The following is a 72,089-nucleotide window of genomic DNA, read 5'->3' on the forward strand; positions in this document are numbered from 1 at the left end:
TCTGAAAATTTTGATGAATTAACAAGTTTTTATTTTGTCTTTATAGTTTTAGTTTTGTAAATATTTAAATTACATTTTACTTGGGACAATTTGGCTGTTAAATTCTATCCTTGAATCCATCCATAATTTACACTAATATTATCAAAGCACCAAACACTTAAGAAATCTAAGATTTTTATAAACGATTGAAGAAATTTAATTCTATCCCTGAATCCATCCATAGTTTACACTAAAATATTATTAAAGCAACAAATACTTAAAGTTGATATATATTTTTCTAAACGATTGAAGAAATTCCGGCTATAAGATATGCATTCGTATTTGTAATGCTTTGTGTGTGCACTCATTTGTATGTGAATTGAGTGTGTAATGAAGTGGAAAGGAGAGAGCACTGAAGTGCGAAAAAAAAAATGAAACCAGAGCAGGGATGAGATGAAAAGAGAAGGGGCTCGCAACATCGAAGGAGAAAAATAAGAGAGCACAGCAGTGCGAAACCAGTGCAATGAAAAATTGAAACCAGAGCAGGGATGAAATGAAGAAAGACTCCCGACAGTGAATGAAATTTGGGATTCTTCTTACAAGTGCTTGTAGCTGTTCGTTGAAACGAATGGGAATGGAATGTAATTTTTTTTTATTGAATATGTAATGTGAAAACCCATGAATGTAATGAAAAAAATTTCACTCAGAAGTGAATGTGAAAGTTTTTTTAGCAGTAAACCCATGTAAGGAATTTTTATTTTTATAGCAGTCAATGTAAAAACTTTTCACATACCAGTGAATGAAGATTTTACACAGCAGTGTAAAATTATTTGTAAATGAGGCAGAGTAATTTCTTTTTTGTGAAATTTCTTGGTGAATCCCTCTGAGAGAGAGGAAGAAATTTGTATCAGGCAGTTTATGAATTAATACAAGTTTATTTTGGTTGAAAAACTCTGCTTTGCTCAGAATTTTTTTTGGCTTCCCTGTGCATAAGATCATGTGGAAAAAACAGAGCATTGCTCTGTGTTCAGTTAATTTGTGTTTGAAATTACCAGAAATTTCCAACATGGTATCAGAGATGATCCAGGCTCTTTGAAGGTGACAAAGAAGCTAAAGGAAGGAGTTTTTTGCTGCAACAACTTCTCTAGCAGAGTGAAGTCTCAGGCAAAAGAATCCAAAGTATTTCTCAAATTAATTTTCTGTGTTGCTGTTGAAGAAACAATCAATCATTTTAAATACATAATCAGGTATTTGAAGCATAGTTAAGAATGGCAAGGTCAAAGAATAAAGTTTCCAATCCTCCTAAGGATGTGTCTCCCTCTACTACTAAAATAGAAAACAATCAATTTGAAAACATTCTACTAGAGGCTCCAAGGTTCAATGGGAACTTTTATATATGGGAAATAAAAATTAGGACTTTCTTAGAGTCTCAAGGGATTGAAATTTGGGAATCAGTGATTGATGATAGCAGGATGGGTAAAGAATCCAAGGAGTACAATGAAAAAGCAGCAAAGACAATCTTGGATGGATTTCCTGATTCTGTAAAGAAGAATCTAGGAAAATATTCATCAGCAAAGGATATATGGGACAGACTTCATGACCTTCATGCAAAGAGAGCACTGACCATGACCATCAGTCAAGAAGGAAATTCTGAACCCATCATAGAAGCTGAAAATGAGAAGGTTGACCTCATCAAGCTTCAAGTACAAGAAAGGGATGAAGAACTCACCAAGCTTAAGAAGGAACTTGATCAAAGCAAAAGGAAGCATTATGAAGAAGTCATATCCATGACAAATCAATTGAATAAAGCAAAGAAGCAGGAAGATATCTTGTCATGTCAACTTGAACAAAGGCACAAGAGAGTGAACAAACTTGTAGAAGAGATTGGACAGTACAAGGTAGAGGTCTCCTCCCTTAAATCTGAATTACAAGAAGCCAGGAAACATGCACAAGAAGCTGAGAAGAAAATGGAGAGCAGTCAAGCAAAGAATGAAGAAATGAAGTCTGATATTATCTCCCTTAAGATAATAGCAGCTGAAGCTACTCGTAGCAAGGAAGAAACTGAGGAACAACTTTCAAAGAAGAATAATGAGTGTGAAAGATTGGAAGAAGAGATTGTCCTCCTCAGGAAAAAGGTTGAAGGGATGAACAAAATCATGAAGAGCTCTCAAGCCTTCGATGACATGCTCAACTATCACAGATCTCCATCTGATAAATCAGGACTCGGGTATGCAGGTAAACCCTCGAGCAAGAATGAAAATGCTTTAAGCAAAGGAGATGTGAAGAAGGCAGAAAGAAATTGTGATGCTCCTAGTTCAAGAAAAGGCAAGGAGAAAGATCAAGGCTACAATAGAAGAAATTCTACTCCAAATAGAAAACCAGCTTCAAGAAGAAATGTTGATGATGTCAAAGAGGCAAGAGGCAATGGTTATCATGAAAGGATCTCAAGGCAGAAAAGCTTCAAAAATACATCAAAGAAACCTCCATCTCCCAGGTACCAAAGTTCATTTTTTGGTTATTGTTATTCTTGTTCAAACTTTGGTCATATGGCAAAAGACTGTAGAGCATTTCATAGAGATAGATGTTATGGTCTCCGACAATCTCCAAGAAACAATTTTATGGGAAGAAATCATGAAATCTTATTCATGAACAATATAGAATGTTTCAAGTGTCATAACATTGGGCATATGGCACGTGATTGTAACTTAACATGGGCTCTTACACAAGCTAGAACCATGCAAAAGAAGAAAGTTACACAAGTATGGAGAAGGAAGGAAATACAGTCCGAAAGTCCCTTGAGCTCTCCAGCCGATCTAAGTTTCTTTTGAGAAGACTCTGCCAAAAGGAGACAATGCATACAGTTAGGGGGAGCTTGAAATTCTTGATCATTATTGCTGAACTATATTAACAGTCATTCTTTGATGAAGATCTGTTGTCTTGGTGAAGATATGCAAGTAATGTGAAGCAAGTGAAGAACGTAACAGCCTGAGCAGAGTAAATGAAACCAGAAGACTTTTACAGCAGTAAAAGTAAATTTTATTTTTTCACACCGCAGTTAAAAAGAGTTATGTAAATTTTGTTTTGTTGGGAGATTGAAATGCATTGAAATGCAGTACGAAGGCAGAACATAGAACAGGGGCAGGGTGGAAACTTCTGTGTGTGGAGCACATGGATTAGAATGCACAGCGGCATGGAAATTTTTTTGTGGAGCACATGCATTGAAATGCATAGCAATGGAATGTAGTTTTTAATGTAATGTGAGGGAAGCGTGAGTGAATATACACAGCAGTGTAGTCCTTTGAAGAAATGGGAATCCACGCAGCAACGTGAGGTAGTTTTTTGTTGTTGAAGAAAAATGTGAAATGTGCAGCAGCTCGAGTATTTGTTTTGAGAACACATAAAATGAAGGAGGAGCATGTAATGTAGAAAACGGAAGCATGCATCAATGCAATCATGAAATTTTTCACACAGCAGTGAAAAGGGTAATGTAAGTCTTGTTTTTGTTGTTGGAGAATATGTAGTAAAAACACACAGCAGTGTGAATATGAAAAATGCAGCAGCATGAAGATTTTTTTTGTTGAAGAAACGAAATGTAATGGGCAGCAACACATGTAAAAGAAAATTTTCTTTACAACAGTAAATGTAAGTGCAGTGAGTGTGTTGTTCATTGAACTGAAATGCAATATATGCAACCGCAGTGAATGTAATAAATATTTACACACATCAATGTAAATTTGTAAGCTGGGATAGAGTAATTGTTCTAGAAGAGAAAGAGTATTTTGTTTTTTGAAAAATGCACAACAGTGCAGACACAGCAGTGCTTCAGCAGTGTTAATTTTGAAGACAGAGAGATAGTATTTTTCAGAAGAGACAGTGAAGTTTATTTTGTTTTGGAACTGCACTTGAAGCAGTCTTTGGTGAATCCCTCTGTTAAAGAGGAAGATGCTCTTCAGCATAATCTCCAGTGAATCCCTCTGTTAAGAGGAAGATCTATTGTCTTTGGTGAATCCCTCTGCCAAGAGGAAGATGCTTTTCAGCATAGACTGGTAAATCCCTCTGGTTAAGAGGAAGATGCTCTTTAGCATAATCTCTTGGAGAATCCCTCTATGTGAGGAAGACTCTTTTGTAACAGCAGTTTTGTAATCCCTCTGTTAAGAGGAAGACTTTTTTTTTGAAACAGGCAGCAAAAAGGATTCTGAGATGATCGGAAAAGCACATCCGGTTATGTTCTTCACATGGGTTTAGGAGCCATTTCATGGGCTTCTAAGAAACAGCCTATTGTGGCGTTGTCTACAGCAGAGGCTGAATATGTGGCAGCTATAGCAGCAACATGCCAAGTAGTTTGGATGAGAAGGATGTTAAGGAGCTTAAGCCAAGAGCAAGCAAAAGCAATAGCAGGGAAAATTTTAAGAACCCCCCCTAAATTTATAAATATAATAAATTGGCGAATCTCCATGGTATATAGGAAAAGTGGAAGGCGATTTTATCAATAATATAATATGTATATATAATGTTTTGGCGTATCTCTCACGAGGCATGGCGAATATTTTACTCAATTATAAAATCTTGTAAGATCTTGGCGAGTCTTTCACTAAATAATAAAACTTTGTAAAGTCCTAGTGAATCTTAGCATAGGCTACATGCTGGTTTAATTCCCCCATTTAAATAGGCTACATTCCACGTGAATACCATGGGTCAATACCATGTGCCATTTTGGTGAATACCATGGGTCAATACCATGTGCCATTTTTAGTTTTATTAATTCTAATATTAGGGTTAATAATGGTTTTTTGCATGGTATTAATAATAATCTAGTCCATGGTATTTGTCCCATAGTATTTTGGCCATAGGTTTAACCTAAATATAACCCATTTTTTGAGTGTTCGTAAATATAAGGTGACTTATGGAGTAAATGTAAAAAAATGTTTTATTTGTTTACCATACCTCTCGTTTATTTATATTTTTATTAATTTACCATAACTCTTTTACAAATATGGTATTTGGCCCATAGGATTCACTTAAATAAAACCTCTTTCTTGAGCTTTCATAAATAGAACGAGGGTTATGGACTAAATATAAAAAGAGGTTTTATTTATTTACGATACGTCTAGTTTATTTATATTTTTATTTATTTACTATACCTTTTGAGTAAGTATAAAAAGACGTTTTATTTATTTACCATACCTCCACTTTACTTATATTTTTATTTGTTTACACCCTTACATGTATATAAGGTGACTTATGGAGTAAATATAAAAAATGTTTTATTTATTTACCATACCTCTCATTTATTTATATTCTTATTAATTTACCATGCCTCTTTTATAAATATGGTATTTGGCCCATAGGATTCACTTAAATAAAACTAAATGGGCGAATGGAAGGTTGTAAGTCCTAATTTCAAGGGCTAAATTTACCTTTTTTACCCTCTCCCTTAAAATAAGGTGGGTTATTTGAGGTGATTTGTAAAAATGTACTATGGTACAAAATATTCGCCCACTAAAAATTTAAAACCCCTTAATTTCGCCAAAGGGCGAACATTTGCCCCTAAAATCATCCTTGAGCAACAGTGATTTTTTTTTGTGACAATAGCTCAGCTATTGCATTATCAAGAATTCAGTGTTTCATAAGAGAACGAAACACATTGACACAAGATTTCATTACATTAGGGAATTGGTGAGCAATGGAGAAACTGTCTTAGAACATTGCAGGACTCAGGAACAGGTTGCAGACATTTTGACAAAGCCATTGGACCAGAAAAGCTTTGAATTTTTGAGGAAATGTTTGGGTATGACTGAATGCCCAGCAGTTGAAATTAAAGGGGAGTGTTGGAATATTAATTCCAACTGCCGTGCAGCGTTGCCGGAAGCTGCCTGTAAACGGCGACTGCAAAACCATTGAAGAAAACCACGAAGACTTCCCCGCACCGCCTTTTGTCATAAGTGGTATTTCTCGAAGGGCCTCCGAACACCCCGACTAAATGACACGCGTCCAGTGTACGTCTCCAAAACTGCCCATTCCCCGGGCGGTAAACATCGTTTGAGTTGTGTGAGTTAGGTGCGTCCGATCAAGTCAACGGACCAGGATCTCCTTCAACCTGCCTGAACTTTTGTCTGATCGCCCACGTGAAGGAATTAATGTGATTCATGATGTTTCGTAAATTGCAGGTAAAAGTTGGTAAATGTTTTTAAGTCTTGTTTGCACGGAAGCATGGCGAATTTAAAGAATGGTATGGGCAAGTCAACGCCCTATCTTTAATGCTTTTGGTATATGTTTCTTGTGTGTGCTCATTTGCATATGAGTTTTATTGCACATGGAATGAAAAGAAACTGGGTTCGCAGCAGCGAATAGAAATCAGGGGAGATGCACAGCAGTGCATAAGATATGCATTCATATTTGTAATGCTTTGAGTGTGCACTCATTTGTATGTGAATTGAGTGTGTAATGAAGTGGAAAGGGGAGAGCACTGAAGTGCGAAAAAATAAAAAATAAAAATTGAAACCAGAGCAGGGATGAGATGAAAAGAGAAGGGGCTCGCAGCAGCGAAGGAGAAAAATAGGAGAGCATAGCAGTGCGAAACCAATGCAATGAAAAATTGAAACAAGAGCAGGGATGAAATGAAGAAAGACTCCCGACAGTGAATGAAATTTGGGATTCTTCTTACAGGTGCTTGTAGTTGTTCGTTGAAACGAATGGGAATGGAATGTAAATTTTTTTTATTGAATATGTAATGTGAAAACCCATGAATGTAATGAAAAAAATTTCACTCAGAAGTGAATGTGAAAGTTTTTTTAGCAGTAAACCCATGTAAGGAATTTTTATTTTTACAGCAGTCAATGTAAAAACTTTTCACATAGCAGTGAAGGAAGATTTTACACAGCAGTGTAAAATTATTTGTAAAAGAGGCAGAGTAATTTCTTTTTTGTGAAAGTGCTTGGTGAATCCCGATGAAGAAATTTGTATCAGACAGTTTATGAATTAATACAAGTTTATTTTGGTTGAAAAACTCTGCTTTGCTTAGAAATTTTTTTGGCTTCCCTGCGCATAAGATCCTGTGGACAAAACAAAGCATTGCTCTGTGTTCAGTTAATTTGTGTTTGAAATTACTAGAAATTTCCAACAATTTTCACAATCTGAAATTTCCCCTGACAGTGAATTAAACAAAGATAAAGATTACAAAAAGCTCAGATCGAATCACAGTTTTGACAATCTGTGGTTTTAGCTGACAGTGAATTAAACAAATATCAGAAAAAGCTTTAGCGATCAAACCGTAATCATATTTCTGTATCAGTTATGAGAATGGACTTTGGGGAAGGAGGACATCCAATGTTTTCCCTTATTAACATACAGTTAATCTCAAATGAAGCAACATCGAATGAATCTTATTGATGTCAACATACAGTTTTCCTTTAATTTTTGGCATACTCTTCCCTTTTCTTTATAAATTAATTTACTCATCTTAAACTTTTCCATATATACACGTTAACGCTTAAAAATCATCGGTATTCATTGAATTTAGAAATACATATATTTAATTTTATTTTCTTAAACAAGAAATTACAACTCTTCCAAATATACAAATTCAGTCATATACGCTTCGGAGCGTCTATAGCCGGACACCATCGCTATTTCTACTAAGACAGAAACATTCTCATATTCTCCTAATTTTTTCTAATGCTTTTGAAGGTATTATATTTCAAATTGAAATGTTTTTTTGCTTCTACTGTTTCAGAGATGCAAAATGTATATACCAATGCTTCCCAAGCTTTTTTAGACTTTTTCCACCACCATATTTCAACAAGTTGATGTAAATTAATTCTTAACTAAGAAATAAAAACCTTTGCCTTCCATAAAATGGAAACGGCTCAGTAATAAAAACTATAATGAGATGGATCAGTGAATTGATGAGGAGATAGTGTTATCGATGAGGAGATAGTGTTACAATGTCAGAACGCAGGATGAAATGTATGAGAATATGCATGTGCGTGACATTTTGTAATGGATGTATGTGTGGCGTGAATGCTCATAGCAGTGAGAGGGTTCTGTAATGGATGCATAGCAATGTGGCGATGGATTCATGACTTCATGGTGGTATACTTGATGTATGTGTGACATATTTGCTCATCATTCATGAGAATGAGGTAATGGATCAGGAAATTCATTGGAAGGTCGTGTAATGTACGAGAATGGATTTCTCTCGGAATTTATTCTCAAAGCGGGGCATGGATCAGTGAATGGATATGTGAAGGTCGTGTAGGAGGAAATGTACGAGAATGGATTTCTCTCGGAATATATTCTCAAAGCAGGGGATGGATCAGTGAATTGATATGTGGGAGAATATCAGGAGGAAAGGTATGAGAAGATTGATCAGTCAATTGATCGGATAATATTGTCAAAACCATCGAGGAATGAATGGAATGGCTGTGGATGGGCGTGGTACGTTCATAGCAATGAGGGGATCAGGATGTATCAATCAATTCATGGGAGGATAGCGTGAGAATATCAGACTGCTGAGGCAACATTAGTCACTTGCAGCATTAATAACTTTGTTGTATGTGAATGCAATATTGTTTGCAAAGGGCAAAATTGTTTTACACAACTGTCAAGATGCTTCCGTGACATTGTGAACATAAATAACCATGAAATTTGAAATGTGGGTTTGTTTTAAAATTCCGATAAGGTAGGGATTGATGTTAAGATTGATGCCAAGATTCCCGGGAATGGTATCATAATACGGTAAATATGGGAATTGATGCAAGGTTAACGACTGTAAAATTCCAGGGATTGATGCCAAGATTGAAGTGATAGATAATGTCCCTCTACGCATGGCGTCGCTGTCCAATCATAGTACCTATATGAATCATGCTTAAACCTAGAGTTTCCTACATTTTTCTGCAAATCGGAAAACGCAGCGCATTCTATTTCGACAGCGGGACTCCGAGGCAGGCTCCTCTGCATTGCGCCATCCATTGTGATTCAGTTCAGTTAATCAGAATGGGCTTTCTCTTCAACAGGGTGGACAGAAGCGATCTCATAGCTGGGGACCATGTTTACTCATGGAGGGCAGGTTACACATATGCTCACCACGGTACAATTCCTCGCCTCAATATAACCTTTACATTCAAAACAGTTACTGAGAAGGTATCAGATTTTTCTGCGTTGTAATGCATTTGTTCTGACTTGCTTCTGTGACATATGTATGGATATGTATGGTGTGATACCCAAATTGTTTTCAGAATTTTCCTGTTTTTAAATTTTTAATGGCAATGAGGTTTGCTATCATTTTCTTTAAGTTGGGTTTTATGAAGATCTCATGGGTCTAATTGTGACCCGTTTGGATTTTTGGGTACGGGGAACCTAGGTTTTGGAAGAGGCAGCTGTTAAGTTCTTTTTTTCCTTGAAATGTTTGGGTTATGGTTTGCTGCCCAGAATGATTCGAATTAGATCCGCACAATATGAAAGAGATCCGCTTGTTGGTGTGAAGGGTTATTATATGTAGTCTTGTAAATTTCAAGAATATTTTATCTGGACTGTAAATTTAAAAAAAAATTAAAATAGAATAGAATAGGCATGGGTTATGTTGCCTTTTTATCTGGATTGTAAATTTCAAGAATAGGTATGGGTTATGTTGCCTTTTATCTGCATCGTAAATTTCAAGAATAAGATAGATAGAAGTTAATTTTTTCCTAAATTCACTTTATCTGCTGGATTCCAAAATATGTCTTTCTGAAGCTAGTTAGGTTGGTATATGTCATTAATGATTGTATTTTAAATATAAATATAAGAAAGGTTATTATAAAAAATAAAAGTTACTTATTTTAAAAAGATTTTTTTGTTTGAAAAATATAAAGAGAAAAGAAACTGTTTTTGTTTAGTTGATATTTTTTTCTCAGATAAAGAAACAAGTTAATGGCCTAAGATCCAAAAGTATCTAACAGGAGTGAAAGTCTGCATTTTTACATACTACTAGGGGTAATACTAGGTAGCCTAGTTTTCCTTGAATAAAAGTGATAAATCAACTTGCATTTGCCCATAAAGGGTAATACTAGGTAGTATAGTTTTCCTTGAATAAAAGTGATAAATCAACCTGCATTTGCCAATAAAGAGTAATACTAGGTAGCCTAGTTTTCTTGAATAAAAGTGATAAATCAGTCTGCATTTGCAGATAAGGAGTAATACTAGATAGCCTAGTTTTCCTTGAATAAAAGTGATAAATCAACCTGCATTAGCCAATAACAGCTAATAATGGATTTGACAACTAAATTATAATAATTTTTCCTAAACATAAAAAAAGTTAAAGAGGCTTGACATTCCAGCTATCTCTTAGTTAAGCCATCTATGTTGTTTTGTTTTTATATATTGTTCCTATAAGAGGGACGAGGGATTCTTTGGCTGAAAATGAAGAGGAATGCTACATGCTACCGACACTTCGTTGATGAGGTTAGAGATTAATCAGAAAACATATGGCCTATAGATAGAAGTATAACAAAACAGCCTGGCTGAATCCAATTCCTTTGGATTTTTAGGATAAATAATGTTTCCATGTACATTGATTTTCCTCTGCCTGTTGTGCATTTTGCTGTGAACTTGCATTTGCGAACTATAGATAGAAGCATAACAAAACAGCCTGGCTGAATCCAATTCCTTTGGAATTTTAGGATAAATAATGTTTCCATGTACATTGATTTTCCTCTGCCTGTTGTGTATTTTGCTGTGAACTTGCATTTGCGAACTATTAAAATTAACTGTTTGCAGTTTGGTGATTGTTCTTAATATTTAATTGCCACTATGAAGATTTCTATGAGCGCTAGTTATAAAGATAGCTATCTTTATAGTGTGAAAAATTTTCTTCATATTTCAGTGTTTTAATGGTAAATGCATATTGCAACACATTACAACAAGTGTTTTTCTTCATTAATGCGCTCTTTCCTTCATTGTTGGATGATTCGGAAAATGAAAAATCAGTGGCTCCTATTTCAGAATTATTGTAAATAAATTGGAAATTGCTAAATCAGTTCAGTTTTCCTAAAACACGTGGATATATCTTTATCTCCTGCAGGCTTAAGTTTAATTGCTTTTGCTGTTTGATGTTTTCCATCCACTTGGTTGTACTGGTTCGCAATTTCGTCCATCATTAAACAAATCACACTCCTTATAAGCAGTAAGACCTCCTCGTGCATCGTACTGTTGCTGTTATAAGCAGTAAGACCTCCTCGTGCATCGTACTGTTGCTGTTATAAGCAGTATGACCTCCTCATGCATCGTACTGTTGCTCTAGGTCAAAATTAGGTCGTTGGCTGGTGTTTATTGCTCCCCCAAAGGCCGCACCTTACACTACAGGTGTTTTTGAGACCAATCAAACCTTTGAATATAAGCCCCCGTGATCTTTGTTCGCAATAGTCTTTTGTTGCATTTTATGTTTTCTCCAACTATTTTGGTATGGTAATGGAATGTCGGGTGCTTTAATAAAAGTTGTGTATATTAGTTATCTTAATATTTATTAATGTCTCAAACTGATTAGAAAAGTATGTTAATAGGATTAAAAGAATACATCCAATGTAAGTAAAGAGTGGAAGTATGCATCCAATGTAAGTAAAAAGTGGAAGTTTGGTGCAACTTTTATGGAATAGTATGTGGTATTTTTATTGATTTAGCAATATAATTTAATATAATTATTATAATTGTGGTAAGTTGATGTATTAATAGTTATTATTCAAATAATAGTTAATGTATAATTCTGGATATTAATATCTTACTTGACGTTAGAGTAAGAATATTATTTAATAACCCTTTAATAGTTAACGAGTTCTATTTTTATAATGAAATGTTTTATATTTTTAAAACAAAACTTTTAAGTTAAAGGAATGTGTAATATACTTTTGCATTAGGTGCAAAGATAAGGTTTGGCATCTTAAGGGTGCTTTTAATGACTATATAGCCTAACATAAATAAGTGTGTTTTTTTTATTATTTTTATAAAAATCCATCAAATTTCTACAATGGAACCTCTAACTTATTATATATTGTATTAGGTGTAGATATAAAGTCTGTTAGATAAAAGGTGGATTTAATGATTATTTAATATAATTAAATAGGATCAAATGTAGCATATAACATACATCCTTAATTAAGAAAGTTTTTTAAAATATTGTTCAACCATTGGCATTGTTTGGATGACTAGTGGCTACAAGTGTGTTGGGATTGATGTTAACCAGATTAGTATTGAGGTAGGTGGCAACAAGCATTGGTATTGTTGTCCACTAGCCTCGTCAACTAGATTAGCATTGAGGTTGGTGGAAGCAACCGTTGGCATTGATGTCCACTAGTCTAGCTATGATGTCAACTAGGGCTAGCAATAATGTGCATGGTGTGCCAAGCTCAGGGGGAATCCCATGGCTATTGTAATATCTTGTAAAGAGTCATCATAATAGCAAGACTATTGAAGAAGTCATGATATGATGACTATGATTGTTGGGAGGCCCATGCTTTGAAAGCATTTGTTAATCAAAAGAGCAGCTCAGATGCCCCTGGATGTGGCACAATTGAATTGTGCTTAAAAAGATCCTTCCAACGGTATACTGAAGTCTACAAATGACTTCCTAGATGAAAAGCTATCGACAGTCAAAGTTAGGACCTCCAGAGTCAAAGTTGCAGTGCCAAAAGTAGCTAAAGGACCCTTTAGTGGCATGCTAGTTTGGCATCTTTGCCAAATACAATGGAGCACTTTAGCACAATGGCTAACAGAGGACCTCTTAGACGTCGTCTGACAACATTGTAGTGGGGAGTGTTTTGTTTGGCCAATGGTGGAGCCCACTCTACAACTAAGCCCAACGAATATGTCTTGAAAGTTTTTAAAGGGTCGCGAAGGTGAGTGTCGGGATGGAAGTGTCAGGCAGATGTGCACCTGACAACAACAGGGAACATTATGATTGGTCGACGGTGGAGCCTTCCCTACATGTAGGCTCGACGAGAGTGCCCCAGAAGGTTTATGCAAGGCAAAGAACGAAGACTTGAAATGACGCAAGATGAGTTTGAATACCGTGCAAGTTTAGAGGAAGATTAAGCACCATAGACATCAGAAGAGGTCATGATGGGTTAGCAAGTGAAAGAGTTAAGGGCAAAAGGAGTGTCGAGATGGAAATAGGTCCAAACTGTTGAACTGGAGATCAATGATAGAGGTTCATCTTGACACCCCCCCTCAATACCACAAACATCTAACAAGGGGTGTCGAGATGAGTGGCAACCACAGGTATTGACCAACGGTGGTTTTCCAAGCATTGGGCAACGTGGTAAGTCGAGAAGAGACCAGACTCTTAAGAAATTTCTATAAAGGTTTTGCTCACAAAACCAGGGTTTGGGGACCCTTTCTCTCTCCTCTCTGATAGTGGGATAGGTGGCAACAGATTACTGGTCAAAGGTGACATCAACATGAAGTCATTCTGTTGGTCAAAGCCTGAAAGCTTTTGTAGCAGCATACATAGGGAGTGTCAGGCTGACTAGGTGTTAAGATGACGTGGCCATTGTCAAAGATAGCTAAGCTTGGGAGCCATGATATTGGCCCATGGTGTTGTGGGAGGACCCCATCAGGACAACTCAACCTTGCAAGTTTTTTAATCGATGGTGCATGCATCGGTTGGACCCCACAAGACAAATAAGCCTACCTAGGGGAGTCCAAAAGTTTACAAGGGAGGCACAAACAATAGTGTCAAGTTTGAGAGCTATGGGCTAAGCGCCATCACGAGGATACATGTAGCGGAAGACCAAGGGTGCGAATAAGTTTATAAAAGGAATTAATCCCTTGTGAGCTTGGGAAGAAGTTTAGCACCTAGAGGCCTAGCTAGAGGTCATAACACCTAGTCCTGTGATGGAAAAGAAAGGCTAGGCACCAACAAAGGAGCTTAAAGCATTCTGGAAGAATTGAAAAAGTGTGTAATATAATTTAAAAAGGGGCCACAAAGGTTATGTTTTGCAGCGGTGGAATTAAAATGGTTTTGGGCCTTTAATAAAGTGTTTGGGAACTTGGATGGATGGGTTGACAACTTTGGGAGAAGTCCTCCATTTCTAACAGGGTTTCCAAATATTGCATTGCACCATATTCATGCATTCGTGAAGTTTGGACGAGTCAGAAGCTCACTTGGGAAGTTCCCCCATATTTGTTTGTTACACCAAATTGGCCATTTTCCATGTATGACTATCGAAGCTTTAATGGGTCGACAACTAAACCTTTGGAAATTGGTGGCAGTGGTGCTTGTCAAGAAACATCGAGTCAAGGCAACAAGGACCATGATTGTGTAGAATAATCAATTGAGCCTATCTTGAATGGAAACAATCCACCTCTGAGTTTCCTTACACACCAGGGAGAATTAAATTGAAAAGATTGTTGGGTGTAAAAGAATTGATTGACGACATAGAAGAACATTGTGTGCCCATTATGTGATTTAACGAAGGGGCAATGACTGAGTAATATGAAAATATAGCAAGACAACAATTCATGATTTAGTTATGAGTTTGAATAGGTAATCATGTCTTATGAAGTATCAGAAGCCATGTTGAAGTACGCTCTCCGATAGTGTGGATGGCAGAGTGATGGTTGACAAAGATAACATTGTTTCTTGTTTTGTAGTTGAACAAAACCAAGGATTGCAGTAGTGTGATTCGGGAAGGAAGCATTTTCGAGTGAGCTATGTGGAGAGCTTCGGGGGTGACTGCTACTAAGAAGAGGACAAGTGTTCCTAGGATACAAAGAAAGGTCGAGAGTTCCTATGCTAAAGAGAGAGGCTGAGAGTGCTTGGGCTACAGAGATAGGTCGAGAGTGCCTATGCTGAAGAGAGAGGTTGAAATTTTTTGAAGAAGAGGTCCAATTGTAGATAACATAGTGTTGAGTATGCTACAAAAGTGTTGAAGGCCAAAGAGGTAAATGTATGCTATTGTTGAATGAGCAAAATGATTAGAGTGAGCATAGAACAAAGTGTTGTGTGGGTTGTGTAAGGTGAAGGCTACAGGAGAGAACAAAGAGCTGGAAATGAGCAAAGTGGATGTCATTTACAGTGTATTTATTTCCATACTGAGTGTAGTTTGAAGCCTACTTACAAGGATTTGGTGCTTCCATCTCAGTGAGTATCTGAAGAAATATTGGGGGTTGGGGCCTCCTGCAAGTTGGTGCTTGCATAAATCCAATGATTTGCAAGTTGATGCTTACAATAAATTCATGAAGTTGGTGCTTCTGGTAAGTTGATCAGGTTTCTACAAAATAAGCAAGTTGGTGCTTCCTGCTAGTGGGAGCTAGCAAATAATCAAAGGGAGTTGGTGCCTCCTATGAGTGGCGGCTCACAAAAAAATTGATGTAATAGAGTAGGAGCTTATTTTTACATCAAATGAAAAACAAGCTTTGGTGGTTTTTCTCCCATAAGGGTTTGCACGTTAAACCTTTGTGTCTCTTGTGTATGTTTCTCATGGTGCGTGTGTGTTCATGTGTTGATTTATGTTGCCACACATGATATGTTGTTGATTCCTTACATTATGGTTGCCAAATTTGAATAAAAGTATAAATTAGCATAAAAGTTTAAATTAGCATTAATACTAGTTCACACCCCCTCTCAGTTTTAACATTGTTTCAAACAATTTATATCATATCCTGGTTCCTTCAGGAAAAGCATAACTAGTTGAAGGTAGATCAAAAGGAAACAATGACTAATCAAGTTTGGCTATCACCAAAGCAAGTTCGATTTCTAAATGGATCAGATTATGAGATCTAAAGGATTAGAATGGGAGCCTATTTAATGGTCATCAATGAAGATGTTTGGTTCTCTAAAGAATATGGAGAGAAGAATAAGTTTAGTGCAAAAGCCAAGGAGATTATCATGAAAGGGTTATCAAAGTCAGATGTTCATAAAGTGAGAGAAAAAAGAAAAAATGGGACAAGTCGTATTGTCTATATGGAAGAGATAGCAACGTGGCTCAAGAGAAGGTTGAAGAACCTTGTTGCTCAAGTAGTGAACCAAAACATGCAAACGCTGGTGCTGGAAATCATAAATAGAAGAGGACAAGGAAGAAGACAAAGAAACCATCCCATAAAAGAGATGCTAAGGATATTAGAGATCTTTCTCTTAATGCACAACCTACTAGTCATCACTCTCAAGTTGATGATGATGATGAATTAGAAGAAAGGTAATGTTGCTGAAAAGGTATTCTATTGCTCTATGATAAACTAAAATGATAGGCCATTTATCTTTTATATGTTCATGTCAAGGTTTTGAATATAGAAATGCATCTAGAAGTGATGTAGATAGACCTACCTTAGTAGCAATAGCAAATGAGGGATCCTAAAAAGAAGAAGAGAGTATATCCCATGAAGAGGATAGGAGTAGCCATGGTAGTGATGAATATGGAATACTTCTCAGACCTGTGGAAGATTCCATGTACATAGAGAGGAATTTAGATCTTTGTGGTGGATCTGCTAGCACCTTTGATAACAAAGAAAAAGATCTGAATGAAAGGATATACTTTAGGAAGAATCTCATCTCTTGTCTAAAAGAGATCGATGAGCTATCCAAATCCAACCCCAGGAAAAAGGAGTAACTACAAGAATATGAGCTGGAGAATGAGAAGTTGAGAAAAAAAAATGTTGACCTAAATGCTCAACAAGGAGAGGTTAATATTGAATGGAATGTTAATGAATAAGTTGCTTGAAAAGGAAGCCTTATATGAGAGACTACAAGATGAAGTAGTCTCATTGAGACATGTCCTAAAAAGGAAAAATAAAGAGTTGTCTCAATATTAGAAGCTTGAAAGGAGAAGGAAGGCCTTGGATAAGATGTTTGCTAAGTAGAGATCCCCTCTCATCAAGGATAGTTTGGGCCACAAAGAAGAATCAAGCTCCAATAGAACAAAGGAAGTTGAAGGTCCCAACAATAATAAAGGAAAACAATTTTTGGAAACCAACAACAAAAAGAGAAGTAAAGACAACAACATAATGTTAAGCAACAACATTGAGGAGAATAGAGGAAGGGAGCTACACAACAAAAAGGAAGAATGCAAGGTAGCTATCCAAACAACCATGGAAGACACATGAAGAACCAACTGAGGTCCTTTCCCCCTCAAGGAATAAGCACTCAAAGTAAAGGTATATTTAGTCCTCAAAATCCATTTTATGGCTATTGTTTTTCTTACAACTGATCCGGATTTAAGCAGGAACGCAATAGATTACAGAGATAACCATAAATACAGAGATGCGATAACCATAAAAACAGAGATGCAATGGAAATAATACTTCATTTCATTAATGAAGAATACTGAAATATACTTACAAATAGAAATAACCCAGCTAGGGCGATGGTAGCTTATCTCTGAGAAGAGATGTGTCGGCTACATGCCTATGAACTGTTTCTAACTATGTTTACAATGAGGCTCGAAGGCCTATTTATTATTGAGAAACAATGGAAAACCCTTCACATTCCAAAACCTAACCCTAGAAGATGAAACGCCAAATTGTGGCCCCGTTTTGGGGTGAGTTGGACAGCCAACTTCCTGGGGTCGCGAATTGGTCGTATTATCTCTGTCTGACGTGCATGATAGCCCGTTGGAAAGATCTCTCCGAGGACTACGACGGAAAAGGCGATTTTTATCAGAAAAATCGCTGGCGGTGGATTTCCCAAAAAAACATCGTTTAGGGCCTCAAAACGGCTCCGGAAGTTTAGGACCCGAAAAACTGCTAAAAATAGTAAACTGTGCTATAATTAAGGAAACTGAAAAACTGAAAGAGACAGTTGTGGGGGTCCAAATGGGATAGGTGGGTGGCCACCAACATCCACCTGGATCATTCCTCCCCCCTTAGGAAGCAATGGTCCCCATTGCGTTGAGTTCCTCCCTAAGATGAGGAAGCTTCTGCTGAGCTGGGTCTCTAGTGAGCTGTTCTGCAATCTCTGATGTGTCCAGAAATGGTGGAAAGCATGGTCGGCGATGGTCCACATTGAACAATCGGTGCAAGCGAAGGAATGGAGGAATGTTGTGCTTCAAAGCATTGTTGCCCATAGCCTTGTTACTGGTGTAAGGACCATGTCGAAGCAGTCTGAGTTTCTGATCGGTTCTGGTAAGGCGTCCTCTCTATAGATGTAACCAAACTTTTTCGCACAACTGAAATTTGTGTGGTACCCCTCTGGGTAAGGAGAAGTTGTTCCTGTGTTCTGTCATGACTGTATCCCTATGTTGCTGCTGCTGCGTGGAGGAACCCTTTGCGGGGGTCATGGATGTAGCAACGATCTTCCCCTTACTTTGGGAGTGAACCAGATAGAAAATAAATTTCCTAGTCTGTGAGATGAGCTTGCTGCCTTTCTTAGCAGTGATCAAAGAGGTGATGGTAGGTGGAGCTACCTCTGGTATCCTGTATAATGAATTATCCAAAGAAATAATGATAGCGCGAGGCCTTCACTTATACACAGCATGTCGCCTCCACAAGTATGGCTGGCCTAATAGTACATCAAAAACATCCAGAGGTGTAACATCACACAATACCTCATCTGTGAAGGGCTTGATGCTGTAGGGAAGGCGGCACTGCTGGTGAACTTTGAGATCTCGTCCTTCGTGAAGCCACCTGATACTGTACGGTTGTGGGTGTGGCGTAGTTGGTAGGCCCAACCGCTTCACGACCTCTGCTGAAACGAGGTTCTTTTGGCTGCCACTATCGACAATGAATTGCAGCGGTGAACCCTTCACCCACATCTGTGAGTGGAAAAGACGTTCCCCCTCCTCTGGATCTTCGGGCTCATTTTTCTGGATCTTGGCAGTAGCAACAGTGGCGCTGGGATCCGCATCAATGATCTGCTTCCCTTTGTCATTCCCCTTGTTGGGTTCTGACTCAGAGTCGGAACATGCATCTGATTCGGAAGCCTTCAACTCGGCCACCAGTGACTGCTTGGTCCGACACTCACTTGTGTTATGAGTGGGACTCTTGTGGAACTCACACCACTTTCCTGTGTCCTTCTTCGGCTTCGTGGTGTTGTTCTTTTCTTGCGGCTTCGACGGGTTGTCTTGGGTCACCCCGCCTTGGCTTTGTCCTTTGGGCTTTGGATTTGCAGATCCAAAGTCTCGCTTCTTCTGTTTGAACTTTTGCTCGATTTTGACAGCATATCGGTATGCTCTGCCGAGTGAGGAGATGTTCAAGAACTCCATCTCTTCCTGGATGTATCTGTGTAGGCAGCCACGGTATTTGAGTACCAGATGCAGCTCAGAATCTTTGATACCCAATTGTGTGCGAAGGGTATGAAAAATGTTTGTGAACTCTGGTACATCTTGGTCTCGTCCCTGCTGCAGTGTGGTCCATTTGATGTATTTGTCCTCATAGCTCTTGACAGGGTAGTACTGCTCCTTGATGGCATCCCGGAAGTCATTCCAAGTGGGGGCAGCTGAAAACAGTGAGCCTGTACTTTCATCCTTCTGCTCGCAGTATGTTTCCCACCAGTCCTTGACGTGTGGGGCTGCTTTGAGAAGAGCGAAAAAAAACTTTTCCCGACTTGAAAATTCATGAACAGAAAAATACCCATCTAGCAGATTTAACCATTTATCTACGACATCTGCGTCTATTTGACCCTCGAAGATGGGGATTTCAAAATTAACTTGTACCTTAAACGGTGTGGCGTTTCTAGAGTAGCTGTTGGAAGCCGATGCATCGCCTCTGGGTAGCCGCTGAAGGATCTGCGCAAAGCTATCCATCATCGCGTTCCTTTGCCGCTCGAGGGCTTCTTCGAGCAAGATTCTGATAGGATCTCCTGCCCCCTCGTCTTTCTTCTCATCTGCCATGGGAGGTCGTCGAGATTTGCAAGGCTGGTCTTGCAAAGGTTCGACCAATTCAAGCCCTACCTCCTTATATCCCGACCTCGTTGGGGACATGCAAAGAAAAACAAAGAAAAAGCAGACCGCTCTGATACCACTGAGCCGGATTTAAGCAGGAACGCAATAGATTACAGAGATAACCATAAATACAGAGATGCGATAACCATAAAAACAGAGATGCAGTGGAAATAATACTTCATTTCATTAATGGAGAATACTGAAATATGCTTACAAATAGAAATAACCCAGCTAGGGCGATGGTAGCTTATCTCTGAGAAGAGATGTGTCGGCTACATGCCTCTGAACTGTTTCTAACTATGTTTACAATGAGGCTCAAAGGCCTATTTATTATTGAGAAACAATGGAAAACCCTTCACATTCCAAAACCTAACCCTAGAAGATGAAACGCCAAATTGTGGGCCCCGTTTTGGGGTGAGTTGGACAGCCAACTTCCTGGGGTTGCGATTTGGTCGTATTATCTCCGTTTGACGTGCATGATAGCCCGTTGGAAAGATCTCTCCGAGGACTACGACGGAAAAGACGATTTTTATCAGAAAAATCGCTGGCGGTGGATTTCCCAAAAAAACGTCGTTTAGGGCCTCAAAACGGCTCCGGAAGTTTAGGACCCAAAAAACTGCTAAAAATAGTAAATTGTGCTATAATTAAGGAAACTGAAAAACTGAAAGAGACAGTTGTGGGGGTCCAAATGGGATAGGTGGGTGGCCACCAACATCCACCTGGATCAGCAACAATTTTGGCCATAGAGCCAAATATTGTAGAAGGTTTGCAAGAAAACAAAATTTGTTGGGGAGAAGTGACCCAAGAAGGCATAGGATGACTAGAAATAAGCATGGTGGCAACAATAGTGGGTTTGAAAAGAATGTTGTCACACACAAAAATCATTTTTCCCCATTCCTAAGCCATGTAGAATGCTACAATTGTGACAATATTGGGCACAAGATAGTGAGTTGCAGATATGAGAAGAAGAAGGATGCTTCTCAGAATATACATGAAAATGGAGAAGCTCAGTCATTGAGAACCAAAATTGAGGATGGATCAAATGATCACTAGTACATCTTCAATGCTATGTGTAAAAAGATCAAGTTGAAAAAGGAGAAATAAATCAAAAGAAAAACAAGAAGAAAGATCCTCTTACCCTCATAATAGACCCCTCTATAAGGAAGAAAGGTAGCAAGAAGATATGGAAAAAGAAAGAGGAAAGAAGGGAGGAGTGCCCTTCCAATCAGCACAACCTAGATGAAAACCAATGCAAGTTGAAAAAGAAACTAAAATATAATGCTCTTGTTAGGACTTGACCATTGAAGCATTGGAAGGAGGAGAAAAATCTACTCAAGGGGAGTAGATCCTCTATTTCTCTTGATTAAAAGAAGAGAATGGTCTCAAGTGAGGCCAAATAATTCAAATGTAGGCATAGTAAATCTTATACAGAGTGATGCGTCTGAGAATTGGAGGTATGACCAAGTCCCCTTGTTGATTATAGTAATGAATTTGTTTATCTCAAACATAACAAAATTGCAAGAGAAGGGGAATGTAGTTTGTTTGGTTTTATGGGGAGTTCACAACACTTTAAGTTTTGAGAAGAAGATGAGTTACAACAAGAGTGTGGAATGAAAAGAGGCCCATAGTTAATTCAAGTCCACAAAATTAGTCCCCATTGCAGAAGCAGGGAAGTATATGCAAGAGATCAAAGAGCACTGACTTAGGGGAAGCTAATTTAGTAAGTAGTAGAAGGAAAACATTTTCAACCTCAGGAAGAAATATTGTGCAGGAAATTAAAGTTTTTCATCTTGGGTGAAATACCCTTACTTAAGCAACAATCCATATGTGTAGCAATATGTTCTCAAGGGGAGCAGTAGTGACTATTAAGATGCTTAGGAGAAGTGAGCACAATCTTTGAAGCAACAAAAACAAAAACAATGAAAAACAAGCTCAATGCATCACTGATGGCTGGTATTTTCATTCAACAACAATACCATGAAAAATTTCAATTGGTATAAGTTCCTTTTAATTGATAAAAAAGATATATTTGTAGAAAGAGTACTCAACCAATAGCCATAAGGTAATGAGAATTGGATGGGTATTTAAAGAAGAGCCAATATATGTTCAAGGGGAGCATATCACATATGTCCAGTTTATAAAGCAGGATTAGCTACAAGAAAGGAATAATGGCTTTTTTTCTAGTGTTTACATTTGCAATTGCCTATACCCATGATGAGTGTAGCTGATATTGGATGGAAGAATTGACGAGCCTCATTAGAGATATCATCCCTGGAGAAGAGAAGTTAGCAAATCAGAATGCACATTAGCAACTTGACCTTCAATCAATGATTGTAAGGGGGTGAAGAAGCAACTTGTAGCTCTCTGCCATTGATGTCAAAGGGGGAGAGTAAGTTGTAATGGGCCATGTAGAGGAGAGAAAGTCAGTAAGTTGTGATGGCCCATGTAGAGGAGAGAAAGCGATTAGTGGCTCATGCAAGGAGAAGTGTGGAAGAAACATGAGGATTTTCCATCAATGTGGAGAAGTGTTGAGGCGTTGCCATAAATGCCACGTGAAGATTATTGGATATTTGGCATTTTCTAGATTTCTAGTGGCTGCAAGGGTGTTGGTATTGATTTCAACCAAATTAGCATTGAGGTAGGTGACAATAGGCATTGGCATTAATGTCCACTAGTCTAGTCAACCTGATTAACATTGAGCTTGGTTGCAACAGACGTTGAAATTGATGTCCACTAGCCTAGCTGTGATGGAATCTAGGACTAACATTTAAGTGCATGATGTGTCGAGCTTAGGGGACGTCCCATGGTTGTTGTAGTCTCTTGAAGAGAATCATCACAATAGTATACTTATTGGAGAAGCCCTTATATGATGACTATGATGGTTGGGAGGTCCATGCTTGGATGGAATTTCTAAATCAAGACATCATCTCAGATGTCCTCAGTTGTGGCAGAGTTGGATTATGCTCAGAAAGAGCTTTATAATGGTATATTGAAGTCTGCAAATGGCATCCTAAAGTGAAATTTATCGACAGTTAAAGTCATGATCTCCAAAGTCAAAGTTACAGTGACAAAAGTAGCTAAAGGACCATTTAACGACATGTTAGTTTAGCGGATTTTCCAAATACGATGGAGCTCTTTAGCATATCAACTAACAAAGCACTGGGCGAATGTGATCTAACAGTGCTACAATGAGGAGTGTTTTGTTTGGCTGATAGTGTAGCCTGATCTACATTTAAGCCTGACAGACAGGTCCCATAATTTTTTAAATGGACACAAAGGTGAGCATTGAGATGGAAGTGTTAAGTGGACTTGGACCTAGTAGTAGCGGGGAACGTTTTGATTGGACAACAGTGGAGCCCTCCCTACATGTAGGCTTGACAGGAGTGCCGGGAATTTTTATGTAGGGCAAAGGACAAAGAACCAAGACAACACAAGAAGATTTTAAATACCATGCAAGTTCGAAGGGAAATCAGGCACCACGCACATCATAGGAGGTCCCAATGGTTCAACAAGTAGAAGAGTTAATGGGAAGATGAGTGTCGAGATGGCAGTATGCTCATACCATCGATATGGAGATCAATGGTGGAGGTTCATCCTGACACCCCCCTCTCAATATCACAAACATCTAGCAAGGGTTTTTGAGATGGGTGGCAATTGACGGTATTGACCAACGATGCTTTTCCAAGCACCGGGAAACGTGGCAAGCAGAGAAGAGGTCAAACCCTTAATAAATTTTTATAAATGTTTTGCTCACAAAACCAAGGTCTAGGGACCCTTTCTTTTTCGTCTCTCACAGCGAGATAGGTGGCAGTGCATTATTGGTTAGAGGTGACGACAACATGACACCATCCCATTGGTTAGAGCCCAGAAGGTTTTGTAGCAACACATAGAGGGATTGTCGGGCTTACTAGGTGTTAGGATGATCTAGGCAGTGTCAGAGATAACTCAGCTTGGGAGCAATGTTATTGGACCATGGTGTTGCAAGAGGACCCCACTGAGACATCTTATCCCTGCAGCTTTTTTATTGGCTGGTGCATTCGTCATTTGGACCCCACAAGACGGTTAAGACTTCCTAGAGGAGCCCGAATGTTTTAAAGGGAGGCACAAACGATAGTGCTAGTTTGAGAGCTACGGGTTAAGCATCAGTGTCAGGCTACATGTAATGGAAGGCCAAGGGTGAAGAGAAGCTTATAAAAGGAATTAAGACCTCATAGGCTAGGGAAGAAGTTTAGCACCTAGATGCTTAGCTGGAGGACACAACAACTATTCCTATGATGGAAAAATAGGCTAGGCATCAACAAATAAGGAGCTAAAATAATTTTGGCAGAATTGAAAAAGTGTGTAATTTAATTTCAAAAGGAGAAGTAGAGGTAATATGTTTTGCAGTGATGGAATTAAAAAGGATTTGTGCCTTTAATAAAGTGCTTGGACACTTGGATGGATGGGTTGAAAGCTTTGGGAGAAGTCCTCTATTTTTGGCAGGGGTGCCAAATGTGGCATTGTGCCATATTCACGCATCCGTGGAGTTTGAATAGGATGGTATCTCAATTGGTAGGTTCCTCCACATTTGGTTTTTACACCAAACTGGTCATTCACTATGTATGGATATTTAAGCTTAAACGGGTCAAAATCTAGACCTTTGGAAACTAGTGGTAGTGGAAATTGTTAAGAAACACTAAGTCAAGGTAGAAAGGACCATGATTGTGTAGAATAATCAAAGGTGCTTGTCTTGAAAGGAAAAAATCCGCCTATGAGCTTCTTTGCATGCCATGGAGAATTAAATTGAAAATATTGTTGGGTGCATAACAATTGATTATCGGCATGGAAGAACATTTTTTGCCCATTTTGTGAGTTAATGAAGATGTATTGGTTGTGTAATAGGACAATACAACACGATAAAAGTCCATGCTTCAGTTATAAGTTTTAATAGGCAATCCTATATTATGAAGTACAAGAAGCCATGCTGGAGTACTCTTATGGGTAGTGTGGATGGCAGAGTGATGGTTGAGAAAGATAACATTATTATTGTGTTATAGTGGAATAAAACCAAGGATTACAGTAATGAGATTGGGGGAAGGCAACATTATTGAGTGAGCTATGTGAAGAGCTCTATGGGTGAGCACTGCTGAGAAGAGGTCAAGTGTGCCTGCGCTATAGAGAGAGGTCAAGAGTGCCTATGCTGAAGAGAGAGGTCGAGAGTGCCTAGGTTGTAGAGAGAGGTTGAGAGTACCTATGTTGAAGAGAGAGGCTAAGAGTGCATGAGGACGAGGTCCAACAACAGAGAACAAAGTGTTGAGCATGCTACAAAATTGTTTACGGTTGAAGAGCTAAATGTATGTTGTGGTTGAATAAACAAAATGAGTAGCGTGAGAAGAGACCAAAGTGTTTTGTGGGTTGTGTAATGTGAAGGCTACAAGGGAGAACAAACAGTTGAAAATAGGCAGTGGATACCATTTACAATGTATTGATTTCCATATTGAGTGTGGGTTGGAGCCTACATACTAGGAGTTGGTGCTTCTATATCAGTGGGTATCTGATAAAAGCTTGGGGGTTGGGCCCTTTTGCAAGTTGGGGCTTGCGAAAAATCCATGAAGTTGATGCTTCAGTTGGTGCTTCTGGTAAGTTGGTCAGGTGTCTACAAAAAAAGGGAGTTAGTGCTTCCTGCTAGTGGGTGTTAGTAAACAATCAAAGGGAGTTTGTGCTTCCTATGAGTGGTGGCTCACAAACAATTTAATGTACTAGAGTAAGATCTTATTTTTACATCAAATAAAAAATAAGATTTGGTGGTTTTTCTCCCATAAGGGTTTCCACGTTAAACCTTTGTGTCTCATGTTTATACTTCTCATGGTGTTTGTGTTTATGTGTTGATTTATGTTGCTTCACATGATATGTTGTTGATTTCTCATGATGGTTGGCATGTTTGAATAGAAGTATAAATTAGAACAAAAATTTAAGTTTGCCTTAGTACTAATTCACCCGGCCCCTCCTCTCCCGCCCCCAACCCCCCGCAACTCAATATTAACATTGTTTCAAACATATATTGATAACCAACATAAATGATATAAAAAGTTAAAATATGTTGGCTTTCCCTACCTTTTAATTGAAAGCAATGTTGACTTTTATTTGAAGTAAATTATTTGAAATATGTTTAGAAGTATATTGTAATTCAAACATTCATAACTTTAAACATGCCATATAGGGTGTATGTACTACAAAAGGTGATAATTTAATGAGTGGTTGGTCTTACTTCATAGAAGCTTGGATCCTTTATCCTTTCAATGTTCAAAGTGGTTGCATTATTCCATTTCATGTAACAATAACGCCTAATACAATGTCACCTAGTTTTTTCAATGATGCCTTTGTGTAAGACCTGGATTTTCAGCATGTAACAGCATCACTAAAACGTTAATAAGGAATTAAAATGAAAAAATGATCTAGAGTGGTACTAGGATTAGTGAGTTATCAATAAGTCTTAGGGGCATGACTTTTTCATGCACATTAAACTATATAAAGTGGAAAGTAGTTAATCACAACTTGTAGGAGCTAAAGGAAGATAACAAGCACATCTAAGAAAAGCATTAGGCATAGCAACTAAAAAAGAGATCAAAGATATCCAGTATGAAAGATGCCTTGAAAACTTGGTTGACTTGAGTAAAGAGACTAGTAAGAAGTCCCTTAGATACCCTCTCATTACATAGTCACATTAGCACTAGTGAAGTCTTTTTCTAATTGAATTTTTTTTAATCTTCTTGGAAACAGTAACTATGTTACTTTTAGTTGTATTTAAGGTCAATCAATCCTTTTGTGAATTTAATCTCTTCTAATCCTTGGTTGTAGTACCATTGCATTGATATTTGGTTGTAGCACTCTTGCAGAGCCTTTTTGAAGTTTTCTATGGGTACTAACCATAGCCGCCTTTTAGTTTCCAATTTTCTTGTCTTCTCCTAACTCTCAAAAATAGCACAACACCCAACAACATGCCACTTCCTTTTTTCACCTAATTACCCAAACTTGTTGCAATTTTAAAGTTTTTTATGGGTGCTAACCATAGACACCTTTTAGTTTCCAATTTTCTTGCCTTCTCCTAACTCTCAACAATAGCACAACACCCAAAAATATGCCACTTCCTTTTTTCACCTAAATACCCAAACTCATTGCAATTTTAAGTAGCACTCTCGAAAAATAAAAAGCATGTGAAGGGACTCAAATATCACAATCTCAATGCATCTCCGTTCTAAATAATTGTGAAGTATTGTTGTACCTTTAGAAGCAGTGTTTTGAGGGGCAATCCTCACTAGTTCCTCACTAGTTCCATTCACTTCAATATAATCTCTACATATTTTTGCAAAAGTTATGAAAAAGTGTTGATAAGCTCGAGTTTTCTTCACAACTTTGTATTAATTTAGTAGTTAATGTATCGTAGCAAAAGATTTATGAACCCTCTTAATGTGAAGTAAGAGTTCCCTATCTTCTAGCTGGTGGGAAATGTGCCTAATTTTCATTCTTTGCTTCTACATGATATATTGTTGGCCATTAACAATGTCATGGCTTCATTACCACTTACCTAGTTGGCTAGGAGGATGAACTTCTAGCTTAGGAAAAGTGGTTTGTGAAAAATGAATTACTTATTTGTGTTTCCATTTGGATTCACAAGGATAATGAACATTCAAACATAGACAAATTGATATAAAATTTAAAAGAGAATTTTTTTTATAAGGACAATGAACATTTGGATAAAGAATAAATGGTAAAATAATTAAAAAAATAAATTAAAATATATTAATTAGATTTATGTAAATTTATTTATAAAAATAAATATTAATTAAATTTTTTATAAATAATTTTATATTAATAAAATGATATATATATATATATATATATATTGATGAATTGATTTTTATGAGTTATATTTTTGGGCTAAATAAAATACTGAAATTTCAAAATTTTATTCTTTTATCAAATTAAAGCCTTCAAAATTCATTTCAAAATTCATATAAACTTATATATATGAACTTCATCCTTTCAATTTTGTATTTACATTCCTTAATACAATTTCTCTTACACTACTTCCTGCCATTTATTTTTCATGCTAAAATTCAACGTTTTGTATCAAAGATATTAAGTTTTTTGTATGAACAATTTTTATACATGGTAAAACATACATCATTTCACACAATATGAGCATTTTTGGGATGTGGATCCATGGTGTGAAAAGGGGATTAAGAAATTCCAGAAGAGTTTTCCACATTTTCGTTTTATTTACTGTCCACAAAAAGTTGCTTTCTTTGAGACATGGCCATCCATTATAACTCATGAAGTCACTTTTTCTTGGTTGTATGCTTTTGGGGTTTCAAATAACAATTCATGAGCGGGCCCGTTAATGTCTATCTCATATTTCATATCCACCTGAACTCATTTCTTGTTCAAATTTCATATCCACATGCAATTAGTTTTTTGCCAGGTAAATTAGCCTAAAACGAGGAAAAATAATTAGTCTACTAGCAACCAACATGCCACAAAAATTTAAGTGGAGGATAGCGGCCTGCACCTATTCAAACTGGACTTCACAACAAACAGCTTTAATCATTTTACAGTAGAAATTTAAGCGGGAGGATAACATTCATCCCATTAGCTATTCAAACTATATTTCATCATTAAGGAAAATCATCTGTTAAATTGGCTTCCTAAACCATTATCATTAGGGTTGATTTCCGTTGAAGAAAGATTTTGATACTCTCATCGAATTTTCCATTCATATACGATGCACTTTGATTTTTAATTAGCGATTATGCGTACAGGGATTCTGATTTTGGAAGATACAACAAGGTTGCATTTCTTTCCTGTTAAGGGTTTTTTTCTTTAGAATGTTTGGGTTATGGTTTGCTTCTCGTAATCTTTATGTTTGCTTTCTACATGAATCTTACTTCCACTGGAAATCTATTTGCCATTTCTGTTTAGGTATCCGACTGACTTTATCATCTTGTGAGCGTTCAACTTTGATGCAGATTCGCTATATTTAAAAAGGTTATATAAGATAACAGTAAATTGCATGTTAAAATATTTGCAGTTGCGAAAAAACTGTGAATTTGATATTAAAGTATGGTACAAAATGATAAGTTTGCAGTTTTGAAAATCGATAAATTTCATATTAGTTAAACTATCACATAAAGTAATAAATTCTATTTCTAAAAATAGTAACAAAGCTAGTTTAACAACTAATGTTAATTATTTATTTTTGACCTCTTTCCATATACGGTGAAGAATTTGGAATGGTACATTTATATGTTGGAACGACTTCCTAAATATATTTGTTAGAAAGGTATAGGAGACAAAATACAAATTCACACACAAAACACATGAGTTGCGGCTCTTCTATTGATCACACAAAACTTAATTCTTACAATGAACCTGGTGAAGGGTATTTAAACTTTTTCGACTAGCGACTCGCATAAAATATCTTAACATGCACACACACTTAACTCAGTGAACTCACACTTTAAATATGGACTGCACTTAACTCTTTATCCATCACTTGACTTGACTCAACACTGAGTTAACTGACTCTCTAATTTTAACCAACTCCTCATGCCAGAGTAATTACAATTTCTAACACTCCCCCTTAATTATGACTGTATGACTCAACATGACTCAACATTACTTAACTATGCCTGATAGGCTTACAATAGAAATTGATTCAATTATCACTGTAACATGTCTGCTGATCTATGTTTTAGCTAAGCTTACAATGGCTCAAGACTTTCACACTTTTGCATTTTCTTTTTATCTTTTTCCAAATTTTAAATCCTTGAAATTGCTTCATTCTCTGTTGCGGGTGTTTGTTGTAGGCTCCATATTTCTTTACTTGTTGCTGCTGTAAGTTTTCTTTGACTTTTCTTGAATTTTTGCTAAAACTCATCTTCTCTACTACACCTTCCTCTTCAAATATTCATTCAACCATGGACTGCTGCCACAACATTGCATCTTCAAACTGTCTTCTTTGCTCTGCTTCTTGCACTTCATATTCATGACTTTCTTTCTGCCATATTTCTTGATAGCATAATCTTATCTCTTCTTGACTCGATTATTGAAAAATGGTTTCAATGCATTCATATTTATTTTTCATATCATTCTTTTCACTTTCGTCATCAGGTACTGTTGTTTTTTTCATGTAATCTACACACTCAAGATCAATATTCACCATTTCATTCAATTCTTTTATTCCATCTATTGCTTTAAGACTCACATCAATTTGTTCTATTGGTTTCTGAATCCATTCTTCAATGAGCTTCAAATCTGCATCAAATTTATTAACAACTTTGTTTTCAACTTTTTCGCCCATGCTATTCTGAACACCTGTATATTCAAAAACAATGTTAAAAACATCTTTATTAAGCTCTTCAGTGAGAGCTTCCTTCTCTCCCTCTTCCTTCTCTCCCTTCTTTTCAACTGCATGGAGGTTGTTTTCCATTGTTATGTTGTAACTGGATATTCTTATAAAAAAATATTCAATCACTTTATCCTCTTCTTGATTGTTAGCTGTTGCTAGATCACATATTGCTTCATGAGCAGTTCCAACTTCTTCATATATTGCTGCTACAATTGCAGCTTCAACCTTCAATCCTTCATCAAACATGGCGCTTGCTATATTTCCATAATCAATCACTATTTCAAAAAATAAACTACACATATCATCAACATAATGTTCATCCACACTATGCTGGGATATCCGAGCATGCATGTGCTCCTTGTCAATTTCAATGATAATTTCAACTTCACCAAATCCATCAACTGCGGTTGTTTGCACCAATTCATATCTCACTTTTCATTCATCATCCACGTGTTTCGTCACAGTGGGATTCACCATCATCTGCATCATCCACATTACAATGGATTCCTTCAACATTTATATGCTCTTTCTCTTCTTCACAAACAGAGGCTCCCTCTTCTCTCTCTGCAATATTTGTTGCATTTTCTTCATCCATATGCATGCTTGCATAATGGGTTTCAATTTTATGGTCTTGACAACTATCATCCACTTTTGAGTGGAATTCTCCAAGCTCTGTTTTCCTCTCAAAGTCTTTCTCATCTATTATCAGATTTGTGGCTCACTTCTTTGCTTGTGACATAACTTGTTGTTGCATGTCATTCCCCCTTGCACCAAATTCTTCTTCGTCTTTTGCTAGACTTTCCAGTTCCTCGGCTGAGGCCTAAACCTTTCTAAGTACGACAATAATATCTGCCTCTTCTTTTCGATTCCTTTTCTTAATCTTCTTCAGTTGTGCTTTACAACCCATGACTGTTGTCATTCCTTTTCATATAGTTGTTTTGTTGATTGCATGAGGTTGTCTTCCATATCGCCCCCGAAAAAGAATATAATTTTCAATATGCGCCCCCGTAAAGAACAATCTTCAACCAAAAACTTGTCATGCTTGACAAAAAGCCAAATAATTTTGTAGACTCGCAAACTTTTGCAAAGCCCTAAACTCTCTTCTCAATAAAACCCTTTTCTATTTAAAAATACACTTTAAAAATTTGCTTTTCAAAACCAACTTTCCCTTTTTCTTTAATGAGGAAAAAACAACTTTATAATACTCTCAAAAAATATATTTTTGAAAACATCTTTATAAACTTTTTCAAACCATACACTTTATTTATTATATAAAAACAACCTTTTCTTTTTTTAATAGAGCCCTTTTATAACTCTTTACCAACCTTTATAATCTCCCAATCACTTTTCAATATATAAAAAACAAACTCTTTATTTAAAAAAAGAACAAATATCCCCTCGTATAACCTAACTAGATCTTTAAGGAAATAAAGTATATAATATTAATATAATGGGGCTGATCTCTATCTCTCTCATAATCCCTAAATTCAAACATCCCAGTGAGTCAGCCAACCAACATCTCAACAAGAAAGAAAGGGCTAATTGTTTCCTCCCTAAAGTTTTTTTCCATCTCTCTAACCTACCGAAGGAGATAAAGGGTCTAGAACTAGATAACGTAGGTAATATCTCCATCCGTCCATCCGTCCTTCTGATCCTTCTTTCTATCTTTGTTTTCCCATCTCTAAGCAGTGTATTCGTTAGTTGGTTCATTCTAAGGCAGACCTTGGTTTTCCAAAGGTTCTATACATTTCAAAGTTCTAGACATAAAGACATAAATAGAGAGCTACTCCCTCCCTCCTCCTATGCCCTTTCTATACGTAATATCCTGATCAATGAAAAGTGGATATATGATTGTTCAATAGCTCAGAGGATAACCTGATAAAGTGTATTTGGCCTGTATCCAAAAATTCCTAGCTAAAAGAGCATGTTCGTGAGATAAGTCCCCATCCATCCATGTGGAAATAAGAGGCTTCAAAATGTTTCTATGAGGTTGAAAATATTTGGCATTAAAGGTATCCGGGAAGAAATGTTAAGAGGCCTAAAAATGTTGTTCAAATGAGGCTTATAAAGAAGAGGCTTAAAAGTGCCCAACCAGCAGTTGTGTTGGATCACCTAAAAATGCAAGCACCCCCACTTTATTAATAGAAGATGATTTTAAGGCTTGTTGTGTGACCCCCTAGATAGAAGGCGCATTCATAGAGATTATTATTTGGAATTCTCGTCCAAGTCTGAGTCCAAACTAGCATAAATAGGGTTCCTAGCCCTAGGTCGGATTTACATTACAAAAGGGTCCTTCCTTCTCTCGGTCTGGAGTAACCATGGAATGGTTGGATAAGGAGTTAGGGGAATGGGTACACCTCACGCTGGGGACTACCACCTAATTCGTCCCCTCTTTTCACTCCTTCTGGCTAGCAGGATCAGCAGAAGATTCAATTCCCAATCCAGTCCAATATGTTCGATCAATCTTGTGAGTTGGTAACATATCTTAATTGAGAAGCTCATCTGTTAACAACATGGCTAAACCTCATTCTTTTGGTGGGGAAAACGATAAACCTAATAAATCCCATTCAGTGTTGGATCAGGACCTTGTATTTTCTCTCGACGAACCATTTATGTGGTATTTCTCTATCTTTTGGCCATTGAAGGGGGGCCTTTCTCTTGTTTGTTTTCAACTTGGCTCAACATCCTTGATATGAATGTCTCTATCTATTCCCTCCTTCGTGAGGTATGGTCTATTTGAGGGTGGACATGGCTAATGGGTGAGTTTCAGGAATGGGTGCAACCAACCCACTTGATTTTAGAGTGATAGGCCACCCCACTTGTTTTAGGGATGGGATCACTCACCTCAAGTATGCCCCCACCTAAAAAATAGGTCCACCCTTTTACTAGCAAATTGACCATTTACACATTTGCATTCTCTATCATCCCAAGGCATATGCTACCACGTTTTCATTCTCACCGCTTGTTTAGATCTAATTGAATTCTTGGGTGGTGGGGAAGTGGGTGTCATTTCTGAACTAGTACGGGTGCTAAAGCGTAATCACATATATATAGAACGACAAATATAATAAATTAATGCCTCCCCTTACCGAGCGTTATTTCTTCCCCTCACTAAACTGAGTATTTTAGATTGGCATTATATATTAGATTATCCACTAATCTCTTTCGTGATTAATTTGGCACCTAAATTGAATTGGTGCGTCTCATTTCTTTTGGTAACTAAAGATCTAATAAAGAGAGGACACAACGAAAATGAGAGATCTCTTGGTATACGAACGAGATTATACAATATTCTGGTACGATCGATGATTTGAGCGGAGATCCCATACGCGATGCTAAAGCGTAATTACTTATATCAATAATGACTAGGATAAATGGTCAGCAAAGAGTCACTGTTTAGCGCTCCCCTCTCGGGAAAAGTAAGGAAATCTAGAGTGATTCCAACAACCCTTCGTTATGCTCTTTGAGGGGCCCCAAACTTATATTATGGTATTCCTGGTTAGGAAATAGATATCATAAGTGTTGGTAGACAACTCTCGACCACTATATCTATAATGATAGGAACAAAAGACAGTTTTGGGTGGAAGGTTATCCCCAGCAACGCTTCGTTATGCTCTTGAGCGAGATACAGATATATCGAAAATAGATACCATTCTGTCGCTAACCAACGAAATAGATATGGAACCATACCGGTGCTGGAAGGATAGAAAATTAGGTCGAGGGTCGGTGGGGTGAAAATTAGTGTGAAACAAAGAAGACGTTCACACGGATAGGGGGAAATGATAAAGCTAGGATTTCTAATCTTTCTGGCTGGTCCAATCAACCCCGGCTGGAAGAATAAATGAAACAAATGGGCTCACTCTTGCGATATGACTTACCGCTTCGACCTTGCCGCGTGCCCTCTAGTGTGATACGTGTTCGTATCGATTTTGCTACCGGAGTCCTGTGATCGATCTTTCCCCCTCTTGGTATCTTATCTCGAACTTCTCTTGAACTTCCTGCCTGAGAGGACACATATTATTGTTGCACGCCTTCGATCTTATCTCTCTCTGCCTGATATGCTTGCCCCTATCTCGATCGCTAAACAGAATACCTAGGCAGGTTGGAACCGAAAGGCCACAGTCAGTCCCACCTGCTCTTTTTCAATTTCCTGTCGAACCCCACGCTTGGCAAAATAACCCGATGAAGAAGCATGGCGTGAGAGCTGGCTGGTTTCACCTGCCAGGCGAGAACGTTGAGGTAGTCGCTAGGGTATGGCTGGACCTTACAACCCGATAATGGAACCCATACCATGCGTCGAACCAACAGACGCAAGATATGATGTTTGTTATCCAAGTGGCTATGATAATGAAATATTGATTGAGTTAAAGTTGCCACAGGAAAAGATTATGTTTCCCATTTTGCCTACAGACGAGATATTGTGATTGAGGTTGACAAGTTGCCACCAGATGAGAGATAAAGAAGCCATGCTCCCCACCAGAATAGATTGAGACAAGCTGTTACCATACGTTATATCAATATGTTAACCAAGTTGGAACCATATGCGGAAGATACAGAATTCACAAAAACTCACCACTAAATCTAAGGAATGACGAAATTACATTTTTTTGGGCTTACATTCCATTATTTTATATCTCAATATAAATCTATATAAAACTATATAAAATTGAAGTATTGTAATTATTACCAACATTAATTTCTTTTATTATTCTTATTTTTAATTTTCTAATTTAAAATATTGTTTTACTATTTTTAAAATATAACCCTCACATTGGATTATAGAGTGTCTATGCAGACAATGAATTTTTTGAAAATATAACCGTTATTAATTAAAATATTTTGAAAATTTGACAAAATAATATGTTTATGTTTGTAATATATTTAAGTTTATAAAATTACCAGAATAATTTTTCTTTCTTAACTAGCTTTAAGAAGAAAATAAACATTGAAAAGATAAGAACTAATTTTCTTCAATGTAAAACTTGAAGTTGGTCAATTTCCAAAATATTTTGGGACGAAAGAGTCTGTCACCTTAGCCATACTAAAAGGGTTGAACATGAAAAATACTGTCTCCATTTGTGAGGCTCTTACTCACATCAGCTCACATGGGCTCCTATCAACCATCAGCTCACATCAGCTCCAATCAACCAAGACAGACCTTTGTCACACTATGTCCAACCTTCTTGACTTATTAAATCATCAAAACTATAGTGATCTAAAAATGTTTCTCTTATTCCTTTTCATAATAAAAATAAAACATTAAAAAGTATCAATTAATCACTTGCTATCATATTAGTATAAATTGAATTAATCATCATTATTCTCATTATTCTCAATTTTTCTTTAGAAAAATATTTTAGATATATATAATAGTGGCTTTGTCTCCATTGAATTTTATTTGGTAACGATGCGTTGTTTATCTATTTTGCAATCAATGTAAATGGATTTTGTATGATTTCTCCAATTTATCTAATCTCACACATAATATGCTTGCTGGGTTCCTCCACAGGGATTTATGTTGGGGATAATCACGTGGTCCATTTTACAAGAGGGTCAGACCAAGAACTGGCAGTCGGGGCGAGTTTAATTAATTCATTTGCCTCTAGTTCAATACCAAAACAACATCTGAGTTGTACGAGTCCAACCGGCAACTGTGGCTTACAAAATGGAAATAATGGAGTAATACGTTCTTGTTTGGATTGCTTTCTTAAGGGAGGAGCTGTGCATCGATTTGAGTATGGTGTTAGTGTAGCTGTATTTTTGGTACAAGCGCGTGGAGGAACGTGCACACTTGCACGATCGAATCCCTCAGAAACAGTGATTCACCGTGCAGAGTACCTGCTTCAAAATGGGTTTGCAAACTACGATGTAGTATCGATGAACTGTGAGGACTTCGCAATATATTGCAAGACAGGATTCATTGTTGGAAGTCATGACTCGGGAAGTGGGCAAGTAGCAGCACTGCGTGCTGTAATGCGTGCTGGTTATTGTTTCACTTCAAAGTACGCGTGTAGAGTTATGTTTGCTGCTGAACCAGTAGGCGTGGCCTTCTGGACGGTTCTAAATTTTGCTATAGGGAGATATAAAGGAGATATTGGTGTTCGCGTTGATAAAATTGAGTTACCGGTGGAGTCTTTGGCGGTATATTTTGATTCTTCAATTGATGGTATGCCTCCAGTGGCTGGTAGTTCCATATCTAGGGACAGGAGCTCCATTAACGGCACAGAATCTCTCAATAGTGCAACGCCCATGGACAGGAGCTCCATTAACTGCACAGAATCTCTCAATAGTGCAACGCCTATGGACAGGAGCTCCATTAACTGCACAGAATCTCTCAATAGTGCAACGCCTATGGACAGGAGCTCCATTAACGGCACAGAATCTCTCAATAGTGCAACGCCTATGGACAGGAGCTCCATTAACGACACAGAATCTCTCAATAGTGCAACGCCTATGGACAGGAGCTCCATTAACGGCACAGAATCTATCAATAACATGATGGTTTATACTTGACTCATCCTCCATGAAAGTAAAATTTTCGAGTGGTAACAGTCTTCAAGTAGAAGGATAAATTGTGTTGGGATTTAAACAAATTGAAGGTTTTATTTGGTCATGTAGCGGGTTCTGGATTGGTTTGTGTCTCAGAAGTTTCAGGTCATAAATGGTGACATAATTGTGTGTAATGGATTGAATCTTAAGTTGTGGGTGCTAGATGGGTTTGTGTGATACTAAAATTGAAATGTGTACAATTGATTTCAGAGGACTAGATTGTCAATACATGACTGGAGTGCTTTATAATTTGTGGAAGTAATATATCCAATGTCATTCAGCGCAATCTAAATATATGCACATGTTGCCCTTGGAGTGTTATATGAATTCATATATATGGTTTCATATATATTTGTTTATTTTTAATGTGTTGGATTAATTAATGTAAATAGTTTAATGATATATTTCTCTTTGTTCTTAATCTGCCATCTCAATTACTTGATATGGCCTTTCAAAAATTAGGATTATGGTTTAATATATATATTTGTTTGCTTTCAATGTTTTGGATTGATTATTGTTTATATTTCAATGTATTGGATTGATTATTGTTTATCTTTAATGTATTGAATTGATTTTTTGGTCGGAGAAATGTATATAATTTTTCAAAATTTTGGAATTTAAAATAAATATTTATTTGGACTTATAAAACAAGTATTTATTTAAAATATTTATGTTAAAGGTTACAAAATTTAAAGTGTTTTGATTAATAAAATATTAATAGAGAATATAAATTTTATTAAATATATTTTGGTTGGTTATTTAAAAAAGAAATGGTTGAATATAATATTACCTATTTTATAATGTGAAATTGAGTATAATTATTTTATTGCTAAATATTCAAAAATAACAATGATAATTATAGTTAGATATATTTTTATCCCCATTGGGGTCATATGGTGATATAAATGGGGTCAGGGTTTAACTTACTTTCCTTTCGCCATTTCATGTGCATGTCATCCATTCAAGGCACATTTATGGGGCCTCACCTCCCAAGGAGGGAGGTCTAGGCCCCTTGGTAAGATTGTGGTATATGCATCCACGACATCTATGAAATTTCTAGCATGCCCTTTGTCCCTGGCTAATGGCTTGAGCATTCCTTACTCCTCCATTGCTTCCTTCTACTCTGGTCTTCACCCACAATGCATCTGGACTCTCACTTGGTTGCTTTGATGGGTTGGCTCTTGTCTTTGACTTCCCCCCTCCACTGTTAGCATTTTGAAAGGGAGATGGTATGGTCTCGAGTTCAATGTCAATGCAAGTTGACCAACAAATTGTTATAGCATATCTCTTTCGTTGTCGCCTCATGTAGCTTCCCTCCCATCTCAAAGTCAGTACATGTGACATCTCGATGCCTCTAACGTCCATGATGCATCAAAGATCTTGTTGTCAACATGGAAGTGGTAATCGTGGAGATTTAGGGGGATAAAGGGCACAACTTCGAGAAGAAGCATTAGCCTATAAATTCCATGCCAGCACACCCCCAAATATACATGAGAAAATTTGTCTTGTGGAGGAAGAAATTTGTCATTAAATGTAGGTCACTCTTGATTCAAATGTCATGGCTCCCATTGCACCTTGGGTTCCCAATATATTTTAGATGGACCCAAAGACTTCATGCTTGATGTGGAAGGCTGACTAGCCAGGTTGGAGATGGGTTTTTCACCTAACTCTCCAATTCCTCCACCATGCAATCTTAAGGAATGACTTATCAACCTAGATACTTCATTTTCATATGCATGCTCTGATTCCTTGCAATTTCATCTAAGTTCTTGCTACTCTAGCTAGCCCTTAAGGTTATAGTCATGTTTTTCTTTAACTGTATGTTTAGTTTAATTTTCTTGTTCACTCAAACTTTGAAGTTTAATAAGGCGACTCATTTTGTCTCTTGGTGTTGGTTTCCCCTATAGGTGGGGCAACAATGATTTTGGGTCTTTGTCAATCTCGGACACTCAATTATTTTTTGTTATTTCTTGCCTTTTTTTGTCTCTTATTATTGGCTTCCCCCACTAGGTTGGGCAACAAATCTTCTGGGTCTTTGTTAATCCTAGACACTCAATTAATTTTTTTACTTCTTGTCTCTTTGCTTTACTGTCTATGGTGTGGTTTCCAAGGTGGAAACCCAAAGACATTAATTTTGTAGCATCTAGTGTAACACTTAGTAAATTTTGTTAGTTCTTTACACTTTTCTTTTTAATGTCTTTGGTGTGGTTTCCAAGGTGGAAAGCCAAAGTAATATTGTATTATCTTATGTAAATATTTGGTATTCGCAATGCAAAGAGGATGCCAATATATACGATACCAAAAACTGTGAAGTCATTCTAGGATTTCCTAGCCAATTAAAGTTTTCAATTACAAACTTTAGAAACCAAATATCTTTTACAAAATCTATGACTAGGGTTCTTCATGATTTACCTAGGGTTTTACATTATTGGATAGCAACTACCATTCTTAAATTTCTTAGACCCTAAGATGACTCAAATCTTAATCATACATATCTTATAAATACATACCTTTGCCTTTGTTTTTTTCATTGAGCTTGTTTCCCTTTGCAAATTGAAGACAAGTTGTTGGATAACGAAAACATAACAGATAAAGGCAATAATTAACTGAGATAGATGAGGCCTTGGCGCCAAAGATGCCAGAGATATTCCTCATAATCTTTTCATGATTTACATTGCTTGCATTTAAACTTTTATCCTTCTAATTGTTTGTTCCGTGGTGTTTTTTGCTTATTTATATAAGTACACATGTCCTATTCACTACTGATTAGAATTGGACTTCATGAAGGTGACTATAAGAGGTATTCTTTGTCAGCATATCTTTACTGCTACAAAACTTGAAGTTTCCTATCACCGAACAAAGGAGATAGTTCCTTCTCAAAGACTATATCTTTTTCTTTTATGATCATGGAGATTTTTGTTAGGCCTGTTCCTACATGTCATGATTAGAAAAATTGTCCTCAATGGGTATAGTGATTTTTTTAATGTCATCCGAAGAATTCCAACTGTAGACATCCTTCTTGTTTGGTTGTGTGGTGTACATGTCTTAATATATTGACTGCTTTCATCAAAACTTCTTTGTAGAGATCTTCAAGAGAGACACTTGTAGTTTTGCTTGGCTCATCGACTTGTATGGGCTTGAGTTGTCTATACAAATTTTATCTTCTAAGGTGACTGTAGCGAGACAATAGGCCTAATGAGCCTTCACTCTCAATCTCTTTTATGCTTAGGAATAATGTGGGAAACCTTGGTTCCTATGAATGAATCCTTTTAATATATATTATGCTTAGAAGGTGGTCTTATGGTGACTAGTGTCACTTCTTATAGTCTTCAAAATAGTACTGTGTATATATATGCCTAGAACAAAGTGTCTTTACCACCAAATTTGATGTGACATACTACTATAATATCAATGAAATACTTGATGATATGAAGGAAAGTGATAGATCAGTTTAGAAGTCCTAACCTTGAGTCTCTTTTATGCACATAATGGGTTTCAATCCTCTTGAAACAACATAAAACTTGAATTTCCGAAACAACACATAATTCAGATCTTTTGGAATGATTTCAGAGCATGTCAAGTGTTCTCAGAGCTTCAATCTGTAGCCTAGGAAGTTCGGTCTAGAGAGAGTTGTTTTTCCACCTATTTGGATTCTTCTAATGGAGATTATACTAGGACCTTCGTTGTTCTACCTTAGGTTACCAAATTATCATTTCAGTCCTCTAGAACAGAAAATATCTTTGTTATTTGTGCTACTGTATGTGCCCTGAATAATTGAGCCTTTAGCCTATATAATTCTACTTCCCCATCCAAAATAAAGCTCATGGAGGTCTCATCTATATGTAAAATATATAAGTATAGCAATCTAACCCCTCATAAAAAATTATATTTTCTAATTTCCTAAAATTAGTCATTATTAACCACCTATGTGGCATCATTTTCTTTTTTCAATGTCATTTTTTAACAAAGGATTACTCAACATCCTTATGTGTCACCTTTTGGATATTTCCAAACAAACATTCTTCTTGATTACCAAATTAGATAATAATATATTAATTTTCACTCCAAAAGTGGGTAATTTTTAAGTGAATTATCAACAAGTCAACTTACATTTTGTACTAGTTTAGGTAGAATTTGGAAGGATTATTTTTGGGGAGTAAGGATTGCACACCACTAACACATGTCCTATATCATAACTATGAAATAAGGACTCCATCCCCTTACTCCCATTTCCCAAGGTTGAGGTAATCAACTCACATATTTTACAAAGTGGGACTATATCACTTGTTGTCCCATTACATTACTTGTCAATGTTGTCACTGTCAATGTCACAGTCAAACGAGTTAATTCAAAGAAAGAAACTCATCATAGTACTTTTCATGGTAAGGCATCAATTTTAGGTCTATCAATTCATATTCGTATAGCTCAATATTCTATATTACAACATAGTCCAAAGGTGTTGTAGCTTCATGCACTATGGTTGTCACATTAACACAAGACCATGTCAATGTACCACTATCCAAGACGTTGTCATGTGTGCATATCTATACTCAGAAACTACTTTTACATCTCATAAGGTCATCATGTTAAGTTAGCAGTTGTCTTCAAGTGACTGTTTCTATGTCAAGTTTAATATATCAAGGCCAAACAAACTTTATATTGAGGTCATATGGAAATGTATAAATAATCAATGCCAAGACTGTATGCAAAATTTCATCACAAAACCAAAACAAACTTTATATTGAGGTCATATATATTTGGTATAGAAGCCAAGATTCTCAAAGAATACATACCATACAAACTCTATAAATAGTCGATGCCAAGGTTGTATATAGATATATGTATATATTAAACACATATCTCTATCGAATATTCGACTTCACAGACCACTCATCGAATATTTGACTCCCATCAGTAAGAGTACTCGTTGGATAATCGATAGACAAAAGTGTCAGTTGTTTCACACTCTTGTCGAACAGAACTGTCGTCCATCGCATATCCGGCACATGGCCATCAACATGCGAGCATCAGAGTAAGAAAACTCTTGCACACAATTTATCTATACTATCGATTACCTAATGCCTAAATGTTGATATTTCCCATTGGACAGAATGACATATGTGTCGAATATCCAACTATAGACTGGTGTGAGACCTGCTGGATATTTTACATTTGATCCATTAGATATTTGATGATTTGTGGCATTGCCAAACCGACTTCGGAAATGCTAGCTTTTTAATGACCATTTCAACCTTTTCTTGTGTCGGATAATTGACATATGTATCGTTGAATATCCGACAGTTATTGAATTATCAAATATTCAATATAATTTAATGAACATCAATACTCTCAGATAGCTGACACTAATAAGTCAGATATCTGACTAATAACTGTAGGATTTTAGCCCCATTTGTACTTGTGTCTGTTAGATTTAATTAAAAGATAGATTTGCAAGAGAGGCATACTTAGAGCACTATGGAGCGAAAAAAATACTTTGGAATAGTAGATAAACTATTCAGAAGATCGTAATTTGAAAGGTATGGTGATTCACTCAAAACCCTACATGTAAAAAATCTAAATTTTACTGTTGATTTTACTAAAAAAAAATATACAATTTCTGTTAGATTTAATCAAAATTCAAAAGAATAAAATGAAAACCCTACATAGTAAAAATTTTAGTATTCATTTTACTAATATTGTTTTGTTCCTAATTAGATTTAATTAAAATTCAGACAAAAAAAAAAAATCAATATTTACCTTAAACCGTTGCTTCTTCTTACTTATGTGACTGTAGAATTTCACCTTAGGGTCTAACTCCCTCTACCACTTAATAATTAGGGCTTTTCATTTTAGAAATTTTAGATTTAATGGGTTTGTGTATTACTATATCTAAGGTGTTTCACATGTAAAGCATGGGGACTAGTTCTTGAACGAGATCCAAACCCTGTCATCCTTGTCTATTTAAAAAAAATGACTTATGTTTACCGATGTGCCATGTTTTATATAATGCATCGAGATGCCTATGACATATAGCACCGTTAAGTAAAAAAACTTGTGTTTAATTTTTTTTAATTTTCTTTACTGTGATGGTGGTGTTTTTTGAGTAGTGATAATTTAAATTAAAAAAAAAATCATTGTCGATAATAAATAATTAAAAATATGTTGTGTTTACTAAATTAAATGCATCAGTGCTCCTATGATAAATAACATTGTTAAGTCAAACCATTTGTATTAAATTTTTTATGTTTTTGTTATTTTCTATGATGATTATGACTTTATCGTCACCTATTGCATAGTCATAATTTAAAGTAATTAAAAAAAAATTGTTATTGGTGCTCAATAATTAAATCTCTAGTTCATTTACTAAATTAAATGCACCAATGGATTTATTCACATAAGAACACTAGTTTATAGAGCTCTTTTTGGTCGAAAATTATGTGATTTATTTATAAAATATATTTAATGGTTTCTGTATTTAATGGTACAGGTTGTATATTGATAAAAAAAATGTCTCAGAAGTGGTCAAGTAGAAAAAATATTGATAGATACAATGATAGCACATCCAAAATCATTGAAAAGACAAATTCTTTGTAAATTCTTTACAAAATTAATAATTTTGAACTATATATAAGTTTAACTAATATGTATTGGTTAGTATGTGTCATGCAAACCCACAAAATGAGAAAGCTCGATAACATTATTAATGATCTAAGTGCAGAAGAGCATAAAAGCTTGATTGAAAAATTGTAGAAGGATGAATTAGGTGAATGAAAAGATACTATTCAATATGAGTTTTCTTCTTTTGAATGTTCATTAATAATATAATTAGTAATATTAGGTAACATGTTTCAAACAATCTATTAATTTATATATGTTTAATGTTCTATAGTGACCAACAACAAAGGAAAAGAATGTCGCCCTAAGCTAAAAAAAAATATAGAACATGTAAATGTTGATGAATTGGTCCTTAGCTCATTTGGAGTAGTGTTGGAGGTTAATGAAAGGGGGCAAAACTTTTAGAAAACTATGAGGGATATAGTGGAAAAAATGTATAGACGTACTTTCCACTTATAATACAGAATTCAATCCAACAATTCCAAGAACCAAGTTATATTAAAACTACAGGAAACATTTCCAAAGCAATGGTCAATGATACCTATCATACTTGCAATAGCAAAGACATACAACAACAACCAAAAAATCATGCAAAAAGTAATATTCATAATTAAAATGCTTTTCTAGAATTATATGTATTTATTACTACAAAGCATTCATTTATTAATATCAATTTTGTTATATTTAGTTTTCATATATCAATATAAAAATAGTTTATTTCTCTCTTAGGAAGATTATGAAAATCCCAAAGGATCAACGAGATGATATTGAAACATGCTAGTAGGAATGTCCAAAAAAATGTACAAGGAGATGCTTAAAGAAATACACATAATTGCATCACAAGATGAGCGATCTCAGCAACAATGTACTTCAAATGTATGTAACCATATAATTTTTCTATTAGGTACATATAAACTAATAATTTAACATTATCTATTATTTTTCAAATATTTTCTTCCAAAAAATAAAATAAAATGGAGCCCATTCAACACATAAAACAAGACGACAAGGAAGAAAATGGTTGATATCAAAGTTTGTGAGTAATTTTTAATATTTCGTTATAACAACTTAAGATTTCATTTTTGTATATTTTAAGTTGTTTTAGAACATCCATGCTTGAATTTCTTCAAATAGGTGCTAACATAAAAAGAAAAGCCATTGGAAGATGTTAGGGTCCAACCCTAACCCCTTTATTTATGTAATAAGCCCAATGGGCCGAGTCATAGTCATAGTTAGTTAGAGAGTCAATAAAGTCCACATTAATAATTGTAAGTGGTTGATCCACATTAGAGAAAAGGGACCAGAGTTAGTTGTAAACAGGCCATAGTTAATAAATAAAGTGGTTAACCCGTGTTATGCAAGGGACCACTAGTAGTTAGGGTTTTGGATGTCATTTAGCTATAAATATTCTTAGTTAGTAAAGGAAATATCATTGAGTCTTATTGTAATCAAGCTCTGCTCTGCTAGAGGTGGCCCCCTCAAAGAGGCAAGTGAACATTGAATCTATTTCTGAATAATAAGATACTTGCAGTTTTTCTCATTTTATTTTGTGTTTTGGGCTATATTTCTTAGCATTTCTAGTATTTTGGAATTTCTCGCAGGTCAAGAACATAAAAAGTGGTATAAGAGCACTTTCCAGGGCCAGTTGTACCTCCAATTTTCACAAACTTTTTTTTAGGCTAGAGACGTTTTCCGGCGTCTTTAAACCATGAGATTTGTCATTGAGTGCATAAACCTATGGATTTGGGGAGGCATGCACGCAGAAACTACAATAAGTGGTCACACTTGTTGGAATCCCTTGTAAACCCTGTGGGTACCCCTTCGAGTAGTAGTGCATTAGAAAAAACCGCATAAGGATTGAACTTCCACATACCCTTTGGTATATCGGAAGCTCCCTAGGCTCACCTGAAACCTAACCTTAGATAAGTCATCAGTCGTCTTGTTCCTACAGTACACTAAGAACAACACTCGGGGAGATTAATCACGTGTACGATAGGGTAGTTGGGTAGTATGACTAAGGGTACGGTCGATCCTCCTTAGTTAGCTCCCCGAAAAATTAGGTCAAGCACTATTGTTAGACCCCTATGTATATTGTGATATGTAGCACCTAACACTCCTTTGTGACCATAGCTCCCTCTATTATCTAAAGATTGCCCTCTACCTTATCTTCCACATTAGATCCAACAGTTGGGGTTCCGCCGCCACCGTACAAATCAGATCCAGTAGTTGGGGTTTTGTTGCCACCTTACAAATCAGATCCAACAGTTAAGGTTCTGTTGCTGCGATGAAAATCTAGCAGTTGGGGTTCGGTTGCCGCTGTGCAACTCACATTCAACAATTTGGGTGTTCACAGTGCCAATCAAACTCTTTGTGCAGTGAGGCTTGTTGCTACTATAGTCCAAGCCCTATTTTCATAGGACATTAGGCAGGATCAAGTTTTCTGGAGTTCAGCTACTGTAGTATTGATCAGTGGGGAGTGAAACTCCTTTCAAAGTAAGAAAAACAGAGACCATCATGAGGCACCTACAAGAGACTTAGCCCATAAGATTGAGGACAACAAGTCGGTCGCATTAGTACCATTCACTTGTAAGCCCCAATTTTTTTGGCGGTCCCAATTTTTTTCCCGATGCATCCTCAAGTGATCCACGTTATTAGAATCCTGAGCTTGCCTTCTTGACAAGCAGAATACTCTTAAGTAAGCTAAAAAAACTTTTCTAGGATTTGTGTATGCAGGGCGCCCAATCTCAAGTTATGGTTGTGGAAAAGGCACTCGAGACGGTCACCATCCTTGAAGAAAAATTCAAGGCATTCGAGGACAAGGTTCTCAAACAACTCTCACAGATATCATCTATTATAAGGCCACCTCATATGGAGGAGCCTAGTGTTGATGCACACCTAGAAGGAGAATCCAACCATCACATTCACTTCCATGGAAATCACCACCTTTCCAACCATCGGACACCCAAGCTTGACATATGGCTCTAACCCTGTAATATGGGTAGCACAAATGGAACAATATTACTCCCTTAATGATATCTAGGAAGATCAAACTAAAATACGTGTGGGATCCCTTTACTTGGATCAAGAGATATGGAAATGGTGGCAGTGGCATCAGAAATTTTATTTAGGGAAATTAACTTGGCACATGTTCTCAAAATTCATATATGAGTGCTTTGACCACCAATCTAATTTTTTGGGCCGTCCCACTAAGCTCTGGCAAACCGAAACAATAAAGGACTACATTGCAGGCTTTGAGAAATTGGCCATCAGAACTGATGGTCTAGGAGATGACTTCTACTGAGAGTGTTTCATTAGTGGCCTAAAAGAAGCCATCCAAGCCCATGTCCAGATGCACCACCTAGCTACTTGGATGGACGCCTGCAAAAAGGCCTTAGAAGTGGAAATAGCCTTAACTGCCCAGTCCAATCGTCCAAATTTTTTTTGCCAAGGCGCGTCCCACCTAGGCTCAAGGCCCCACCCAAACACTTAAGGTTCAAAAGGTGTCACCAGCAGAAATGGCCGAAAGAAGAAAACAAGGATGGTGCTACTACTGTGATGACAAGCACTCTCCTTGACATAAATGCAAGGAACCAAAATTATTTCAAATTGATGCTATTCATAATAGTTCACACAAGGAAGATCCATCCCTTTAGGTGCCCAAGGATGAAGTTGGGGAAACCCAAACTGACAATCACCTCACAGCTACACCGGATGAGCCAGCTATCTCACTACATGCTTTGAATGAAATTTCTTCAGCTCAAACTCTCAAAATTCGAGGCTTTATTAAACATCGATCAGTCGTGGTATTAATTGATAGTGGCAGCACTCATAATTTTACCAATAAGAGAGTCACATAATTTTTTCATTGCTTTGTGCAGGCAATAGCTAATTTCCACGTCCTTATCGCTGACGGGGGGACCATGAAATGTGAAGGCCACTGTGAAAATATTAAGCTTCAGATGGGAGAATACCACCTAAAGACTCACATGTTTGCTTTTAAAATGGGTGGTTGTGACATTGTCCTGGGTGCTGAATGGCTTCACACACTGGGACCAATCACAATGGATTTCCAAGAGTTATATATAAACTTTAAGTAGAACGACCACATTCATGCAATATTAGGAATCCAAGCAAGTGATCCTACTATAATCAACTCGCATCGAATGGAAAAGCTTTTGAAAAAGGGCCATCACAGAGCCATCATCCAATTTAATGTCATCCAGGCCATTGAATCCACTACTCCTCATATTCATCCTGAGATGCAACTGGTCTTAGACCACCACCAGCAGGTATTTGACAGACCTAAAGAGCTTCCACCCTCTAGGGGTGAACATGATCATAGCATCCCTTGCATCCTGGGGGCCCAATCGCCTAATGTGTGCCCATAGCAATATCCTTTCACCAAAAAGAATGAAATTGAAAAAATCATCAAGGAACTCCTCGAAGCCATTTCTATTCGTCCTAGCGTCAGTCCTTATTCATAACTAGTGGTCACGGTGCTAAAGAAAGGTGGAGAATGACGCATGTGTTTAGACTTTTCGGCCCTCAACAAGCTCACTATCAAGAACAAATTTCCTATTTCAGTTTTTGATGATCTTCTTGATGAACTGCATAGTGCTCAATTCTTTACCAAGCTAGATCTTCGCTCGGGCTATCACCAAATACGCATGAAGGAAGTAGACATTCCCAAGGCTGCCTTTCAAACTCATGAAGGCCATTATGAACTCTTGGTCATGCCATTTGGTCTCTGTAATGCTCCATCTACTTTTCAAAGTGATGCAGGAGCATACAGCTCATCAATTTCATTATGTTTTAGTTGACTTAGGGGGTCTTTTGTTTTCAAGGAATTGGATTCCTATGTATGTAATCATTAATGTTTTGAGTGATTATAATATGAATTAATTAGATATTGTGACGATATTTGTAAATTCTCTCGAATGTAGGAGAACATGAGTGATTAGTGGGAATTGAGAGAGTTGGAAATCAATTGTAACTCTTATTGGTCTCATGATTCGAGGAACTAGAGATAATTCTCAGGGATTAATTGGAGTTAAAAGTGGACTTAGAGGATATTCACGATTTAGTTCAGTTGATTAAGGATCTAAACCAGAATTGGTTGAATGGAACCTTTTGTATAAATTTAAGCCTAAAAGGCATAGAGAGTCAGTAGTTAGAGAAGTAGTTAGTGAAGTTAGTCAGATTGTAAGCCTATGGGCAGGAGAAGGAAGGCCACTAATATAGAAGATCAGGTCGAGAAGGAATTCACTGTCTAAATATTTGTTTATTAATACAAATAACTCAATTCTGAGTGTATGTGTGTGTATGGAGAAATTTAATTGTAATCTGTGTATGAATTAGAGGTTCTGCATCGTATATGTATGCATGTGGAGTTCGGGAAGAATACAGAAGAAGTGAGGATGAAGGATCATGTCATTGAATCTGATTGAAGGATCAAAGTAAAGTTTGGGAGCGACAGTGGTTAAGGAATATGCAGAGTCAAGCTCAGGAGAGAGTTAAGGAGGAAGATATAATAGTGAAGGACAAGAACCCTGAAGAAAACTGGAATCACAGAAGAACATTGAAGGAATGAAATAAAAATAGAGTTAAGAGAAGGACGAAGGAAGTGAGGTAATGATGCATAGTAGTCATTGGATTTATAGATCAATGAACGAGACTGAAGGCGATGGGCGACCAAGATTAAGTCGTGCCACATAAGTAAAAGAAATGAACGGTGGAGATTAAATCTAAGTATTTGTGGAAGGAGAAAGGCAAGAATCAATTTGGACCGTCGGATCGATAGATATGGTAGATCGATGGTGATTAGTAACTATAGCAGTGGTAGAGAGTATGGGATGCCTTGATCGTGGTTGAAGGCCCACAATTGTTATTAGCCGTCGATCACAAATTTAGATGCTTACGTCATAGTCAACTACGGGGGTTGAGAGCTTGATAATCCATGTGCTAGTTGAAGGGCCATAGACCGTAGGATTTGATGGATTCCATTATCCAATGGATATCGGGTTTTAAGTTGATCAGACTTTAACTTCAAGGGTGGACCCGAAAATTTATAGATTAAGGTTGTATAATCCTTATCGGCTCCGTAAGGTGGTTAAACGTCATGCAAGTGGTCTGTGTGATATCATTGTGGACCGTCAGATCAAATGGGTTTTGATCTATGGCACAGGATCACCGAGCAAGTCTGTTGATCGGGGAAGACATCAGCTGTCAGATTGAAGGTAAGATTGATGGTAGAGATTGAGCAATAAGGTTTGGATAGAGTGGACCCAGAAAGGTTATAGGCGTGGTCTCATTCTATTTGAAGTCCGGTTGTGTTATCACATATCACATGTGAGAGGCGATGAAGTCACATGTTGGTGTGATGTGAGATTGCGACAACCGTTGATCTGGTGGACAAAATCAATGGTGGAAAGGGTAATCACATATCACAATATGGGAGTTCTGAATGCACATTTTTTTGAGTCCTTTGAACTCCACGATTGTCATAAAGGATGAGCTGGCATGTAGAGCGGGGTTTAGTTAACATGCACGGTTATAGAATTAACTAGAGTTGTTATGAGGCTAAAGGGTTGAGACATAAGTTTCCACACCAAAGGATTAACTAAGGGTCAAACTGGGGTTAGTTATTAACTCGTTCTGCATGGGACCAATTAAGGGGCCTTAAACCTTAATTTATGAAGGTTTGACTAGGTAGGTCAGTGAAATTCCTGGGATAGATGAGATTATGAATTTATATGCATACTGTGGGTATCACAGGTTTTTCCTGTGTCACAAAGCCTCATGGAAAACCTACTGAAACCAAACCTCCGAAAATTTTTCCTCTTCTTCTTTGATGACATTATCATCTACAACCTAACCTAGGACAAACATCTTCAACATGTACACCTGATCTTGCAACTACTCTGGAATCACAAATTATTTGTCAAATTGTCCAAGTGCTATTTTGGCATGGAATAAGTCAAGTATTTGGGACACATTGTGGGTCATGAAGGAGTGGGGGTTGATCCAAAAAATATATAGGTAACGAAAGATTGGCCCCAACCAAAAACCTTGAAGAGTTTGAGGATATTCTTGGGTCTCGCTACTATCACAAATTTTTCCACAATTATGGCTGGATTGCTAGACCCCTCACTAATATTCTCAATAAAAATTCATTTCTCTGGATTGATGCAGCTCAACAGGCCTTCGTGGCTCTCAAACAAACCATGTGCTCCACTCCCATATTGGCCCTACCAGACTTCACCAAATCTTTTGTGATTGAATATGATACTTCTGGTCCTAGTATTAGTGTTGTATTAATGCAAGAAGGTAGACCATTGGCCTTCACCAACCAAACACTAAGTGGAAAACATCTAGACCAATCTACCTATGAGAAAGAAATGATGGCCATCTTACATGCAGTAGACACTTGATGACCATACTTTTTGGGGTGACGTTTCCAACTCTGCTCAAACCATCAAAGCCTAAAATATCTTTTGGAGCAACACCTATCATCGCCACAGCAAAATAAATCGCTGGCCAAAATGCTGATATATGATTATGAGATAATTTACAAGAAAGTTTGTGACAATGTAGAAGTTGATGATTTATCATGCTAATTTGAGGATGAAAGCACCCTGCTATCAATCACTTTGCCCATACCAGATTGGATTGAAGAGGCCCGCAAGGAATGGTTCTCACACCCCTCTTTCTCCCAACTTATTAATAACTTGAGATAAGATCCTAATTCCTCAACCGAATACTCTTGAAAGGATGATATTCTTCACTAGAAGGATTGAGTAGTTATATCATTGGCATCCACCCTCAAAACCCACATTTTGGAAGAGTTGTACTCATCTCCAATTGCAGGAACTTCAGGTTTTCAAAAGATGTATGCTCACACTCATCGTTCTTTCTTTTGGACTGGAATGAAAAATGACATTCTTACTTTTGTAGCTGAATGTGATGTGTGTCAATGCAACAAAGGAGAAACAATCAAGTTATCAAGAACTTTACAGCCATTGCCACTCCTTGCCTCTGTCTAAATGGGTGTTTCCATGGATTTCATCACTGTTCTCCCAAATTCGGGCAACAAATCCATCATCATGGTGGTTGTGGAAAGACTTTCTAAATATGTTCATTTTTGTGCTCTACCCTGCACATTTACCTCCACTTTGGTGGCTCAAGCTTTCATGGACTAGATCTTCAAACTCCATGGCATGCCCACTTCCATTGTGTCTGATCATGACCCCACTTTCACCAGCAAATTTTGGCAAGAAATTTTCAAGCTACAAGGCACGAAACTCCAACTAAGTATCGCCTGTCATCCCCAAACCGATGGTGAAATAGAAGTAGTCAACAAATGTTTTGAGACATATCTAAGGTGCTTCACTTCGAAAAAGGAGAATCAATGGGTACAATGGCTACCTTTAGCTGAATGGTGGTATAATACTAACTATCATGAATCCACCGAGATGACTCCACACAAGGCAGTGTATGGCCAACTCCTAGCTTCACCTATTTCATATATCCCTAGATGTTCTAAGGTGCAGGCAATTGATCAACTCCTACAGAACCAGACTGCCATGATAGCTCATCTCAAAGATAATCTACATCAAGCTCAGAATCAAATGAAGCAACAAGCAAACCAACATTGTTCTGAGTGCACATTTTAAGAAGGGGATCATGTATTCATGGGACTGCAACCATATAAGCAAACATCTCTCAATGAAAAGGGTAGCCAAAAACTAGCGCCAAAATTCTATGAACCTTATCAGATACTTCAATGCATTGGAGTAGTCACCTAGAAACTCTCCTTGCCACCAACTTCAAAAATCCATCCGGTCTTCCATGTATCATGCCTCAAGAAATTGGTGGGGAACAATTGCAAAATTCAAACCAGTCTACCCAAATTGGATGAGGGAGGATCACTCTAGCTCCAACTAGAATAGGGCCTCGATACCCTTGAAAAACATCTCCTCTATCTCACGATCAAGGAAGTCTTCGTCAAGTGGAAAGACACCTCTCTAGAAGATGCGACTTGGGAACCAACCACTATTCTTTAGCAGTTTCTGCAGCTTCAACCTTGAGGACAAGGCTGCTTTTGATGGGGGAGGGCATGTTAGGGTCAAACCCTAACCCCTTTATTTATGTAATAATCCCAATGGGCCGAGTCATAGTCATAGTTAGTTATAGATTCAATAAATCCCGCATTAATAATTGTAAGTGGGTGATATGCATTAGAGAAAAAGGACCACAGTTAGTTGTGAACGCGCCATAGTTACTAAATAAAGTGGTTAACTCATTTTATGTAAGGGACCACTAGTGGTTAAGGTTTTGGATGTCATTTAGCTATAAATAGTCTTAGTTAGTAAAGGAAACATCATTGAGTCTTATTGTAATCGAGCTCTGCTCTGCTGGATGTTGCCCCCTCGAAGACGCACGTGAACATTGAATCTATTTCTATATAATAAGATACTTGCAATTTTTCTCATTTTATTCTGTGTTCTCAGGTATATTTCTTCACATTTCTGTTATTCTGGAATTCTCACAGTTCAAGAGCATAACAAAATAATTTATTCACATTAGGTTAAATATAGGTTGTGAATATATATTACCATATCAAGAATTATTTGTGGAATTTGTAAGTATCTATGTTGTTTTACTTCTCTGAGTTTATAATTAATAGAACAAAAAAATCCTTTATATTAATTCTATGATTATTATAGGGTATAAAACTTGCTAGAAACAAAGTATGTTACTACACCAACATAAGGGTTGTTGTAACAAGGCATGAGACTTGGTTTTGAAATCATGTGTACAATTCATGCCTCACTTCTTGATATGGTACATTGTTATTTGATTTACGTTGATGTATATTGTTTATTTCAATTTTCATTGTTCTCACCAATGTAGATACACTCATTACACTTTATTTTTATGTTTGCAGATGGAATATGAAGAAGGTGAAAACAATCGATGCAATCAACAAAACATTCATCCAAATGACCGAAGTCATGGAAGTAGCTCGAGTACTGACAATAGTTCCACTGAAGAATGATGATCTATTTGGATATCAATGCAAGTTGTATTTTTTGAAATAATTGTCTATGAAAATAAGATATTTTGTTTAATTTGATGGACATAGTGTCTCAATTGAAAGAAAAAGGGTTACTGATAACTATCCCATTTTGTATGACAAAGAGCCTCTTATTCATATATAATAAAATATATTTTAATTTATTCTATTGCATTTTCCAATGTCGCTATTGAACATCGTATCTTAACGAGCACTGCTCCGAATAATTTTTTTTTAACAATGATATTTTTAATAACGAAAAATGGTATCCTATACAAAATCTTGGTGCATCCGTAAAATAAATATGCACTTGTGCATTGTTTTACGTAAAAGCACTAGTGGGGCAAGAATTTTTATTTATTTTCATGGCCTGATACCTTTTTTCTGAAAAGTATAGCACCGGGGTGTTTGGAAGAAAAATGACCATAAGGGAATTATACTCTTCAAGCACCGATATTGTTTTCATTTAACGCACTAAAGCATTGTAATTCTTAACGCACCAATGCTTTCATAGAACCAACGCCTAGGTGCTCCAAAATATTGTTTCCAACCCCGATGCATTATTCAAATCAACAACATCATTTTTTTATATTAGTAGCGCACTGGCGTTGTAAATTTAAATAAAAGCACTGGGTCTTTAAGATTTTTTTGTCTGTCCCGATGTCATTCCTGAAAAGTACTTCCTGTGGCATTTGTTTAAGACATAAGCATGTTATACATAATTTATACCTATGAATAAGTACATCTTCGCTAAGTGGGTAGCTACACATAGAACAAAAAAATTAAAGAGTTTAACCTTTTCCTATGATAGATAGACAAGACAAAAGGAACCTACTTATGATCCTTCGCTTCCCTTGATCTCCTTTGAATTGCTTTCGTCGCTCCCTCTATAACTGAATCCGCTCAATTGGTACCTGCACAAATAGAAGATGACAACAATCAAAGCATACGATCTATCTACTATAAACAAATGGAATCAAAAGAATTTGCACATATAATCATCATAGATAAAGACAAGAATATGGGAGAAGGAGTGAACAACTTTATTAATGATAGAAGGAGGAGCTACAACCAAAGTAGTTCGATCCCATGTCACTCATCCAACTTTAGTTCCAACCTTCACCACACCAAAATCACATCAATCCAGCAGCACAACATTACTTTATTATGATCTCAAACATCAAACCAATAGTATTTATCTACAATCTTCAAGTTCCAGCCCCTAATCACTATGTTGAGTGGTCAATTTATATGGAAATGCAAGTGGTTATGTCATTGATTGGGCATTGAATGGCTTTTCAAAATTGGAGTTAGTCTCCATGGAGGAAGGGATGAGAGGATAAGAGGTTAATTGATCCATAGCGTATCCAAATTTGAGCTCATAGGACGGGATAAGAGATGGGATCCTTCTAGAATTCTCTAGAATCAAGCGATATTCCCAGAACCCTATGGAAATTTCACTCATTCTCGCCTAGCGCTGGTGTAAGTGGGCCTAAGTGCACTAAAGTGCAGGCCTGAATGGGCCTACCTACTATGCAATGCACTTGCCCCTGACCAACGTTGCGCTGGTGTCCCAAGGAGGCATTTCAACAATGTTTTAAGCCAGGAAACTTTCATGGATGGAGGCACTCAATGTGATGTCTTGTCTAGGGCAAAGAGCAACTGAGTTAGGGTTTGATGAGCCCTAATGGTACTAATCTAAATGTCAGGAGTGATGTGCCCAAATAGATCTGTGACTGCTACCCCCTAAAGCATGAAGTTGAAAATGATAATGTCGAGTGATATGCTTTATGATGTGATGAGGAGGATCTAAAGCGGACGTTGACCTGCATCAATTACAATACATAATATCATGATATCTTTGAATTTTTCATGAATGGCTGAGGGAAGGCATACCCATGCTCAACATATAAACTTTTCATTACATGTACATAAATCAGATATTCGTTTACAGATATAGACCCATGATAGGATGACCATCTATGTAAAGCCATTATACAGATGATCTAGTACTCTCCTAAAATCACAGCCCAGATGGATGAAACTAGATCTGGGGTCTTCAATTTCATCCAATAGTTTACTCAAGTACGAGTCTAACCATGTGAAAATGTGATCTAAAGTCGAACATGGGAAGACATCGTCTGATTACCACCGAATGGTGTAAGTTGTTAACAGACGCGAGAGAAATCACCGATAATGAAAATGATCCTCAAGGTACTGTTATCACTCAAGTTGTCCCTTTTGACTCCCAAAGGGATACGGCTGAGGTAACCACAAACCAATCTTTGGACTACAGGTCCTAGCCTACCTGCAGTCAGAGAGGGCTCTCTCTTTAGGATTTAGCTTTGTTTAAGGGATGATTTTAGGCTAGATATGATGCACATGGGTTTTGTTTGAGTTTGGTGGGATGGTTGATCTATTCAAGCAGAGTTGGCATGCAAAGTGTAAGAAGTTCAAACCATTGGGCATGGAGTCAATGAATGTGAACTGAAGGGTGTGTTTTCCTTGGCAGAAGAGGGGAATATGGAGCAGGATAGCTACGCATGGCACAATGATTAAATGCTGGAACAAGGATGAAATGGAGGTTAGGGGATGAGAGGCAATTAAGGATCTCTCATCCAGCCAAAGAGGGAAAGTGGATGAAGACTATATAGGAGCAATGAAGGATTCCTAAACAACATTTAGAAATGAGAAATAGCTTAAACATGATCAATTAAGTATGCATATTTATCACTAATTCAGAGGAAAACATAGAAAAGTTACAAGAATTGAGCACAGAGGGCATGAAGGCCAGTTCTGATCTATTCCTTTTTCCTGCAACTTAGATTATGATATATAGATGAAACTGATACATATAAACTGATAAACAGAGGGAGGAAAGACTTATTGGACCATGAGCAAGCACAAGAATTCCATATCAAGCTCTTTAGCCATTGAAAGCACAACCAGACAGTTCAGATGCAAATATTCCAGCAATCTTTGGTTACAGAAGTTCTTAAGCTTATAGCGCAAGTCTGGAATCAGAAATACAACCAACCAACCATTTACACTATCCAGAGGGTGGTATAAATAGATAAAATATCTACAACAGCAGATCTGATAGCAGATCTGGAGAAATGAATGCTTCTAATCTAACATTTATTGCAAATAAATGAAAGAATGCCTATCTACCAGCTGCGCAGGGACTGCAGCCATAAGAATGAATAAATTATTGGTCTTTTGATCAATGCGCTGGCACTTCTGCAATAACTGTGCCTTGGGACTTGCTGCGCTACTCATATGTGTCTTTGTACACTGTCTCTGAAAAATCTGGGCTTTAAACACTTGAATTGCCCCTTTAGGCGGTTCTGCTGCTGTAGAGTGGCTTTAATGCTCATAACTGTGATCTAGTGGGCTTTGATGGCTCTGAGCTGCTTTATTGACTTTGATGGGGGCCTCTTTAATGTTCTGCTACTTCAGGTTGCTGATATTTTGATCTGATACTCTTTGCCGCTTCCTCTGATACACTTTGACACTGAATCAGGCCACTTTCTCTCTCTGATATTCTTTAACTGTCTAATCGCCCCTTTATCTGCCAATTTAATGCAAGAATAACTACTGCAAATGCTTCCGTGGCCTTTGGGATGCTATCGGCGCTTGGCCGATAAAAAAATGATGCTTAAACCTTCAAAAAATGCTGCGAAACAGAGGAGAAATGCATGCTGACAGATTTCTGAGGCGAAACCATGCGTTTGGATGTATTTGGGCCTGGAGCGATCTCAAAATGGCTAAGGAAACCATCATTTCCTTTATACATGGGCGGGCACGGGCACTGCACATAAAACATTAAAAATGGCCCTTTTATTATAAACAGACGGAATGCCATAAAAACATGAATTTTCATTGAAAAATAGCCAAATAGCGACACTGTTCATTGAATTAAATCGTGGCCGTTGGATCCGGCGTGGGCCGATCTAACGGCTGGCGCTAAATCGCAATATCGGCGTCGGGCGGACCGGGGGTGGCACATAAACAATCGCCGAAACTGCACGGACCCGATATGCTATAGGCCCTTCCTTTTATTTGGAATCGCGTCCGGCCCATCGGCGATGTCATATCGGCGGACTTACAAAAATTTGGTTTGCGGACCCGAAATGCCTTTGTGCCCATTTTTAATGGAGATCGGGTCCGAACCATCAGAACCCATCATATCGGCGGATTTACATTTGAAACGGGTCCAACGGACCCGAAATCCCTTTCAAAACTGCCCTTTATAAATTATCGGCTCCGGAATATCGAAGACCTTCCTTTTCGCTATGTCCGGGGACCTTACGGACCCGATAGCTTTTACAAAACCCGCCTTTATAATATTTCGGCTCAAATATCGGAGCCAAACATAAGGGGTGACCGTCGATTACATATGGGCCGTTGATTTGATGAGGGCGATGGACGACTGAGATTGAGTCGGCACTTCGCTATCGGTGGGGTCATGGGGGCTGCCACATAGAAACGCCGAAACCCATCGGACCCGAAATCCTTTATAAGCCGCGCTTTATATCTTTTTGGCTCTGCCCAGTCGGAGCCATATATAGGAATGAAGCGATAAAACATTAGCCATTGATCTGGGGCCCAAATGGATGGCTGAGATTTGGTCGGCGTTTCGCTGTCGGAGCAAGCTGGGGGTGGGACATTATATACATTTGACTGCCGATGCGATACGCCGATTGGCGAAATCGCAATCGGCCTTTATTGATCGGACCCCCATATATGCATTGTGTTAACACACGACTCCCCTCCCGACTGCGATATCGCATTGGAGGTGGTCCAAATAGAACTCTTTTGCAATCGGAGCAAGGCCCAAGGTAAGTGATGCGGGCTTTTATGATCGGAGGCAGAATTTATGATGTTTTGAAGGGATTTCAAGGCATCGGAAGGGGTCCGAAAGCCCAAAAAAGGGATTTTTCATGCCTTGGAAGGATTCCAAAGGCACCTGGGAGGATTTTTATGTGTTTTGAGATGGGTATAATGGCCTTTAAAAGGGTTTGTGCCTTGGAAAAGGTAGAAACATGGCCAAAAGATGGTTTTTTATACATATGAATGGAATTTATGCTTTGTGAAGGAATCAAAAAGCAATAGAGGGTTTTATAGAGTGATGAAGGGCTTTATGCATCGAAAGGAGTTCGAAATGCATCTAGAAGATGGTTAGAGGAGGGCAGTGTGGGTTCTTGTTGAGTTTCTGATAAACTTAGCAATTCCCGAGGATGTATATGGTTATCTTTCAACTAGGGGGAAGGGATAAGTATATAGGGGAGTAATATACATAGCTTTAGTAGGGGAAGGGGAAATAGATAGGGAGCTACATAGTAAAGTTAATAGTTAATATGACAATGATGAGAAAAAGCGCTAAGAATGATGTCTTAGGCTATCAATGGGGGAAAATGACTGATAGAAGAAGTGTGTACATTCATTGAGTGAAGCAGATCTTCACCAAGGCAAATGATATGGAGAATGATGAAACTAAAAGGTATCAAGCAGATCTTGACCTCTTTTAGGGGAAGTTAGTGAGTGATTTGGGGAAAGAGGAAGAAGGGGAAGTTAGACATGTCTCGCTTGAAGTCCTCCAACTGAAAAACTGCCTCAAACCAAAAAATGGATTGCTTATCAAAATTGGAACACAGCAGTGGCATTTAGACTAGCACGCTTTCATGGATAGTTCTTTGGTCATCTGTAGCAAATATGGAGCATTGCAGCATGCATAGTATGACATATTTGGCACGTAAAAATGTCAATCATGAAAGATGATTAACCTGCTACAGCAGGAGGCTAACAGTGGCTCCACTTGGGGATGGCTTTTCCTTGTGACAAGCCAAGAACAACAAGTTAGACTGCCTTGTATTCAATTGTTGCTGTGTTATGCAAAATTCCCTTGGCTGGCTGCCTTATTGATCCTACCTACCTACCTACCCTAACCAGCACTTACTTTGCTGTTAGGTGAAGTGAAATAACCAATGTAGCCATTTAAGCAAAATAGACATCAGTGAGCTTTGCTGCTTCTGCTTGCCGATGAGAGAAACTGGGATCTTGCAATCTGATGTGGCTTTGTTAATCTTTGAGAAGATCAGGAAGCTACTGACCTCCTTTGCTGTGTTTAAACACTGTACAAAACTGTCCTGCAACATATATATACAATTTCTAGGCTGAAATAAAGAACTGTACAAAGGTTCAGGATCGCTACCATGCCTTGGAGTCGGGAGATCATCAACAACTCAATACTGAGCCTTGCAGCCTGCTAATGGAGAAGAGCGCTGATCTCTTTCATTATTCTGCCTGCCAGTAGATGGGTTAGTCAAAACTTGCAAAGGTGGCTGCACTTTATTACATACAGGCTCATTTGGAACCTGACTGATCTGCGCAGGCTGCTCCTCTTCTTCTTCAAATACCTGAGATGGCTGAAAACAAAGTGGCAGGGAAGGGAATAGATTTATTTGCTTAGGTGATGCTGCCGAGTCTTCCTCAATCTAATATTCGATGGCTCTTCGAGGCTGCAAAACTAGAGGCAATACATTTTGTACAATGATTTGATCATCCTCCAGACGGTCAATATCAACACTTGCTGATACTTGCTTATTAATTGCATGATAGTTCTCCTTAATAAATTGAAAAGATTCAAAACAGAAAGGTAAAGTTCCTTCACTGAAATCAAAACACTCTACGCTTTCCTTCTTTACTTCATAGCCGATCTGGGCAAGCTGATCACGGGATTCAAGCTGCTGGACTTGAACTTCGCTTCCTGCCAAAATAGGATCTGATTCCTCTGCAAGGCTGATTCGGTCATTATGCTCATCATCATGATCATACAGATCATATTTGGGCAGACAGTTGAAAGAAGAGAAGCTATTATATTCACACAGTATATCAGGAGACTGCTCCTTCACATATGGCTCTATGAATATGTCATCTGATTTGTGGTAGGTTTGTTCGTGAATGTCACTACTTTCCTCATGCACAACAGATGTGTTCTTGTGCTCTAAGCATTCAACTTTCATTGTGATCAACTGCATCATTTCCTCTGACTTTTGTAACACACTATGAAGTCTTTCTTCTTGCTCTGCCTTGCGCTGTTTTTCCCTCATCTTCAGATTTGCCTCCACGTCCACTGCTATGTCCTGCATTTGTTTCAAAGTGGACGGGCATCTTTCTCTCAAACGAAATTCCATTTCTGGATCAAAAGCTCTTGGATATTGCAATAGAGCCAGATCAGGGGGAGGCCTAATATTCAATGGCATAGAGAGATAGACTTGATTGAATCGATCTGAAAATTACTGAACCGACTCATTTGGAAGCCTTTTTAACTCATCATAGTATTCAATGAGTGAGAGGAAATTGATTTTAATCATCCATCTATCAAGGAAGAGCTTGGAACACTGCTGAAGATTAAAGATGTTGGCCTCAAGCAATGCTTTAAACCAAGTCCTAACTTCACTTTGCAAAGAAAGGGAAAATAGTCTAAGACTGACATCTTCATCTTCTACTTCAAATATATTAAGATAATCTTCAAAATCCTGGATATGTTTCTGGGCAGTAATACCATTTTCTCCATCAAATATAGGGAGATACTCAGGATGATTTGCAGGCAAAGGATTCAGCACAAGAGGCAAAATGAGAGGCTTATATCTATCAGGAACTTTACGAGACATAGGAGTATATACAGGAACTGTAAGACTGGGCTCTATTTTTGGTTCCTCCTTGGCTGTATGATGATCTTCAACAGCATTTGAAGACTGTTGCTCTAATGTGCAAGGAGGCTTTTCAACAACATTTTCCCAAGGAAAATCATAAAAATATGATATAGAATCGTCTTTAAAATACAATATACACAACAAAACTTTATGGAGAAAAAACATGACCTCTTGGATAGTAATCCAGGTCAAAAGCCTGATCTGCTCATATATCTCTTTTGGGTTCATTTCTCTAGTGGAGTCTTTATTATGAGGATGATGTGGAGTCGCCAGGTGGATGAATTAACCTTGAAGTGCCTGATCTCTGTCCACCATCACAGATCAGAGCTAAACATGAGAAGCTCTGAAGAAAAGGAACACTTTTTCCAGAAAACAAGGCAAACTGATCAAAATTGGGGGTATACAGTAATAAACAAATGATTTCAGGTCCCCAGTGGAGTCGCCATTATGTTATCACTCAGGTTGTCCCTTTTGACTCCCAAAGGGATACAGCCGAGGTAACCACAAACCAATCTTTTGACTACAGGTCCTAGCCTACCTGCAGTCAGAGAGGGCTCTCTCTTTAGGATTTAGCTTTGTTTAAGGGATGATTTTAGGCTAGATATGATGCACATGGGTTTTGTTTGAGTTTGGTGGGATGGTTGATCTATTCAAGCAGAGTTGGCATGCAAAGTGTAAGAAGTTCAAACCATTGGGCATGGAGTCAATGAATGTGAACTGAAGGGTGTGTTTTCCTTGGCAGAAGAGGGGAATATGGAGCAGGATAGCTACGCATGGCACAATGATTAAATGCTGGACAAGGATGAAATGGAGGTTAGGGGATGAGAGGCAATTAAGGATCTCTCATCCAGCCAAAGAGGGAAAGTGGATGATGACTATATAGGAGCAATGAAGGATTCCTAAACAGCATTCAGAAATGAGAAATAGCTTAAACATGATCAATTAAGTATGCATATTTATCACTAATTCAGAGGAAAACATAGAAAAGTTACAAGAATTGAGCACAGAGGGCATGAAGGCCAGTTCTGGTCTATTCCTTTTTCCTGCAACTTAGATTATGATATATAGATGACACTGATACATATAAACTGATAACAGAGGGAGGAAAGACTTATTGGACCATGATCAAGCACGAGAATTCCATATCAAGCTCTTAAGCCATTGAAAGCACAACCAGCCAGTTTAGATGCAAATATTCCAGCAATCTTTGATTACAGAAGTTCTTAAGCTTATAGCGCAAGTCTGGAATCAGAAATACAACCAACCAACCCTTTACACTATCCAGAGGGTGGTATAAATAGAGAAAATATCTACAACAGTAGATCTGATAGTAGATCTGGAGAAATGAATGCTTCTAATCTAACATTTATTGCAAATAAATGAAAGAATGCCTATCTACCAGCTGCGCAGGGACTACAACCATAAGAATGAATAAATTATTGGTCTTTTGAGCAATGCGCTGGCACTTCTGCAATAACTGTGCCTTGGGACTTGCTGCGCTGCTCATATGTGTCTTTGTACACTGTCTCTGCAAAATCTGGGCTTTAAACACTTGAATTGCCCCTCTAGGCAGTTTTGCTGCTGTAGAGTGGCTTTAATGCTCATAACGGTGATCTGGTGGGCTTTGATGGCTCTGAGCTGCTTTATTGACTTTGAAGGGGGCCTCTTTAATGTTCTGCTGCTTCGGGCTGCTGATATTTTGATCTGGTACTCTTTGTCGCTTCCTCTGATACACTTTGACACTGAATCAGGCCACTTTCTCTCTCTGATACTCTTTAACTGTATAATCGCCCCTTTATCTGCCAATTTAATGCAAGAATAACTGCTGCAAATGCTTCTGTGGCCTTTGGGATGCTATCAGCGCTTGGCCGATCAAAAAATGATGCTTAAACCTTCAAAAAATGCTGCGAAACAGAGGAGAAATGCATGCTGATAGATTGCCGAGGCGAAACCATGCGTTTGGATGTATTTGGGCCTGGAGCGATCTCAAAATGGCTAAGAAAACCATCATTTCCTTTATACATGGGCAGGCACGGGCACCGCACACAAAACATTAAAAATGGCCCTTTTATTATAAACAGGCGGAATGCCATAAAAACATGAATTTTCATTGAAAAATGGCCAAATAGCGACACTGTTCATTGAATTAAATCGTGGCCGTTGGATTTGGTGTGGGCCGATCCAACGACTGGCACTAAATCGCAATATCAGCGTCGGGCGGACCGGGGGTGGCACATAAACAATCGCCGAAACTGCGCGGACCCGATATGCTATAGGCCCTTCCTTTTATTTGGAATCGCGTCCGGCCCATCGGCGATGTCATATCGGCGGACTTACAAAAATTTGGTTTGCGGACCCGAAATGCCTTTGTGCCCATTTTTAATGGAGATCGGGTCTGAACCATCGGAACCCATCATATCGGCGGATTTACATTTGAAACGGGTCCAACGGACCCGAAATCCCTTTCAAAACTGCCCTTTATAAATTATCGGCTCCGGAATATCGGAGACCTCCCTTTTCGCTGTGCCCGGGGACCTTACGGACCCGATAGCTTTTACAAAACCCGCCTTTATAATATTTCGGCTCCGGAATATCGGAGCCAAACATAAGGGGTGACCGTCGATTACGTATGGGTCGTTGATTTGGTGAGGGTGATGGACGGCTGAGATTGAGTCGGCACTTCGCTATCGGCGGGGTCATGGGGGCTGCCACATAGAAATGCCGAAACCCATCGGACCCGAAATCCTTTATAAGCCGCGCTTTATATCTTTTCGACTCCGTCCAGTCGGAGCCATATATAGGAATGAAGCGATTAAACATTAGCCATTGATCTGGGGCCCAAATGGATGGCTGAGATTTGGTCAAAGTTTCGTTGTCAGAGCAAGCGGGGGGCAGGACATTATATACATATGACTGTCGATGCGATACGTCGATCGGCGAAATCGCAATCGGCCTTTATTGATCGGACCCCCATATATGCATTGTGTTAACACACGACTCCCCTCCCGACTGCGATATCACATCGAAGGGGGTCCAAATAGAACACTTTTGCAATCGAAGCAAGGCCCAAGGTAAGCGATGCGGGCTTTTATGATCGGAGGCAGAATTTATGATGTTTTGAAGGGATTTCAAGGCATCGGAAGGGGTCTGAAAGCCCAAAAAAGGGATTTTTCATGCCTTGGAAGGATTCCAAAGGCACCTGGGAGGATTTTTATGTGTTTTGAGAGGGGTATAATGGCCTTTAAAAGGGTTTGTGCCTTGGAAAAGGTAGAAACAAGGCCAAAAGATGGTTTTTTATACATATGAAGGGAATTTATGCTTTGTGAAGGAATTAAAAAGCACTAGAGGGGTTTTATAGAGTGATGAAGGGCTTTATGCATCGGAAGGAGTCCGAAATGCATATGGAAGATGGTTAGAGGAGGGCAGTGTGGGTTCTTGCTGAGTTTCTGATAAACTTAGCAATTCCCGAGGATGTATATGGTTATCTTTCAACCAGGGGGATGGGATAAGTATATAGGGGAGTAATATACATAGCTTTAGTAGGGGAAGGGGAAATAGATAGGGAGCTACATAGTAAAGTTAATAGTTAATATGACAATGATGAGAAAAAGCGCTAAGAATGATGTCTTAGGCTATCAATGAGGGAAAATGACTGATAGAAGAAGTGTGTACATTCCTTGAGTGAAGCAGATCTTCACCAAGGCAAATGATATGGAGAATGATGAAACTAAAAGGTATCAAGCAGATCTTGACCTCTTTTAGGGGAAGTTAGTGAGTGATTTGGGGAAAGAGGAAGAAGGGGAAGTTAGACATGCCTCGCTTGAAGTCCTCCAACTGAAAAACTACCGCAAACCAAAAAATGGATTGCTTATCAAAATTGGAACACAGCAGTGGCATTTAGACTAGCATGCTTTCATGGACAGTTCTTTGGCTATCTGTAGCAAATATGGAGCATTGCAGCATGCATAGTACGACATATTTGGCACGTAAAAATGTCGATCATGAAAGATGATTAACCTGCTGCAGCAGGAGGCTAACAGGTACTACAATACATTCTGCATGGTGTGAATAGATGTTTTGATGTCGAACACCATACAAAGTCTTTCGACAAAAGGCCTATGATGTCAACCTGTCACCGGAAGCAAGAAACTTGCCATTGATGTATGCAAGCCTTAGGGTATTGGAAGGGTGTTTCTAAGTCAACTTCCTGGATAATGTGTTGATGTCGATAAGAAGCGACTCGTCGCAGCAGGGCCTTGATGTACCCCCCATGAACGACACGAAGCGAGAGCAATGATTTTGAAGATAGAATGTGACTGGCAACACAAGGTTCAAGAATGGCGGTGATGAAAATGAAGGTTTAAGAGTATAATTTGCAAAGAATGAAGTTTACTGAGTGACTTCTCTTGAACATGTTGGCGACACTGAATGAATTGGTAGCATTGACCCAAAACCAAAGTAATGGATGGTGTGACAGACCATAGGTATGATAACCATGAAGCAGATAAACCAACCTAGATAGTCATGGAGATGAAGTGAAAGTGCCATGTTAAAGAGTGACCTGCTACCATAAAGTGGTTTACCCCTTTTCCCATTTTCCCTAGTCATTGCTGACGAGTACCTATTTATTTTTCATCAAGCTTGAGGAGGATAACATATGATTGTAGTATAATTCCACCCTTCGGGTGAATCGACTGCTATATGATGTTTTAACGAGCCTAGCGAAGGTGAAACTCAGTCTTGTCATGATGGACAAGTTTGTCGCTATTTGATGTTTTAACGAGTTTAAAGACAATGAGAACTCGATCCTTTTCATGTTTAAAGAGTTTGAAAAAGGACAAAAAGAAAACTCCACAAGTTCTTTTTTGTAAATTTGTATCTCAAGTCCAAAAAAGTGTAAAATAATACAAGAGTGTACCTATTGACCATGTTTGATCAACATATTCCTTTTTCGTAAGTAATCTATCTCAGTTCGGAAAAGGGTTAAACTTATACTAAGTAGATGTCGTTTCCAATCCATTAACAAGCTGAAAAGGACAAGCCCTCAATAATCTTTTCATATTCCAAGAGTCTGAAAAGAGCTTAAAGAGAACTCCAGAGGGGGTTTCTTTTTCAATGTTTGACAAAGCTCGAAAAAGAGATAAAAGTATGATTTGTGGTCAAAAGTACAATTTGTGATCATGCACGTCAAATTCACTATGTCAACTGAAAACTTGCTCAAAGAACCACCAAACGGATTAAACATAACCATTTCATTAATAAAAATAGGTAAAAACTATAGTTTATTCATTTAATGAACATGAAATAACCATAAAACAAGAATTTACCAAGTCATTTTTACCATTTGATATTTACCATTTAGTTTTGTGCTCTGAACCAGTTTCTACCTCAAAATTCAGCAGCTGATTGTGGGAGCTTCTGTGGATCATTCTTTGCACCATCAGGACTAGGTAGGAGATCTACCGCTTCTCTTTCATTTAAGGTCATTCTTTTCCAGTTTCAGGAAACAAAATTAGGGTTTTGCGGTCCCTAGGGAAAATATACCTCACCCTAGGATCAGTGCACCCTTGTAAATCAAAAACTGCACTGGGGTGTACTCAAGCAGAAGGGGACCTGCTCTACACTGTAATGTCTCAAGACCAGGGGTGCACTAGGCACAGTTTAGAAATTTGATTCTCCATTTTTACCCAAAATCTCTTCTGTTTTTTTTCATGAAATGGATCCTAACTAAGCCTATGGTTTGATTTCAGACTTTGATTGGATTAGAATGGCTATTACTTGGCGTGAAAGAGAACATGAAGAATAAGATATGGTTCCCCTAAATGATCGGGTACTGTTGAGGCTCTCAGAAATTGTGGGTTACTCAAATACTTCAGGTTGTCTGGGAGGAGGAAACAGTTAGAACTATTGTAGTTCTTGGTTCATTCATGGGATCTAGCAGATTAGGCTTTTCACATAGGGGACAAAGTACTCCCTATATTTATTGATGACATTTACTTTCTCAATGGGTTGTCGAGACATGGTGCCCCCATTTCTCTTTCAGGTTCTGCCCATCTGGGTGAATTAGTGAGGTACTAGATTTGATAATTATGTCGGCCAGGTATACATCCTAGCAAAGTTGGAAAGATAAGAATCAAAGAAGTTCGTGATATGCCCTTACGAACAAGTCTTTTCACTATCACAAAGTTGGTGAGTAGTGCGACACTTCATATCGCGAATAGATCATACATGTAGTATGCGCTTGAGTGTCTTGAGCCAACTATATTTAACTAGTGTGAGGTAGTTCTCTCTTTGATGAAAGAGCAACTGAATAAAGTAAAGAGTGGTAAGACAAATAATTTCAGCTATGGATCGATATTAATGGCTTTTACTTTAGAGAGAATTCCATTGATTCAACCTTAGCATGTGACACTGAGTTTAGCTGGCCCTAGAGATCCACAGATGTAGAGATGGGTAGAATTGATAGCTAGACATACTTGTCAGTCATCAATCTCATTTTCTACCGCATTCTTCAGTTGGCTCAATCAACAACATATTTTCATCGATGAGCTTCCATATGCAAGGATGGATTTTCGTGGAGATCCATATTTGATATTACCAGTGGGTGCTCAATGGGGTGCTATAGGTAAATTGTTTTGACCAAGCTCTTTTTAATTTTTAAGTTTCTACATGTTTTTGTGTTTTTGATGTTTCCAAGACTAAACTAAAAAATGTTATCATGCATATAGATGTTGGTATTGTTTGACCAATGGGTCATCAACAGGAGGCAAGTTAACCAGCGTGGAGAAATTTGGGAAGAGCAGTTCTCCAGGATTTGGATTTGACCGAGACACTAGTGGAGTTGCAGGATCATATAGAGGGGTTAACTCTCAGTATTCCTGATGTGCGGATCAAGGAGTTACCGATGAGGATACAACACCATACTATTGGTGTACCTAGCCATTGGATGAGGCTATTGCGCATGATAGCTCAGGCTGTGACCTGTTATCATGAGCATCATTAGGTCTACTTAGGATGATTTATGTATGCATTTTGAGTTTTGAGGTCAGATGACCAACATGTCTTGGACACAGATTTTATAAAAACTTTAAACATCCATCTATTTTTTACTTTCAGTGCTTTTATATGGTTATGTTCAATCCTATTCAACTATTGATGTGAATTGAAAATTTACTATTTACATATGTCGCAAATGTCTGTTTAAAACATAATTCGCTAAAGAATCAACCAATGTGTTAAAGTTTTTGGAAATGTGTTGATATTGAATGTAATCAAAATGTCTTTCCGAAAAACAAACTCTAAGGAACATACGATGAATAGCTGGATTTTGGATGGTATAAACATTTGTAAGTTGTAGTACGACAAGTTCTGAGTCTAGCCTAATGATGATTCGACGAATGCCAAGTGAAATGGCATCAAAGAGGAGTTCGATCAATGCACTATACTCAGCTATATTGTTCGTATAATGACCAATACAGATCCCTTGAAAACTCACTAACTCGCCACTTGGACTGAATATTGCCCATGCTGCAGAAGATAGGTTCTGCGTAGTACGACTAGCACGAACGGCATAACCAACAAATGGTTCCAAAGATTCTGACATCTGCAACAAATGCAAAGTGGATTACTAACCACATAAAATACTCTAAAAGTCACACTATAACACACACACGCAATCAAAGCATATATACATTTTTTTTACTACACTCAATTAAGCATAATAATGTTTAAGATACATCCCGTTTCGGGTCTGCGACAATGGAATTCCATCATAATCAACCAACTCGTAAGCGCCTTTTGACAATGTAGGGGCCCATCCATAGTGGTTCAAATTTTCCTACTCCTAATTTATCAACTTCCTGATCATAAAGCAAGGCCAGGCCTCCTTCTAAGAATATGCGAGGCTTGACATTTCAGCCATATTGCACCTTAATTCATTTCTTATGTGCTTCGTTGGCCAATCCGGCTTCACGACGTGTTTCATCTAGATGGATGAGTTCTACGAAACATGCTTCTTCATCAAAAGTATTAGTTAATAGTCAATTGTGAGTTTAAGTGATGAAATTTCACATTGTATGGGCAAGATTGCCTCCAGACCATACACCAATTGAAAGGGTGTGAATCCAATTGCATTTCTTACTGAGGTTCGATATGCCAACAAAGCTGAGTACAGGATCAAATCCTAGTTTTTTTTGTGAACTCCTATCATTCGTTGAAGCATTCGCTTAAAGACTTTGTTGATAGCTTCAATTTTTCCATTAGCCTGCGAATAATAAGGAGTAGAAATGTCATGTGAAATTCCTAACTTGGCAGTTAATTTGTTTATCATGTGATTACGAAAATGTGACCCATGATCTGTAACTATAGCTTGTGGTACACCAAACTGTGCAACCACGTGGTTGAAAAATAAAAGTGCAACCGTCTTGCCACTGTTGTTTAATGTAGGCATCACCTCAGCCCATTGTGTAAAATAGTCCACAACGACAATAATATACCCATGCCCCCCGGTTGAGTGAGGGTTACATGTTATGAAATCGATGCCCCAATTTGAAAATGGTCCAACAGTGACGATAGGATGTATTGGTGTAGGTGGTAATCGTGTTTTACGATAAAAAATCTGGCATGCATGACAACCTTTGACAACAATAATGCAATCTCTGAATATGGTAGGCCAGAAGTAACCAGAACAGAGAATCTTCTATGCCATAGCATAACCAAATAAAAGCCCACCACAGGCACTAGAATGGAAATCATTCAAAACTTTCTTGGCTTCCTCATGTGTGAGGCACCTCCATAAAATCATATCGATACCACAATGGTAAAGGGTGTCGCCAATGATAAGATAATATTTGGCTTGATATCAAATATGTCGCTGTTGTGAGTGAGAGGTATTGGGCTGGAAAGTTTGGGTTTTGGATGGTGGTAGAGGGAAGGTCACCAAGAAGCTCAACAAAGACTAGAGATTTCTTTGGTTTGGATTTGATGAATTCATAATCAAATTCCTAAAAAATGACGATCCATTTTGAGTATTTTCTCCCAAGAAATTGACGTGACAAGATGTATTTCATAGGGTTGCAATACAAAATGACAGTAGTCTTTCGAAGTAGGATATAATGGCGAAATCTCAAATAATATATCAAATGTTCAATCCCATCTTCTTCTTGGACTAAAACCATAGCAATGGTTGTACATGCAGTGGTGAGATACAGGAAATAGTCATTTTGATAATTAGGGGAATACATTAATGATGCTCGAATCATGGTATCTTTGAGAGCATCAAAGGAAGCTTGCACAACCTGGTCCCAATGGAAGGGAATCCCCTTTTTCAAAAGACGAGTAAATCCTTTAGCCATTTCAGCATATTTGGGAATGAATCTCCTTAGAAAGTTAGTCTTCCCTTGGAGTCTTTGTAACTGGAGTAGATTGGAAGGTGGAAGCAGATCAAGGATTGCCTGAACCTTCAAAGGGTCGAGTCGAATTCATTCTTTAGACACTACGAAACCAAGAAAATAACCAGAACTAACACAAAACACACATTTATGTGGATTGAGTCAAATTTTGTAGTGTCGGCACCGTAAAAAGATAGCTCTCAAATGTTTCGAGTTGATCAATTACTATGATTCTCACTTTTATGAGGGAAAATAATCATACAAAAGTATGTTGAAACGACAACAGCCATAGCGTAAACCCACGGTCTTCCTAGTAAAATATTATAGTCAAGGGGTTCATTAATGACCTCAACTTCAAGAGTTACAGTTTTCCCCCTAGTTCTATTTGCAGGTAATTTATAATTCCACAAGGTGTATAAGTGCGGCCATCAAAGTCTTTTAACATCATAGGTGATCGTGACAAAGGCAGTGAGCCAAGTTTTTTTCTAGCAATTCATTGACATGATACAAGTAGATGCTCCCTCTTCAAAAATGGTTCGGTGAATGAGTTTATTCAAAGCATTTACTTGGATAAAAAATGCTAATTGTGCTGGTGATTGTGGCATATATCCTGCATGGTTAAAAACCATAAGATTGGAATCCATTGGATCAATTCCACCAATTGCTGATAATAAAGCCTGCTTTTGGGAGGAACAATTTTGAAGCACCTCAAGCATTGACATAACAGAAGGTGACTGAGCCAAATATTCTACTAGGTTATAATTTTGTGCTACTCGAGCTCGAGGGTTAAATTTAGATTTATGTACAACTCCCTTAGGCATTTTTATTGTTAATTCTGGTGTAATGGGTGGTGGAATGGAATCAAACGAAGTCGGAGTCAAAATATTAGGTTGATCTATAGCCTGGTTATTCAACAACGATGGTGGAATATTGTAATCTTTACTTCATGTACTCACCAAAACATCAGTATTTGGCTTAGTGGCGGATAGCATATGAACTTTTGAGGTGGAAGCATGATCTGTAGCAACCAAATGAGTCTCTTGGTTTGGAAAAGGGTCTGTCAACACAGTGGATGTACTAGAAGTCTTAAGAAGTTTTAAGACTTCAGAGCGGTGAGGAAAATCTCGTGTAAAGTGCTAATCATTATAGATTAAACATGGGTAACGAGGATTCCTAGCTGGAGAAGAGGAATCAAATGATTTCTCTTAAGGGGGAGAATTTTGTTTCTTTTTGTTTTTCTCGTTTTTCTTGCTTCTAGGTTACTTTTCATTTTTACCTTTGTCAGATGACATGGCATTTATTTCGAAAGCAAGTGTATTCTCAAGTGTATTAGAAGTTTGATTGGAAAAAACAAGTGTTTCACTAGATGGTTTATTTGTTGTTTGTGTGCTTGAAGAACCTATCACACCATCACCGACATGAGAGTCCTTACTAAATGGAGGTGGTGTAATAGCAAATGTTGGTCTAAGTGCATTTGGAATCTTATCATAGAGCGTGCCAGACTGGGTGTAAATCAAGTCTAAGTATTGGGCA

The 72,089-nt window shown here is 37.8% G+C and overlaps 1 protein-coding gene across 1 annotated transcript; it reads left to right on the top strand.

Moving 5' to 3' along the window:
- The first annotated feature begins 8,882 nt into the window (after positions 1-8,882).
- Positions 8,883-37,037, top strand: LOC149265114 (protein LEAD-SENSITIVE 1-like). Its single transcript, XM_089391659.1, has 2 exons — positions 8,883-9,067; positions 35,720-37,037. Exons 1-2 carry the CDS (start codon positions 8,974-8,976, stop codon positions 36,721-36,723), a joined length of 1,098 nt encoding a protein of 365 aa, XP_089247785.1. The 5' UTR covers positions 8,883-8,973; the 3' UTR covers positions 36,724-37,037.
- Positions 37,038-72,089: the final 35,052 nt, after the last annotated feature.

The sequence above is a fragment of the Pinus tabuliformis genome, chromosome 6 (assembly GCF_031772625.1).
Source record: "Pinus tabuliformis cultivar Carrire ecotype Pingquan chromosome 6, CPIR1, whole genome shotgun sequence".
Classification (NCBI taxonomy): domain Eukaryota; kingdom Viridiplantae; phylum Streptophyta; class Pinopsida; order Pinales; family Pinaceae; genus Pinus; species Pinus tabuliformis.

Bases quoted from the DNA above. Each gene is read 5' to 3' on its own strand.
- LOC149265114 (XM_089391659.1), top strand. From the start codon at position 8,974: ATGGGCTTTCTCTTCAACAGGGTGGACAGAAGCGATCTCATAGCTGGG. The intron at 9,068-35,719 runs GTACAATTCCTC...GTTCCTCCACAG, and splicing joins TTACACATATGCTCACCACG to GGATTTATGTTGGGGATAAT.